We start from the raw sequence: 72,089 nt of genomic DNA on the forward strand, positions 1-72,089 counted from the left end.
TGTTGAAATGATCTTTTGCTTCCTGCAGTTGCTCTTTCAACTGCTTATTGGCATTACCATTCATTGCCTGCATTTGCTCTCTTATCTCATCCTTTGCTTCATGAATCATCTTAATCATGTATAATCTGAAGTTCTTTTCTGACATTTCTTCTACCATACTTTCATTGGATTCTATTAATATAGAATCTAGATTTGTTTGGATCATTTTCTTCCCTTGTTTTTTCATGTTGTTCATGTATCTTCCCCTCTAGCAGTGCAGATCTGGGGTATTGCAGATTCCCCCCTAAAGGTTTATAGTGGCCCTATAGGTTTCCAAAACCTTTTCTTTAAGGGGAGATCAATATTAGCAGTGCCCAATTCAGACACTATGCAATCCTAGACCAAATAGCCCCTATGAGGACATTAACAATACTGTCATAATAAACAGAATGAGTTCAAATATTACCTTCAGTATAACAAACAGATTTGCAATAAGGTCTGCAGTTTCTAATGGAGGACAAAGAGGATGCAGAGGGATGTAAGATGTAGCTGTTAATGGGATAAGAAAAGAATATAGAGAAGTTCTAGATAATAGAAAGTGTGAGAGTATAGTCAAAAGAAATTGGATGTTAGCATGCAAAAAGGGAGAAAGAGACACTGAGGGAACAGGTATACAAAAGGAAAAGACTGCAAGAAAAGTAAAGAAATAAGAACTTAAAATTGTAATAAGGAGAAAAAAGAAAATCTACAGTATAACAGTCATATAGTAATGAAACCTCCCAGTCTTCAGTAGCCTGATGCATGAAAGGTACCTGACAATGAGCTTCAAGTCTCCAGCAGGCATCTCAGGATGGGATTTGCCCCACTTAAAGATTGGATCTCCGACTTCCAGGATTATCCAAAATGGCTTCTCTGGCTTCCAAATGTGTTGGCCAATGGGGAGATGCAGTTCAGGGTGTGGACGTGGTCAGCTGGAGGTCCTGGAGGCGGGGTGTGGTTGGTCAGGTAGGGGTCCTGGAGGTTAGGTGTGTTTGGTGTGGTTTGGTGTGGTTTGTTTGTGGCGGGATCCTGGAGGCTGGTTGCAATCAGTCAGTGTGGGGTCCCAGTGATAGGGCGCAGTCAGTCTGTTTGGGGGTCCTGGTGGCAGGGAGCAGTCAGTCAATGTGAGGGCCCCGGAGGCACGGAGTGATCGGTCGGGCTGAGGGATCCTGGAGACGGGACTCAGTCAGTCCGGCCAGGGGTCCTACGGGTCCTGACTGTTGTCTCAAAATGGCGGCAGCCACGTGTAATTGAACCTGCAGGTACTGTCACAGTGAACTTCCAGGCAACAGCAGGCAGCTGGTGCTCCACTGGCAGTTGGCAATCAGTTTGCTGACTGTTGTAGGATGATTGGGAGGTGAACCTCGTGCGGTGGGTGATGCATAGTATAAGGCAGACGATGGACAGGCGAGAGGCAGGCAAATGTCGGATGATAGGCGCCTGACAGTGAGCAATCTGCTTTCAAAAAAGACGACGATATGCTGGCAGACTACAGGTGATCACAGTAGACAAAAGGGGTAAACAGCAGGGGATAGATAAGCAACAAAAACTACCTCACCAAGAAACAGATATCCTCTGCTTGAAACTGGAGTTATGTACAGAGCGACAAGGAACGCAGCCTCCCTCTAGTCCGCCATCTTGGATCTCACATATTCTTGTATAAAGGAAGATCTCACAAACACATACAGAAGTCTAGCTATATCTTTATGAAGTTGGTGGCTGAAGGTCAGATATGCCCAGAAAAAGGTATAGTTCTCTTTTGAAACCTTGCTCCTAACTACTGCACCATCATTGCCTATTAAGCTGTTGTTTGATAGGGACTGTGTTACCTCTCCCATGACTCTTGAAGTTTGATTTCAATTTTTCAAGTCAGTTGGGTTCAAATTTCTTCTTTGCTACTGCTATGTGTTGGAAACTTTTAACCTCCAATGCAATAGTATTGGGATGTGGGGCCTAATGTAATGTTCCATTCTCATGAATGGTTTATAAAAGGGTTAATTATAAAAGGATTTGAGGCTATGAATTCAATCTCTTGTACTCTCTTTGATGCAGCAAGCATCCTTGCTAGATGTTGGTCCCTTGATCTTAAACTTCCCAGCCTCCAGAAGCATAAAGTGATAAATATCTGCATTACTCAGTCTATGGTATTCTATTGTAGCAGCAGAACAGAGACTAAGACAGCTGCTTAGTGTGCCATTGAGAGCAAGTTGCTTAACCTGGCTAAGCTTTTGTTTCCTTATCTATAAAATGGAGATAATGATAGTCTGAATCTCCTGGGGCATAGTGAGAATTAAATGAGATAAAGTCTGCATGACTTTTAGCAAGATAACTGGCAGCTCTGAACTTCTAATAAATTTTAGCTACTGCTTTCATAACTTGGACTGATAGACCTGCTTCTCTCAGTGATCCAAAGGTCTGTAGGTGATTATTTTAAGCTACTTTTCACAATATTTAGTCTTTGATAAAACATCATAGATTATTCCTGCAAATACATCTGTTTGTAATACTTATTTACTCAGTAGAATTAGTTCATCAGTATCACAGATTTTTCCTATTTCTTCAAAATTTAGCATAATTTTCTTTTTAAGGCTTTGGTTCTGCTGGCTTGAGACAATATGCATGACTTTCTTAACTTCATTTTTGTCTATTTTTTGAAAATTAAAAAAAAATACTAACAGCTGGAATAATACTATAAAACCCAAAGAGAGAATCTCAGGCTTTATTACTTTCCCACGATCACCACGTGAGCACCAGAACCTCTGTAAGGCAGAGCTGTGGGGAAAATTAGAAATGAAAATGAAAAGCAAGTTTCTAGCTGAGATTGAGATCAAAGCAGATATTATCCTGGTTGGCTCGCTCTATGTGAATAGCCAGGGCTTCTTGCTCAGAACTCAAAGCTTGACAACTGTAATTTTTGAAGGCTGTTGGGTGATCGTTTTACTGGTAGTGTTATTACCGAAGAACTGTGCATCCAGAAGGAATACTATGGTAATTTCTAATCTGGGTTTTGGTGGCTCTCATGCTGTAAAGTAAAATAAACCTCATAAATATGTGGTACATATATTCAATGATCTAGTCTGATTGATCCAACAAACATTTACTCAGCTCCTACAAGAGGTATGAAATGATGAGTCATTAAATCTTAAGGGTGGGGGAGATCGTCACTATGTGAAATGGGAACGACATGTTGAGTGAGATGTTTTCATCCCTGTTTGACATAAGAGGAACTGAAGCTATGGCTTTCTGAGAGCATATGGCTTAGAAAGTGGCCCTACTAGGATTTGGATCCTAAGGTTGTGAAACTTCAACTCCTGTGCTTCTTTAGCCACTGGAATTCCCACGTCAGTTATCGTTCCTCTTCTTCAGTCAGAGTGGTAAGTTGAGTCTGGGTATGCAGTCTGTGTAGGAAGCAGCCCCATCTCTCAAGGGCCATGTGGGACTCACGGCGGGCGCAAGAGAGAGGAGAGGCAAATGCTGAGTGGTTAGGTGTTATTCTGGACTTGACCTTAAGAGAAATGAGTTGTGAAGAAAGTGGGTCTTCGAGTCTTCTACACATTTGAGTACAACTCAGGGTAGGGAAGCAGGCAGAAATACAGGCTGATGTCCTAGCTGGTGATGAGGTACATTTTATGCTGGGTTATTCCTAGTGTCCTATCCTTAGGAAGTCAACCAGGGAAAGATTATCCTGTTAACGGTGACAGAGAGAGAAATCCACAATTGCAGTCATATTGACACAATCACAGTCATACTGGCTGTGGGTTTTTCCTTCAGAAAATGTCTTCTAGCTGGGCACAGGAATACAGCTGTGAATGGGAGAGCTATGGGTCCCACACTTGTGTCTATGGTCTTATGGGGGACAGAGGCATTTAATAAATAACAGAACGATATGACATTCTTCCACACTGTGAAAAGAGTGTGGTGAAAATGAGAGCAGGGAGACATGCTTTAGAGGGGTTGGGAGTGGGGGGTGTGTGTGCGGGGGTGCTGGTGGTGGGAGAAGGCAATTCTGAGAGGTCCTGTTCACTCCGACCCAGGAAGGATGAGTGTGATTTACTCAGACAGATTGGAGAAAAGCATCCTAGCCAGAGAACATGTGGTGAAAACTCTGAGTTTTCCCCAATAAGCCACGTGGTTGGGACTTTAGTATACTTGTCATTGATGGAGTAAGGTAGCTTGATTCATCATGACACATGTCTTGAGTTTCAAAAACATGTGTGAACTTTAATGAATATGGAATTAGTCCAGACAAATATAGGTTCATAGTTTAATTATGCCTTCCTTGTGTCCTTTGGGCCACTCTCCCTTTACCTAAGTGACCTAAGTGACCGAGGTCACTTAGGCTCTCATAAGACAGTGTTAGGTGTTTTATGACCTAATGTTGCCCGTGTTTTGACTTACCTTTTTGTCCTGAAGAAATCTTCAGTACTGGAGAGGGTTGACCGTCAAGAGGCGTCATCATGCTTTGCTTACAACATAGCAATTCAAGTCAAAAGTGTCTACATTCTGATCTTGCTCCGTGGCTTCCTGAGGCGCCTTAACCCTCACCAGGCATCAGTTTTCTCTTCTGTGATGACAGGTTGTGTGAGTATTGAATGATATCAGGAATGTAAAGTGGTACATTGTCGTTATTGTTTTGGTGCATTAAGTTGGTACATAAAGTATTATCGGTATATATGTAATAGGGTATCCCTATGCACTGATGGGTTTAAGATTCCTTATTTCATCTCTGTCATTTCTACCTTGTAGATGTATGAATGTCATCGAATTTTAAGTGTAAATGTGAAACTACTAAGGAAATAGTTTCCTTATTTACTGTGATACATGTTTTTTAAAAAGGGGGAATGCAAACGTCAGTTTGTGTTCCTTTTTATTCTACAGAATAAAACCAAATACAGTTGATCAACTGATAAAATCAAATACACTTAATTGTTTTATGAACTTGTGTAAGCCGAATTACTTCAAAGGACTTCTGCACAGTAAAGGTGTTAGATAATAGTACTGCTTTTTCCATCTAAATTTGATTCAATTAAGCATTACCATGTATATAATATTAAGTAGGTGATATTCAAGCATCTTTAATATGCTTGAAGACCACCATTAACTTACTCTTTAGCTTTCCATTATAGGAAATTGCCGGAGGTCCTTATTTCTACCATACATATTCTTAGGCTGCATAATGAATCTCAGATGTTCTCATTCTAGATCTGGATAGTTTGGTGGCTCTAGAACACTGGTGACCTTCTTAAAAACTCCTTCTTTAAGTTGTCCCTAGAAAGACATCGGACCCTGAGTAAGACCTTCTATCTTCTAACCTGATGGAAGGTCAAAGCTAGGAACACTGAGTTAAAATCTAGAAGTAGATGTTTTTCAGGATGAGGGGCATGACTCTGTCACTTCCTTATATTTCAGAAGTGTGACTGAATCAATTCCAAGGACAAATTGCTCCATAGGACTGAAGGATGTGTCATTGTAGGTCATGAAGACTGTGTGTGTGTGAAAACTGAAATGTAGACAAAGGGGGTCTACTAGGAAAGGAAATACTTTTGATTTCTCATTTATTAGATAAGGAGAGAGGGACATTAAAACTACCTTATAGTTATGTCATTGAAGATGTTTACTGTAACATTTTAAAATAGCAAAAAATAAAAAATAACAACATTGAAGGATAAGAAAAAATAGTATACATCAACTAAAATGATGTTTATAAAGTATGTAAGCTTCAGGACATTGGAATGGGCCAGAAAATTTTGCAGAAGATCCCCCAAAGCACAGGAAACAAAAGCAAAACCAATCAAATGTTATTAGCAAAGGAAATAATCAACAGAATGAAGAGACAATCTATAGAGTGGGAGAAAATATTTGCAAACTATACACTTGACAAGGAGTCATATCCAGAATACATAAAGAACACAAAAAAACTCTGTAGAGGAAAAAAAAAACAACCAAATAACTCATTAAAAAATAGATGAAAGACCTTAACTGGCATTTCTTAAAAGAAGACATACATGTGATCCTGCAATCTCTCTCCTGGGTGTATAGCCAAAGGAAATGAAGTTAGTACGTAGAAGAGATATCTGCCCTCCTGTATTCATTGTTGCACTGTTCACAACAGCCAAGAAACAGAGACAACCTAAGTGCCCGTGAAGAGATGAAAAGAAAATGTAGTCCATACACACCACGGAATACCATCTGACCACAGAAAGAACGCAGTCCTGTCATTTGTGATGCCATGGAAGAAAGTGGAGATCATTATGTCAAGTGACATAAGCCAGGCACAGAAAGACAAGAGCCTCATGATCTCACTCATGCAGAACAGAACAGAAAAATTTGATTACAGAGATGTTGAGACTAGAGTGGTGGTTACTAGAAGCTGGAGAGAGTTCCGGGAGGGACAGATAAGAAAAGGTCGACCAATGGGTACTAAGCTCTAGTTAGATAGGAACAAGAAGTTTTGAAATGCTAAAGCATAGTAGGGTTCCTGTAGATAGCAATAATGTACTATACATTTCAAAAAGCTGGAAAAGATTTCGAATGTTTTCATCAAAAAGAAATGATAAATGTTTGGGAAGACATACACTTAACCTGATTTAAACATTGTATTCAATGTATTCTTGTGTCAAAATATCATGTAATGCCCCATTAGTGTGTAGAATATGTTTAATGTACCAGTTAAAATATATTTAATTAATAAATATACTTAAATCTCATGGGAAAATGTTTAAGATATAACAGATAATAATATATATGTTGAAAACTATAAATAAAACATGACAGCAAATGTGCAAAAATCTTAAAAGACAGATGGAAAGCAGTGGATAATATTAGCAACAGTGGATACATTGGGTGACAAGATTATAGGTGAACCTTGATCTAATGTCTATTTCATCTTTTTTCTGAATTCTGTTTTACTTTTATAGTGAGAATAAAAAGTAATACAAACATCATTGCCCTATGTAAATGTATGATTACACAAATGGTATGCCTTGACTCCATGTACAAATAGAAAAACAACATGTATCCCATTTGTACACAATAATAATAAAAAAAATAAAAAAATAAAATATTAACCCCTAAAAAAAAAAAGTAATACAAATTATCTTTAAAAACCATACACAAAATTGCAAAGTATGGTAATTGTATAAAGGTTAGCTTATCAGGAAAAGAGAAAAAAAATTACTGGAGAATTTATGAGAAAGCTATTGAGTACAAGACCCTAAAGGAGGCCCCAGGAGAGGAGAGTGGAGTGGGCGGGGCTGGTGGAGTGGGCGGGGCTGGTGGAGTGGTTCTTTCTCCAAAGGGCCTGCAAGTGGGAGGGGCAGAGGGCTCCTGGAGGAGCCTGCCATGAGGCTGCTTCTTATGGGCTATGACCTAACACCAAGTGGTTTCCTGAGAGACAGAGCAAGCATGAATTATCAAGGGACTTTTGGTCACCCACTGTCCCTTTAAGAACATCAGCTATTTTTTAAAAACATCAGCTATTTATTTATTTTTTTGTTCTAATTAGTTGTCCATGACAGTAGAATGCATTTATTCATTTTGATAGATCATACATACATGGAGTGTAATCTCATTTTTCTGATTACACATTTTGTAGGTTCACATTGGTCATGCAGTCTATATGTACATGAGGTAATAATGTCTGTTTCACTCTACTATCCTTCCTTCCCCCATACCTCTTCCCCTCCCTTCATACCTTTCTACCTAATATAAAGTAACTCTATTCTTCCCTATCCCCCTCCTTATTGTGAATTAGCAGCTGCATATCAGAGAAAAGATTTGGCGTTTGTTTTTTTGGGTTTGGCTTATTTCACTTAGCATGATATTCTCTAACTCCATCCATTTACCAGCAAATGCCAGGATTTGATTCTTCTTTCAAGTAAAGTAATATTCCATCATATAAACACACACACACACACACACATGCACACATATATATATATATATATATATCACATTTTTGGTATCCATTCATCTATTGAAGGGCATCTAGATTGGTTCCATAGTTTAGTTATTGTAAATTGAGCTGCTAGAAACATTGATGTGCTGTGTCACTGTAGTATGTTGATTTTAAGTCCTTTGAGTATAGACCAAGGAGTGAGATAGCTGGGTCAAATGCTGGTTCCATTCCAAGTTTTCTGTGGAATCCTCATACTGCTTTCCATAGTGGTTGCACCAATTTGCATTCCCACCAGGAATGTATGATTGAGCCTTCCCCCCACATCTTTGCCAACATTTACTGTTGCTTGTATTCTTGATAATTGCCATTCTGACTGGAGTGAGATGAAATCCACATACATACAGGTATCTCATCCTAGACAAAGGTGCCAAAAAACATTCACTGAAGGAAAGATAGCTTATTCAACAAATGGTGCTGGGAAAAATGGAAAGCCACATGTAAAAAAATGAAATTAAACCCTATCTCTCACCCTGAATGAAACTCAACTCACTGTGGACCAAAGACTTAGGCACTAGAACAGAGACCCTGAGACTATTAGAAGAAAAAGTAGGCACAAATCTCCACCATGTTGTCCTAGGACCTGACTTCCTTAACAAGACTCCTAAAGTGTATGAAAGTAAATCAAGAATCAATAATGGGATGGATTCAAACTAAAAAGCTTCTTTTCTGCAAAGGAAACAATCAATGTGAACCTACAGAATGAGAGAAAAATCTTTACCACATGCACCTCAGATAGAGTATTAATCTCCAGGATATATAAAGACCTCACAAAACTTAACATAAAAAAAATTACCCAATCAATAAATGGGCTAAGGAACTGAACAGACACTTCACAGAAGATGATATACAACTGATCAGCGAACATATGAAAAAATGTTCAACATCTCTAGCAATTAGAGAAATGCAAATCAAAACTAAGATTTCATCAGCCATATTTTGACCTCTTGGCTTAGGAAACCTCCTTCAGACATTCAGTGGGCTGAGTCTGTTCAAGTTCCTAGAAGTAAGTTGGGAAAAGTTTGGTGTAGACCCAGCACTGTGTGCTGAATATTCCATAGGTCTACCTGACGACCAATACAAACGTTTTAATTCGTGGCATTTATAACTTCTTTAAACACTTATGCAGGCATTTCTCAGTTCTTACAGTACAATGCTTGTTTTTAGACCTGGTCTGTTCCCATCTTATGAGAACTTCTCTTTTACAAGGGGCTTGCTTTCTTCATATAACACCTCACTTGTCTATGCTTAAGCTCCTGCCGGATTTCAGACACCCATTTTTCATAGCTTTGATACCTATCGATAGGAAATAATTCTCACGAGCCCTTTATGTAGTGACCGAATCACTTTTTCAGTGATAAGAAAAGACTTGCCTTTCAAAGAAGAAGCAAAAATCTAAAGTCATCAAAACAATGTAACATCTGGTGTGAAAGTCACCGCGCCTTGTGGTTTGGGTCCCTTGATCATGTGCTCTAAGGAAGTAAGTGAGTTGGGGGTTTCCGTGGATGACGGAGACTCTCAGGCAGTGGCAGGTGTGTCTTCAGTTCACTTCACACTTTGGGTTCCTCAGAGAGGAGGGGCTGGAGCCCTGGCCCTTGTTAGGACAATGATGCTCAGGCTGCTGCTCTTGGCTCTCAACTTCTTCCCCTCGATTCAAGTAACAGGTAAACAATTTTGTTTTCTTCCTCCTCTAGGTTTTCTTTTGTGTCCTTGCAATCAGCATGGTTTATTTTACATTTGAAATAACCTGTGAAATTAGTAGTTTGACTTTAATATGGTAACCTTTAATTTAGAAACTCCCTGATTCTCAGAATACAGAAATGTACTTTAACAAAAGTTCTTTGGAAGTACATAAGCTTTTATTTAGCTACTAGTCGATAATGTCCCAAGAAGTTTTAGCTTACAAACCTTTCCCCCGCTTTAGTTTAAGAAAACTGTTGTAAGCAGGTTTGCTCTGAAAGCTTTGAATTTAGATTGCCTGGGCTCACATCACAGATCCAGTCCTTATTAACTAAGCCAAGGGTATTTAAGTTTTCCAAACCTCAGTTTCCTAACTGTGAAATAGAAATGATAATAAACCTCATCTTAAGGTCATTGTGGAGATATAATGAAATAATCCATGTGAAATGCTTAGTTGGGTCAATGCTCGGCTAGCAAGATCAGTATTGGTTTTATTACTATTTCTACCTGAATTGAATGCATGCCAAAATGAATCCTGGAGTCACCGAAGAAGCTGGTACAATGCAAATGCTAACAAGTGAGTTTTCTTTTACTATCAGCTGAAATCTGTTTAGATTAAAATCCTTAGAACCCAGTAACTATGATGAGGAGGATGATACAGCTGACACTTGAGGAGCACCTACTGGGAGCAGCATCAGTTCTCACATCCAGGAGGCAGTTATCACAGTAAACCTCATTGCAGATCAAGAGACTGAGGGATGGGAATGTTAAGTTCCCTATGGATACACAGGATCCAGTTGTGGGTGGCAGAGTCCAAACCACCATAGCCGGACTCCACAGCCTGTGATCTTGACCCTTAGGCTCTTCCACCCAGCGTGATCTGATTTGTAATTGTATAGACCAGGATAAATCCACAGTAGAATCATCTCCAGAAAACCACAGTTTGTAACAGAAAAAGCTTGTTTGGCAGGGTGGAGTAATACATTCATTCAACTTGTTCTTGGAGTTAGAAAAGGGTCCTTACTTTGCTCCAAAATTGGACTGAAGGGGTGAACAGGTGTGTTTAAGTAAGGATTGTTATTTTTTTTTTTTTTCCCTGAGAGATCCTTTGCAGGGCCAGCATCTTCAATTTTCTTTCTCATTTATTTTGGTGGCACAGAGACAGCATGACCTGCTGGTGGTGTTCTTAAACATCAACGGTGTGCAAAAAGTATAATTTCCCAACCTGTAGAAATACAATAGTTACACATATCTCTGTTTTTGGTGTCTGATATGCCAGTGAACACAAACTGTATATTTACAACAGGTGTTGATATAATGAGAGACATTAGCTGGTGACAGGTTGTGCCTAGTGTCTGGTACCAAGCATTTAGAGCTACTAAATACATTATAAAAGAATTTTAAAAATTTATTTTGAAAACTTCTTTTCACTTCATGTTTAAAGGATCTTTAGAATTTATTTTAAAAGAATATTTACAATGTCTTAATTTTTAGCCAGCAAGGGACTGACCAAAAACTATTTACCCTTAGTAATTGCACACAAAATGCTTTTCTGATGTGCTTTGGGAACAACCATCTGTCATCAATTCTTTCACTCTCTTTTGAAGTTTTTTTGGTAAGACTCAAAGCTTTGTATTTTTCCCTTTAGAACATTTATTAAAAGGGGGGTAACTAAAAAAGTGGTTGGAGATTTCACACATGTGAAACATTTGTTTTCTACTTTGAGATACATTTACTTTTGAAAGGCCAGCTCTCTTTCCTAATAACTTTTAGGATTTGATGCTGTGTGGTCACTAATAAAGTTGAATGGGACGGGGGGTAGAAGTCATACTTTGAAATGCCTCTTTTAGTAAAAAAATCTTATGAGAAAGAAGATAATTTCAACATACAAAAATATACAATCCATTCTAATGCTGCAAAATCTTCCATGTGTTTTTTATTTCTGTGTTCACCCTCCATGAAGAAATTATAGATAAGGAAATTCTCTGATCAAAATGGAATTGTCCTCCTTTGCATTGTGAGAAGCTACTATTGTCTGTGTTGAGGTGTGTGTGTGTGTGTGTATGTGTGTACATACAAACAGTTCTTTATTAACATTGATTTAATAATTCTAACTCACTGGTTCACAGCAGGGCTGGAAGTACTTACTTTAAGCCCACCTTACTCTTCATGATTTGGATGGTGCTGTAGAAAGTCTTTATGGCTAAATTAAAGAAATTATTTAGGAAGAGTGAGGAAACTTGGACAATTTCTTTGCTAAGGCTGCATGTTTTCTATGAGACTTGGATAACTGTGCAACTGAGATTCACAAGACAGGATTTTGTTGGCTTTTGGACTGTGAGTCCAATTTGGAACTGCATGGCCTGGAAAAAAAGGATTCATGATTAATGGTAGAAGGGGTGTGTATGTGGCTAATATCTGGCATTGTTTATATTTCTCAGGAAACTGATCATTCAGTATGAAGACAAAAATCAGGATATCATCCCTTGTTTTTCCACAAGAGTGTTTCTTTTCATTTCTCCCCAAACCTTAGCAAAAAACCGTCAAAATGACCAGTTTGGATACGACTGATCTTTCCAATGCTGCTGCATTCCCAGCTCTTCTTTTTCTGAGAGAAGCACAGAAGGCAGGAAAATGATTGACATTTAATAAAAAAGTCTTATCGGCAAAACGAAGCAATTAAAAACTTTATCTTTAGTTCAGTCTTCAGCAAATGACTTCTCTGCGGTTATAAGAAAAGAAAATAGTTATTTACTGCTCAGAGTTTAGTGTTGCTCTGGGGGCTTGGGAAAGTAAGGTGAAAAAATTAACATTGAAAAATACAATGTAATCAACAGATTGCTGTGTTTACCTGATTTCCAACGCACTGCAGCCAGTTTTTCTGACTGTTAAAAGAAGAATTTGGTCTCTTATTAGTTGAAGTAAATTTGATGGATATTTTAAAAATATGGGCATTGCTTAAACATTTATTTTACTCTACTACTATGACCTAAGATAATAAATTATCTTTTTCTTTTTTTTGAGCAACCACCCAGCAAGGGCTTTTACAGCAAGGACTATAAAATTAATATCAATATATCAATTCCAGGAAATTGAATGAGTCATTGCCACAGATAGATTAGAAATAGAAATGAATCTGTGATCAGAACTCTGAAGTACTCACATGCTATGGGTGGGAGGGGAATCTTGCTGCCTCTCTTTCTTTAGAGGTGGACCCTTCTGTTTCATGTCTTTCTTCTTTTCTTGAGAAATGCCCTATGCTTACCATGTGGCTTGTCCCTTACATGGACATCTTCCTGCAAGTGTTTCCTGCAGGCAGTGTGCTGACATTTATAAAACAAAAAACCTTGATGACACAAAAATCCCAGAAGAAATGCCATTTGTGGCTTATCTAAAACAATAGCTCTTTATGTTAACTAATATGGGCATTGATGAGGATCACGGTTCATTTCAGGCTTCGTAAAACTCAAAGGGCAGGTCCTCTTGCAAAGCACAATTATTTTACGGCAGTTGTTGCAAGGGATAAGATCTTTTTATTTCTGTTAAATTATTGTTTGCTTTTACTTCACAGAGGTTGGAACATTTCTTTAGAGAGTTTAGCCAATCATCAGAAAAAAATGACATCTGGGTGGTTTTTGGCTGACTGGAGGAGTCTCTGATTTTCTGTGCTGTGTGAAAGTATCTGTGTGTCTCTTTCTTGGTGATTTCATGGACTCCTTTTTGGTTAGTGTTATGGTATTAACACCATCACCACCAATAAACCAATCAACCCACAAAAAGCTAAGAAAAGAACAAAAACCCCCAACATACCCAGACCTTTTAGTCAGGATTGTTAAAAGAGAATCTGTCCCTGAAGCCAGAGGGAAGGTATCCCAGGTCCTGGCTTGTTTGTAAGCTGGGTGCGGTGGTGAACACCTGTAATCTTGGCTACTCCAGAGACTGAGGCAGGAGGATTGCAAGTTTGAGACCAGCCTTGTCAACTTAGTGAGACTCTGTCTTAAAACAAAATTTAAAAAGAGTGGGGATACTTAGCTCAGCAGTAAATCACCCTTGAATTCAGTCCCCAGTGGGGCTGGGCGGGGAGGTGTTTGCCAAGTGAATGTCTAACTTTTTGCTTGTTACTCTCATTTTGATGACTCTGAACTCTAGAAGAGAGGTGTGCTGGTTGGGATCAAGAGCTACCCACTTGCTTTCTCTCTGAAAAAGAGTTTCAAATTCTTGGGCCTTAGTAATTCAACTAATATCATGCTGAGTCTGTTTGTCCATCCAAATTATGTGTATTTATGTTCTCTCTGCTAGAGGAGAAGCTTCCAGGTGGTGGAGAATTTCTTATTTGACTCTTCTCTACTCCTTTATCTCTTAATCACCATTACCAACATCTTTTCTTTGTCATCATCTTCATTATCTTGGGGACTTTGGCTGACGAGGTAACCAGGTTAATAGTTCCTGAGGGTTTCATTCAGTTACTCACAGGTTACTTTTGGTCTGTAATCTAATCATGAGCCCCTGTCCACAGTATCTGAATCACCTCATTAACTTACAGTCACCACACAACGTACAGATTACACCAGCAACACGTCCCCCATTCTAACGATGACGTATGTTCCCTTATTGAGAATGTAGGTGGGTGTTTGACTTTTTAAAAATTTGCTGAGAAGGTAAAAGTTTGTATACCTCATACACAATACAGTGTTAGATCATCACTTAGCTGCATTTGCAGCCTCTGAGGGACCCGATAACTTTCTTTGATATTGGACACTGCTACTAATAAGGAGTTTGTAATTTAAGATCAGGAAGTTTCCATTTCTGATCCACAGAGTCTCTCACAGAAAGTGGGTGAGAACTGGGTGTATATGAGGAGAGTTTCCTTCTACCCTGAGACTCCTGGGGAACTAAAATAGGGTGTTAGCAGGTCCTGTTTCTTTTTGTGCTTTGGCAAGACAGGTCCTCATTAATATGCTTATTCGACAGGTGTTTATTGAATGTCCTCTATGTGCAAGATACTAGTCTGGATTCTGTGACAGATACAAAAACCCACTTTGAGATTCACACAAGTAAAAATGAGAATTGTGAAATCTTTCTAAAATTTTTTTTCTTTTAAATTAGGACCAGTGTGAATAATATGCTATCCACACCAATTTATTTTATGAAAACAATTATAAACAGAACCATCCGGAGAAATGTGGAATTCAGCCACGTATCTTTAGAAATGAGAGGGAACATAGACATTGCTCAACCTGCAAAAAATAGTGTTTTGATGGTTTCTAGAAGATGCTGATAGGAAGATGACATTGCAAAAGTTTTTGGCATTTTTGGATCCTTTTAGGCTGGTCCCATCTTGCATATTCCAACTATCTTCATTTGTGCCCTAACATAAGGCCCCCAACTCCCACATTAGTGCTTTCTTTATTGACTCACACCTGCACTCCCCCTTTGTGACCTGACTGAAGCCCTTTCTTTCTTAGATTGCACTCTCTCCCCATTTCTGCCTATCTAGATGCTCCTGTCTTACACTTTCTGACTTTGGTACAGGATCCACCTCCCTGAGGAAGCTTCTCCAGGATACTTCTGCCTTTATTGCGGACTCAGAAGAGGAGTTCCTATGGGAGTGTAACTTACTTTAACAAATATTTATTAAACCTCTCTTGTATTTTAGTGTCTATTGGAGCCTGAGGAAATAGAACAGAAAAAGAAACATAAAGACTTCACACACAAGTATTGTTTATGTAATTAACTGAGTTCTCTCTGCTTTCATGGGCTTTACAATTTAGTTGAGAAAGCTACATATAACAACATCTGGAAGTGGATAAGTGATAACATTAGGCATCCCCCTACCACCCATGGCTAACTGATGCCTTCATGATTTTGCATATATTATTCTTGCAATCTGGAATATTCCTCTACCTATCATCTGAAGGTCCTTTTGGAGACACTAAATGGCAAATTAAGGGATTTCCTTATCATTCAAAGCTCCCAAAATTGTTACTGTGTGAGTTGACCATCCATTTTTTTGTTTTCTAGAAAACTATGAGCTCCTTGAGGGCAGGATCATGTCTTATTCACTCTTATATCTTCAGTATTAGGCAAAATGCTGCAGCATGTATGTACTCAACAGATATTTGTTGAAGAAGGAAATGAACAAACTAACCCCAAAATGAGGAAGGCTGAAAGAAATATTCTGATAGGATTAACGTAGGACAGTAAGTATGGAGAGTTCAGAGTTGAGCAGGACTTTAATGGTAGACAGGATTTGAATGGATAATATTATTAATGAAAATTGCTAACTAACATTTCTTTTGTTATTAATGAAAATTGCTAACATTTCTTTTGCACTTACATCGTACATTGTTCTAGCTGACATTTCCTGTATTAATTATTTCATCTTCTCCCAATTTCTGTGGAGTAGTTACTATTGCATAGAGAAGAAAACTGAAAAACTGAGCAGGCAGAGTAATTAGCTTGCAACCACAGCTGGTAGATATAGAAATCCAGATTGTCTTGCTCCAGGTCCATGTTCTTACCAATGCTATGTTGCCTGAGGAAGAAGTCATATTAATAAGGAAACTAAATCAGGAAAGTTGTTCAATGTTCTTGGAACAGATGGCAAGTCAAAGGTATGGAGGCCTGGAGAGAAAGGATAAGATTAAGCAGGGGTCTTAATGCTGATAAAAGAAGTTTAAACTTTATTTTCAAGACATTTTGAAGCAGTTGAACTGGATAAGAAGATAGTATTTTGGAATCCTTATCTTTGGAGGGTGGAGTTGAAAGGAAGTGTTGTAACTAGAAAAGCAGTGAGTTGAATTGAATCTGGAAAACAGCTCTGGTTAGGAGTCAGCTGAAGAGCCAGAGGAGGAGACAGAGAATGTGGTGAGAAAGGGAGGAGGGGGACATGCCAGTGAAGTCAAGGGAGGAAAGTGGCAGGAAGAGACAGTGGGTAACAGCACTGAATGCAGGAGGGAAAGAGGAGCGAACAATGGCTTGAGAAGGAGGCCAGTGGGACTCTGGAGTGTAGACAGAGCCATGGGGGAAGGAAGATGAGACTTAACAGGGTTAAGAAAAAGTGGAGTGGGTCAAAAGAGAGACAGCGAAAAGAAGAGGAGATGGATAGATATGGTGAAGATGATTAGGAACTTAGATCACCTCCAATGCCTACTGTGGTATTTTATACAGTCAGTATGTAATAAATGTTTACAGACTGAATGACTTCATCGTGTTTGTCATGTGGAAGGAGCCAGTGCTGGACTGGAGAGTGTGTGTGTGTGTGTGTGTGTGTGTGTGTGTGTGTGTGGCATTGCAGGACTGGAGGGGGAAGGCTAATAGGAAAGAATGGAGAAGTGGGAGAGAGAAAGGAGGAGGGTGGGAGTAGTTTTCACAAGGAGATGGGAGTATTAGAGATAGGAGGCCAAATCTCAAAGAGGGAGAGGAAGAGAAGGACTTACAGGGGCAGAGATATGTTGGGGTGAAGCTAGGACAGGTGAGTCATACCGCGCTGGCAGACCCGAGACTGAAGACTGCTTTGTTAAATGTGTGTTCATGTGTCCAGTTCTCTAGGGATTGGTTCTAGAGTTCTGTGTCAACCTCTGTCAACAAGGCCAGTGGGATAATGCATACTCGACTCTGAGGACTTAAACCCACGTGTACTTTAAATTTTTGCTTGAGCACTCGTAATTGCTCGACTCGACTGGTTTGACCTCAGCTCCTGGCTGAGATAACAGGGTCACGAGGTTCAAACCAACCCTGTCCAAACTGGGCAGGGCTCCATTTTCCAATGAGGGATGTTAATCTCAGCATCTCCTGTATTTTTTGGGACAAGGATGTGACTGCTTGACCTTGGCTTTGGGAAAATCAAGTCTGCTGTTTTTCTGCCTTTTTTTTTTTTTTTCAGACTCAGATGTTAAAGCCAAAAACTTCTCAAGGAAGGGAGACATGATTAGGAGCTTTGGCCTGTCATACCAGGACTCGATTTTTTTAGGTCTCAGTTTCCTCATCTGATATATGAAGGAATTGAACTAGAGGATATCTTAAGTCTATTATTTTGTCTTAAAAATGCTTCTAAAGTTTAATTTAAAAATGCTAGCTTTTTTATTAGCTCTAACATGGCAACCCACCCACTTCACCCCTCTGTGGATGCTCTTATGGTTTTAATAGTACAAATACAAAGAATTGCAAGACAGTTATCTCTGAAATAGATTAGAAAGATGGATAACCATGATCTTAGATGCTAACATGCTTAGAAATGACTACAACACTTCGGGGGACAATATTGCCCTATCTCTTATTTCCTATGCAATATTAAGGTCTATCACAGTAGTTATTTCCAAATTTCTGGGCCATGACACTTACCTAGAAGATTTTGTATATGCCAAAGTGGTCTTGAGCAGGCTCTTCAAAGGTGTAAGATTTAGAGAGAATGGAGTAGACAGGAAACATGTACTGTGTCCTTACAGAGTGATTTTGAATGAAGGCTCAGAATAATGGTGGCTCAGGAGGAAAGTATGGTTCCCAAGTTTGGTTACTAGGTTAAAATATATATTCAGAAAGCAATATATTAATAGAAGGGATCACTTTATACCTCTGAGTTTTCTTTTGATTTGTTAACAGAACTACTGTTATAATATTTATGTGGGAAACTATAAACCCTGCTTATCTACCCTTTGGATTACAGGTAACTTTTAGAATAATAAAATTTGATTTGGAGATGGTTCAGTGATTTTTGGTATGGATCCACTTTGGGTTAGGATTATCCTTTTAGATTATACTTCTAATATTAGAGGATGAGAGGAAAATTGCCCACATGTGAATGGTAAGGGCTGGGTGAAATTGCACACAAATTCATCTAGCTGAGCATGTAGGAGTTTCAGTTTTAGGGTGCTCACACCCTGCATTACTGGGCTGTGTCTCTGAGGGGTAGGGATGGATCACAGAGCAAGCAGTGACATTTTAGCAGTTTTAAGATTAACTTTCATCCTAAAACAGATGACTCTCCAATGAATGTTTCTATCTCTGACTAGCTTCCTTCAACTTTTTTCCAAATGGATTTCCTCTCTTAACTTACCTACTTTTGTCAGTGGAGTCTCCGCTCTCGCACTCACCCAGTCTATGAACTCCTAGTCAGTTTCCAATCCTGTTCACCACCAGTCTGTGAGACTGAGTGCCAAGGTCTTGTCCACCTCTTACAGCTGCCACCTCCACCGCTCAGGTCTTATAAGTTAACGAGGATGCTGCAGTAGCAGCCTCCTGATTCGTCTCTCCTGGCTTCTGACCTTGGTCCTTGCTGCTGTGCAAACCCTCCTGAAGAAACACTAATCACACACCATCGATATTCTCAACATCTCCGATGGCTTTCCTGGTAAAATCCATGTGCCTTTTTGTGGCCTTAAAGGCCCTCAACAATTGGTATCAGCCATATTCATCTATTTCCCCCTACATAAATAAGATGCTCTGCTAGTTCTCAACAAACACTTAAACTAAGGACATTTTCTTAATCAGCTTGTCTAAATTTTCCCCAGACCTCATGGCCCAGCTAAAGGGTAGAGCCTACAAAAGTTTCCAGAGTCACCCCATTTGGAAACACAGCCCCTTCCATGTGACTGCCAATGAACCTCTCTAAGGTTCATGTACCTTCCATGGGTCTGGAGTGTAGCTAAGTTTGTACCTGCCTTAGGATTTCTCCTAGGGTGATGCAGCTCTGTGGTTTACATCCTCCCATCTCCTCAAAACCAAGCACATTAGATCCCATTGTTAACTTGCTGAATGAATGGCTCTGTCATTGCAGGAGTCAGAATACCAAAGAACAATTCTCTGACAACTAATCAAAATTTTTTTCCAGAAAGTATTCATTGATTACTTTGATAACTTTTTCTCTCAGAAATGAATGCCTTAGGTCTAAGTGTTCAGATGGAACTTTTTCCTCTGGAAATATCTGACCTCTGAGTTACTTTCTGATAGTTGCATGTAGCATGATAATATTTTAAAAGGATGAGGATGAGTGGTCCTCTACACTATAGTGTCTGTCTATGAAAGAACACAGGGTTAAGTCTCTGGTTTAGGTCTAGAGCTAGCTGGCCAAGAGCAACTTCTTGCTTAGTAAATTTATTGATTAGGTTTCTATTTTTATTGTTACTTATAATCAACTGTCCTTGTTTGAATTAAAGTTACTTTAGATTTTGTTTAAAAATCTTATGTTCTGTTAATAAGAGTTAATGTGCTTGATAAAGTTGATAGCTGGGACATACTGGATCTTAGATGGGGCTGGCTGATTCTTCTGACTCTCTCAACAGATGTCTTGCTTGCCTCCTCTATATAATTCTCTTTCCTTCTGGTTCTGTTAACTTCCTGGTTGCTTCATCCCTTCAGATCTAAGGGTGGTCATAACTTTGCTGCTACAAGCCAGAGGTGGTCACCCATTATGTCTTGTACCATAGCTGTTTCCAGTGTATGCACTGTAGCATTGATATCTCCACACCTTGACCAGTCATCTTTCATAAATAAACCCTCCCGTATTGCCCAATTTTGAGTATGCCATCTGTTTTCTGTTGGAATCCTGAATGAGATTATATGCATACATATGCATATAAGATGTATGCATGCATATCATGCTTACTCAAAGTCTTTTTTTTTTAGACTTTCTTTAAATCACTGTTCTTTTTTTTTTTTTTGGGTGCTGGGGATTGAACCCAGGGCCTTGTGCTTATAAGGCAAGCACTCTACCAACTGAGCTATATCCCCAGCCCTAAATCACTGTTCTTTGTGAACATTGGGAGAGTTTCAAGATAATAATCAACTAGAATCATATGAAATGATCACAAAGTTATTTTGAAGCTGTAACCTGCATTTTTTTTTTTCATTTTAATGTGAATTTCAGAGAGTCTGAGACCATTTGATGCATGATAGGTCTTTAGTAGCTTCATTTTTATCTTCTTAGTAGCTCAAAAGGATGACAAAAGATGCTATAGACTGGCGAACATTCTGTGCTCCTCTTTCTGATATCTGAATGAAGCCAAGCCAGCAGCTAGTTATCAGAATCACTGACTGTTGAGTGTCACTTTACTCTTGGAGAGCAGAGCTTGGCTTTCAGGTTCCAGAGCAAACGCTGGATTGGCCTGTGGGGAAGCCTGCCCATTATGGAGCCTGTAAAGGAACAAGTGGTCAGATGACCAGGCGCTGAAGGGTATCCTAGGCTAAACAGGAAATGTACTCAGAGGAAAGTTACAGTAACCTAACCAGCTCTGTGGTCAGGAGGGAGGTGTTTTGTGCCTGGGGAACTAGTTTCATCTTTGTAATTTGCTCACAAACATCATAGGGAAAGATGGCCGAAAGTACAAAGCTTTCATTTTCTTTGGTTCCTACCTAACATGTTAAATTCTGTTCAGTCAGAATTTAAAAAAAAGGAAACAACATGATTAGGATCTTATAACCTGATTTTTTTTTTCAACTGCAAAAGAAACTCTGACTGTGATATGTATAAATGGAATGCTGTAAAGTTCTTAAAGGTTCTGGAGGAAATCACTAGGTAAACATGTATCTTTCTAATTGCTTTTTTGGCTTACCAGTGCAAACTTTATGAACCACTACTGACTCCACCAGTCTCTATATACCACTTTATTTGTGAATGGTGCTCATGATACAGAAAAGAAAAGATGGAATATTGTAAATTTAAATATGACAAACAAATGTAATTCACAAAAGCCCTGAAATTAAGGATTTACCCAGTGAGGGTGAGACTGAAAAATGACTCTGTGTGTTGATTAAAGTCCCTTTTGTACCCTTGGACAAGCTGAGAAGGAAGAACTACAATCGTATAATTACTGCTGTGCATTGGAAATAATTTATAAGAGGCATTTCATGCAAACATACAGTCTGTAGACCTTAACTGGGATCTATCTATGACCTTTAGGAGGTCTTTCAAATTGTAAGCAGAACATTTTGTGTATAGTCGTCTCCCCTCATTTACAGGGAATAGGTTCCAAGACCCCTAGGGGATGTCTGAAATCTCAGGACCAAATCCTTCAAATTAATGCCTTTTCTTTCCAACTAACACTTATGCACCATTGCTATAATTTTTGCAGGCTGAGGTGCAACAGCAAAACTAGCATGCATTTATTTTTCCTTCTTCACAATTTCATGAACAGGTGATTCATTCTTATTGTAGATCTCAGCAGCTTCAGTGTATGATTTTCCTTCCCTTGTTAAGTAGAGAACTTTCACCTCTTCATGTAAAGAGAACATTCTACAGCTTCTCTTTGGCATATCCAGGTTGCCAGTATTAGTGCTTTTGCATTTTGGGGCATTGTTCACCCAAACAGTAAAATACCTCAGTAGTTGATCTGATAACCTAGAGGGCAACTCTATGACTTAATAGGCAGGTAACATGTACACTCTGTATAGCTGGACAAAGGAATGACTCACCCCAGGTGGGACAGCATGAGATTTCATCATGCAGTAGCATGAAGGTACAAATTTAAAACTTATAAATTGTTTATTTCTGGAATTTTCCATTTAATATTTTTGGATCATGGTTAACTGTCAGTAACTGAGACCTCAAAAAGCAAAATCGTAGATAAGAACTACTGCATGTGCAATAAGAAGATAGCTGCAAAAAAAAAGTTAGGAAATATATTGTCTTTAAATAAGAACATGAAATCAGTTCAATCTTATTAAATGAGCAAATTTGTTTTTCTATTGATTCATGATTTAAAACATTACTCCTAGATACCTAAATAAATACTTCAGTTCTTCAGTTGTTCCTGTGACCTTGTTCAAAAAGTCATTTACTTCTTTTGCTTTCAGTTGGCTTTTCTATAAAATAAGGTATTGGCATAGATCATCTCCGAGTTTCCTTCTGCTGAGTCCCCCCAATGGCCACCACCACAGGGTGGGACTCCATCAAAATGGTGGAGAAAATGAAGTTTATCTTGGTCCAGTCCTCTTCCCATTCCATTCACTCCCTACTTACTGGTGTTCTCTCTCTCACTTGAGACGCTTGGTACCATCCTCTTGATCAAGTCCAGTAGTTTAGAGTATGGGAGCTCAGGTCTCCAGTCTCATTTGTCCTGAAACCTGGGAAACTCAGGGGCTTCTTTGACATCACTTCACCAACTGGGCATAAGGAGGATTGTCTTATCTATTTACTTCACGAGTTCATATGACTGCAGATGAGATAAAATAAGAGAAAGCATTTTATAGCCCCATGAATGTAGGCCATAGTTACTCATTAAAGCCAATGCGTTTCTCACATTGTATTTTCGGCTTCATCTTCTTTGAAAATGCAAGCATTAATTGAACTGACAAGGAGCGTCCTTTTAGGGTGGGGGCTCTTTGATGCTAGGAGCCACACCTTAGAGGTGGTTATCCATTCCACCTGTGCAGAGTTGACCTGGTTACTAAATATAGTAATTGACCCACTTACAATAGGCAAAGGTTTTTTTTTTTTTTTTTTGATAACCAAGTCCCCCGCACAACCCCTACTCTGTTCTCATGGAAGCGCAAGCAACTTTCAACCTTCCAGAAGTTGTCTATGTCACAAGATCCACAGATTATCTGTGAGAAATCTTTTAGTTCTCACTGCCTTGTTCATAAGCAGCAGATAAGTACCTTCTCACCTCCAATCTTCATCTTTATGTTGCCTGTTGTCATGCAGGAGCTGTGAGGGAAAGAGGTTTGAGGTTACTGCTTCCTGTCTCCACACCTTTAGTTGGGTAAGCTGCTAGGAAAGGCTTTGAAAAGCAAAGCATTAATTCATCATCAAAACAACTTGTCAATTCAGTTACGGAAATGTCAGACAACTCAACATTTTGATGTCAGAATAAAATATAATTGATAAGTTGACAATATTTCTCTTTTAACATAGTAGATTTGACCCAAATGGACCTTGCCTAAGAAAAGAACTGACTTTTCTAACACCGAAGTATGCTAAGAGGGATGTTTTTCATTGCTATCATGATCCAGAAAGTAGAAAGGAATCAAACAGAAGGTAGTATGGGGAAGCTATTTATTTTCTAGTTTCTTCTGAGCCTAGATATGTCCTTAAATTTTATCATATGTCCTTGAATTATTTGAAGTACTGTGGACTCCCAGAAACTCAGAGAACCAAAATATATATCCTAGTCAAAGATCAGTTGCTCTGGTTATCAGTTTCTTTGGTTTATCTGTGTTTTTATATTCCATTCCCATAGAGTGAGGGGTATAAATTTTCACACATGCTCCATTTTAGGAGAAAATGAGAGGAATCAGAGTTATAGTATCTACTGGAATTCATAATGATCACATATGTTCAATATTACTTAAAGTAACTGGTTTTCAACAAAAACTATTTTCTTTCATTCAGCATCCTCCAAAACAGATATAGATTTTGAGGTCCTATGAGAGTTTCTCAGTCTTTTCTAAATTATTGATATGCACCCAAATGGGACCAAGTACTAAAAGTATATAAATAGTGAAAAACAAGAGGTTTATCAGCCAAGACTTAACCTGAACTCTAAGTTAGGAGGCTATTAGCTACAGATTAGCACAGCATGAAACATGTGTAGTTATTTCAAGTTTGTACCTATGTATAGTTGACTAATTTAAAAATGATCTGTGTTGACACAGAAGAGAGAGGAAAGTAAATATTGACAAATAAATTGGATGTCTCCTCATCAAATGGCCTTATAATCAATAGTTTTCAAATATTTTCCTTAAAAAAATCTTAGCAGAGTCACAAAATTAAGTATTTTCCTTTTCCTCACTTAGTGGCTGGATATTCAGTCAATCAAGATGATATTGAATGTGTAATGGCCAGCTTTACTATAGGAGTCTTGAATTTCTCCTGTCTGAGAAAGTTCTAGACTTCTTGTGCTGAGGTCCAACAGGCTCAGGAGAAATAGGTCAATCTCAACAATGCTTAAGTTTGAATTGGAGGCCCCATGATGGACAGAAGAAAAAGCTATCTTTCAGTTACCTCACCCCATTATGCATTGTGAAGGAAAATAGTTTGAGGAGATAAAAATTGCTGCTTCTCCCTTCTGAGAAACAGCAAACACTGGTATAAGCTTCAGAGAATCAACTGTGCTCCTAGTAACCTCTGAATTAGTTTACATTTTCCTTGCAATGATCCCTGAAGCTGGAGAAATTTTTTTAAAATATATCTCTGATGTCCAAATTTCACCTCACTTTCTGACCATCTATTCTGATGACATAATGAAGAAGAGATGAACGAAGGAGATAGGCAGAAGGAAAATAGTTGCTATTGGTTGGTCTGTGTGGTCTAAGGAAGTCATTTGAAATTCCTTTTCTCTTACCTCACTTATGTCAACGTCAAGTTTTGCACATGTTAGCCTGTAATTATTTCTTAACTTCATCCACTTCTTTCAAACCCTATTAAAATATTGTCCCTTTCACCTCCTGCCTAGACTACAACTGTATCCTAACTGGACTCCATAGTTTCACTCTTGTATCCTCCAAGTTTATCTGCCCCATCTTTGCTAAAGTGAACTATATAAAATGAAAAGTTGTGTGCATCCACTTCTCTGCTTAAAACCTTCAGTAAGTTCCCATCAATGCAGGAGAGGGTCAAGTTCTCTAACATGGTGAACTATAGTCGCTTTGCCAATCTTGTCTTTTATAACCCACGATCCAGCTGTAATTCCCTAATCTGCCATGGCATTCTCACCTTCTTACAGTCTTGGTCTAGACTGCCCTCTTTTTCTCTTTGTCCTACCTTTCCCACAGTCCCCTAACTCATCTTCAACCTCAACACACACTCTTCCACTTTATCCCAACCCCCAACACAAGGCATATCTTATCCAGGTTTAGTTGGTAAAATTTTGTCAAATCAATATGTGCATCATCCTTCATATCTCAGGCCAGAGGTCATCTTCTCCAGAGATCCTTCACGGTTCCCCAGTTGCCCTCAGAAACTGCAGATCAATATGCCACTATTTTAAAATTAGCTATTGGTTTATATATCTTTCTTCCCTTCCAGACTGTGAGTTACCCAAGAATTTCATTTTGGGGGAATCAATTTTTATCTCCTGTGTGTGTCTTGGGAAGATGTCACACCCTGAATTAGACAAGACACACTAAGCAAACTGGAATCTGCATGCTGGAATTTTCCCTTCTTTCTTCCCCTCCCACCTGCTCTCCATCTCATTGTTGGGTGTTGGAATGAGGAAGCCAAACTGGGTAACCATCTGGGGTTTCTCTCTAGCCTCACTCAGTTTCCTTGCCCACAGCTCTTTTTTTTTTTTTTTTTTTAATCCCCATGAAGAAGTCCTGTTCTCATTTTTTCTTTTATATCTGCTCTCAAAGAGAGATCAGAAGGAATCTTGAAGACCCATTAAAACCAAATCCAAATAATTAGCTGTAGAAAGTTTCCAGAGGGTTTAGTAAGCGGAAATACAAATGCCCAATTTGTCCTCTCTGAAAAGGAGGGAAAACGCTGCCATTTTGTGCCCATCCTGACAGAACGGGCCCAAAGATTCCTTCTAGGTAAACAAAGAAAAAAAGCCAAATGAACAAAAACAAAGAAACAAGTTGGATTTCATACCAAGACTGGAAGAACTTTTAAGATTCCTCACGTTTACTTAGCAGTGCTTTTACAGAGTATTTGTTGAACAAATGGTAAATGAAGCTGAAGATGTTTAGACACTGGTTTCCAACAAGGATTTAATGAGATGGTAGTGAGACCTCGCTAATGATAGAAATGATAGAGTAAAATCAGCATCTCTCTCTCTCTCTCAACAATTACTTAATGAGATCCTATTAGTCTCACAGTGTTCTGTGAAGAAGTATAACGCATGGTCCTTGCTGTTAAGAGGCTTGGAAACTAGGGCCTACAGGAAATTCTCACAGATCAAAAAAAGCTAAATAAATTGAAACATGAAACAAGAGGTGTTCAAAAGATGAAAACATGTCCAAATGGCATAGGAACAATACCGTGATTATTGTGAGACCTAAGAAGGAAATGGTACTCTCCTCCACAGAGTCAGTGGATAAAGTAGGGAAGTCCGAAAGTGTGTTCTGAAGATGTTGACTTAAAGGATCTGGCTAATTGGGAGGGTTTTGATTTGAGGAAATGAAGTTGGAAAAGCCTGTGGAGGCCTATGAATTTGAGGATAAGAAGTAAGTTTCCATCTGTTAGCCTACTGCTTCTCAAACTTGACTGCAATTTAGAATCACCTGAGAAACTTGAAAAATGCTGATGCCATGGTTTTATACCCAGAGATCCTGACTTAATTGTCCTGATAATCAAGGATTTTTAGATTTCCCCAGTGATTCTAGTAGGTCATCAGCTGGAAAAATCTGTTTGGCCATAGTGGTTTCAGTTCCAACTAAATGTTAGAATTAATGGTGAGGGGGACTTTCAAGACAATACCAAAGACAACACAGAGAATGGGAGAAAAAACTTGTAAATCACAGAGTATCTGATAAGGAACTTGTTTCAAAAATAGAAAAGAACTCTGATAATTCAGCAATAAAAAGACAAACCCAATACTAAAATATGCAAATGGTATGAATTTAAACAAATGGCTAATGAGCATGTGCAAACATGCTCAACATCATTAGTCATGAGAGAAATGCAAACCAAACCATGATGAGGTGCCACTTCATACACACTAGGATGACTATACTAGAAAAGAGGGACAACAAGAAGCGTCAGCAAGGACTTAGAGAAGCTGGACCCTATATGTACTGCCAGTGGCAATGTGAAATGGTGTAGTTGTTTGGAAAACAGTTTGGCAAGTCCTCAAAAGGTTAAGTATAGACTCGTCATATGACCCTCAATTCTACTCTTGGTGTATATCTAAGAGAATTAAAAACATGTCCATATAAAAAATGTCTACACAAATATCCACAGTAGTGTTATTCATAATCATCAAAAAGTCAAGCTCAGTGGTAGAGTGCTTGCCTAGCATGCATGAGGTTCTGGGTTCAATCCCTAGTGTGTGTGTGAGCGCACACACACAGACACACAGACACACAAGGAAAAACAAAATATACAAAAATTTATAAAAACTGATGAAGTTCTGATACATGTTACAACCTGGGTGAACCTTGAAAGCATGTAAGTGAAAAAAAAGATATAAAGGCCACATATTATATGATTTCATTGAAATGAAATGTATTCAATATGCAAATACATAGGGACAGAAAGTAGATTAGTGGTGGCCAGAAACTGGAAGGAGGGAGGAATTCAGAATGATTGCTAATGAATATGAAGTTTCTTTTGGGGATAATGAAAATATTCTGGAATCATAACTGTGATCTAGACATATCTTTGTGACTATCCTAAGAAACTACTGAACTGTGTACTTCAAAAGGATGAACCTTATGGTACAAGAATTATATCTCAATAAAGTTGTTACCCATCCTCCCTAAGCCCAAAATCAATTCCCCCATTCCAGCCTAGATCCTATGAAATCAGAATTTCTCGGAGTGGAGGGACCTGGACATAGGTTTACTCTTTTCTTTTTTTTTTTATTGTAAACAAATGGGATACATGTTGTTTCTCTGTTTGTACATGGCGTAAAGGCATACCATTTGTGTAATCATAAATTTACATAGGGTAATGTTGTTTGATTCATTCTGTTATTTTTTCCCCCTTCCCCCCACCCCTCTTTTCCCTCTATACAGTCCATCCTTCCTCCATTCTTGTCCCCCTCCCTAACCCTAACTCTAACCCTAACACTAACCCCTCCCACCCCCCATTATGTGTCATCATCCACTTATTAGCGATATCATTCGTCCTTTGGTTTTTTTGAGATTGGCTTATCTCACTTAGCATGATATTCTCCAATTTCATCCATTTGCCTGCAAATGCCATAATTTTATCATTCTTCATGGCAGACTAATATTCCATTGTATATATATGCCACAGTTTCTTTATCCATTCATCAATTGAAGGACATCTAGGTTGGTTCCACAATCTGGCTATTGTGAACTGAGCAGCAATGAACATTGATGTGGCTGTATCTCTGTAATATGCTGATTTTAAGTCCTTTGGGTATAGGCCAAGGAGTGGGATAGCTGGGTCAAATGGTGGTTCCATTCCAAGTTTTCTAAGGAATCTCCACACTGCTTTCCAGAGTGGCTGCACTAATTTGCAGCCCCACCAGCAATGTAAGAGTGTACCTTTCTCCCCACATCCTCGCCAACACCTGTTGTTGCTTGTATTCTTGATAATCGCCATTCTAATTGGGGTGAGATGGAATCTTAGGGTGGTTTTGATTTGCATTTCTCTTATTACTAGAGATGTTGAACATTTTTCCATATGTTTGTTGATTGCTTGTAGATCTTCTTCTGTGAAGTATCTATTCATTTCCTTAGCCCATTTGTCGGTTGGATTATTTGCATTCTTGGTGTAGAGTTTTTTGAGTTCTTTATAGATTCTGGAGATTAGTGCTCTATCTGAAGTATGATTGGCAAAGATTTTCTCCCAATCTGTAGGCTCTTTCTTCGCATTGCTGATAGTTTCCTTTGCTGAGAGAAAACTTTTTAGTTTGAATCTATCCCAGTTATTAATTCTTGCTTTTATTTCTTATGCTATGGGAGTCCTGTTGAGGAAGTCTGGTCCTAAGCCGACATGTTGAAGCTCTGGACCTACTTTTTCTTCTATAAGATGCAAGGTCTCTGGTCTGATTCCGAGATCCTTAATCCATTTTGAGTTTAGTTTCGTGCATGGTGAGAGATATGGATTTAGTTTCATTCTGTTGCATATGGATTTCCAATTCTCCCAGCACCATTTGTTGAAGAGGCTATCTTTTCTCCATTGCATATTTTTGGCCCCTTTGTCTAGTATGAGAAAATTGTATTTATTTGGGTTTGTGTCCGTGTCCTCTATTCTGTACCATTGATCCACCTTTCTATTTTGGTACCAATACCATGCCGTTTTTGTTACTATTGCTTTGTAGTAGAGTTGAAGATCTGGTATTGCGATACCCCCTGCTTCACTCTTTCTGCCAAGGATTGCTTTAGCTATTCTGGGTTTTTTATTCTTCCATATGAATTTCATAATTGCTTGCTCTATTTCTGTAAGGTACATCATTGGGATTTTCATTGGAATTGCATTGAATCTGTATAGCACTTTTGGTAGTATGGCCATTTTGACAATATTAATTCTTCCTATCCAAGAACATGGGAGATCTTTCCATCTTCTAAGGTTTTCTTGAATTTCTTTCTTTAGTGTTCTGTAGTTCTCATTGTAGAGGTCTTTCACCTCTTTTGTGAGATTGATTCCCAAGTATTTTATTTTTTCGATGCTATTGTGAATGGGGTAGTTTTCCTAATTTCTCTTTCTGAAGATTCATTGCTTATGTATAAAAATGCCTTAGATTTATGTGCATTGATCTTATATCCCGCTACTTTACTGAATTCACTTATGAGATCTAAAAGTTTTCTGGTGGAATTTCCTGGTTCCTCTAAGTATACAATCATATCATCAGCAAATAGGGATAGTTTGAGTTCTTCTTTTCCTATTCATATCCCTTTAATTTCTTTGGTCTGTCTAATTGCTCTGGCTAGAGTTTCAAGGACGATATTGAATAGAAGTGGTAAAAGAGGGCATCCCTGCCTTGTTCCAGTTTTTAGAGGGAATGCTTTCAGTTTTTCACCATTTAGAATGATATTAGCCATGGGCTTAGCGTAGATGGCCTTTACAATGTTAAGGAATGTTCCCACTATCCCTATTTTTTCTAGTGTTTTGAGCATGAAGGGGTGCTGTATTTTATCAAATGCTTTTTCTGCATCTATCGAAATAATCATGTGATTCTTGACTTTAAGTCTATTGATATGGTGAATGACATTTATTGATTTCCTGATGTTGAACCAACCTTGCATCCCTGGGATGAAACCCACTTGATCATGGTGCACTATCTTTTTAATATGTTTTTGTATGCGATTTGCTAAAATTTTGTTGAGAATTTTTGCGTCAATGTTCATTAAGGATATTGGTCTGAAATTTTCTTTCCTCGATGTGTCTCTGTCTGGTTTAGGTATCAGGGTAATATTGGCTTCATAGAATGAGTTTGGGAGGGTTCCCTCCTCTTCTATTTTATGGAATACTTTGAGAAGTATTGGAATGAGCTCTTCTTTAAAAGTTTTGTAGAACTCGGCTGAGAACCCATCTGGTCCTGGACTTTTCTTTGTTGGTAGGCTATTGATGACTTCTTCTATTTCATTACTTGAAATTGGTCTATTTAAATTGTGAGGTTTACTCTTAAAATTTCTTTATGCATAGTGGTATTGATAATCACATAGGAGACAAAAAGTTATTAGGCATTTAGGTCTACACAGCCTTCTACCCAAAACAAAAACAGAATACCTGAATACAGGAAACTAAACCCAGTTAAAATTGTAAAATTCATTTTTAACAGATTCTGATTCTATTTTATTCTTTAGGGTGGAGAAGTGGGCGTTGCTTCAAATAACCATTTTTATGCATTTTTATTTGTTCGTTTTAGTTGTACATGACAATAGAATTTATTTTGACATATTATACATACATGGAAGTATAACTTCCTATTCATGTGGTTGTACAAGATACAGAGTTACACTGGTTGTATATTCACATGTGAACATAGGAAAGTTATGTCCAATTTATTCTACAGTCTTTCCTATTTCCATCACCCCTCACTTACCTTCATTCCTCTTTGTCTAATCCAATGAACTTCTATTCCACACCGCCCCCCACCTTATTGTGTGTTAGTATCCACATAACCTTTGTTTGGGGATTGGCTTATTTCACTTAGCACCATAGCCTCCAGTTCCATCCATTTACCAGCAAATGCCATAATTTCATTCTTCTTTATGGCTGAGTAATATTTCATTGTGTATATACACCACCTTTTCTTTATCCATTCATCTGTTGAAGGGCACCTAGGTTGGTTCCATAGTTTAGATATTGTGAATTGAGCTACTATAAACATCGATGTAGCTGCATCACTCTAGTATGCTGATTTTAAGTCCTTTGGGTATAGAATAGCTGGATCAAATGGTGGTTCCATTCCAAGTTTTCTGAGGAATTGCCATACTGCTTTCCATAGTGGTTCACCAATTTGCAGTCCTACCAGCAATGTATGAATAAACCTTTTCCCCCTCATCCTCACCAATATTTATCATTACTTATATTTTTGATACTTGCCATTCTAACCAGATTAAGATGAAATCTCAGTGTAGTTTAATTTGCATTTCTCTAATTGCTAGAGATGTTGAACATTTTTTTCATTTATTTGTTGACCAATCATATTTCTTCTTCTGTGAAGTATCTGTTCAGTTTCTTTGCCCATGTATTGACCGGATTGTCAAAAAGCCTTTTAAAAATGCAAATAGGTAGATAATTATTAGCATGCCCCTAAAACAATAGCAACAAATATTTTGGTGTAGGAAGAAATTAGAATCAAAGACAAAAAAAAGCTATTTTTTACTTCAAAAACAGTTTGTAGGGTCTTTGCAAAATTGATCCTCAATGCTTACATTTAAGCACCTGTTTCTTAGGTGGTGTGGCTGACTTGGCTTTTAGTTCTGGTTTTGCTCACCATTTATTTGCCCAGTGATTTTAGAAAAAAACATCTAATGTTTCTAGGTCGTATGCAGTCATTTTAAAAAAAGGAATATATTACTATGTTCAAGCAATGGGAATATAATATTAATGTGGGAAACAACATCAATCTGTTCTCTTTTCCTCTGGAGTTGATTACATAGCTTAAGTTTCTTTGCTTTTAAAGTGAGAAATTGAATTAGATAGTCTCCATACTCTTTGATCTTTAGTTTGAATAGCATGAAAGAAGAAGATGACCAGAGAGAGAACTCTCATGGAACTTTTGTAATCCTCTATGATTTAAGGGCACACATATACAAATTTCTTGAGGAGAATTCTCTGAATTTGCTATGGAAGAGAAATTATAGAAAACTCTTTGGGGTTACATTTTTTTTTCTTACCTCTTTATCTCACTCTTGGAATGGCCAATTAAAAAACAAAAATGTCTTAAAACTTTCAAATTCCTTCACAAAAACCTGTCTCACAACTTAAAAATACATCTATTTGTGCAACTGTGTCACAAAGCTTTAAAGCTGCTTCCAAAAATATCACTTAATCAGGAAATCAGCCCAATGCATGATTGACATCTTAGGTATCTCAATACAGATTCAAAAATTCCGAGTGCATAGCTGTGGTGCTCAATGCCAGCAGAAGGGCAAGTTTTGCCTTCTAGGTGAAAACATGCTCGGATGTCCCATTTACCAGAGGATGAAAACATTATTGAAATGTAAACTTTCAAACTCTAGCGGTATAATTCTCATTCTGATAGCTCCTGAATCTTCATCTACCTAGAGAAAGCCTTTGTAGGAGATCTGTTTATTTGGTTAATTAATATACTTTGATTTCAGGGAAAAATATTCTTATACTCCTGTTCTAAGCAAATTATTTTTTTCTCTCTCTAGAAAACAAGATATTGGTGAAGCAGTCACCCATGATTGTGGTATACAACAATGAGGTCAACCTTAGCTGCAAGTACACCTACAACCTCTTCTCAAAGGAGTTCCGGGCATCCCTTTATAAGGGCGTGGATAGTGCTGTGGAAGTCTGTGTTGTGAATGGGAATTTCTCCCATCAACTTCAGTTTCACTCACATACAGGGTTCAACTGTGATGGGAAATTGGGCAACGAAACAGTGACTTTTTATCTCCGGAATTTGTATGTTAACCAAACAGATATTTATTTCTGCAAAATTGAGGTTATGTATCCTCCTCCTTACTTAGACAATGAGAAGAGCAATGGAACCATTATCCATGTGAAAGGTAAGATGCAACTCTATCCTTATACACTGTAAAGTCATGATTTTCAACTATAGTCTTGAAAATGAGATCACCATCAGTGGTGAGACTGGAGTAGCCCTGAGTGATCTAGCAAAGACAAGTTTTCTTTTTTCTTTTCTTCTCTTTTCTTTTTTTAGTTTTTATTTTACTTTAGAAAAGATTCAAATTTATATTTTGAATATCTTTACTCACTGACATGGAGTGGGAGAATGAATGATAAAGTTATAACCCATGTGAACATTAAGATTATTCTCAATTTGAGTGGGTCATGGCAGAAAAAAACGTTGCCCTTTTAAGATAAAATATAAGTCTAAGTGAACTCCAAGAAGTAGCTGGGCCTAATGTATCAGAACTCAGGAAGAGTGGGTTGTAATTCAAACTAATTTTCTTTGTGCTCCATAGTCTTCCTCTGTTAAATACCTTTCCATTTTCCAAAACATATAAAAGATGCTGAACTAGAAACCAGAGGATATAAAAATTTGTTATTAAACAACTCTGTCATTTTGGATAAGTTGCCCAAATTTTTCAAGGTCCAAAACTCAATATTATTAAATAGTATTCTTGAATTAGTGGAAATAAGTATATTGATCTGATATTGAGATCATGTTCTCTCTAAATATTGGGTAGCGAAAAACCCCCAAACTTGGAAAAATACAGTTCATGGTATCAACACATAAAAATGAGAGAGATCAGATAAATATTTTTTTTTTGGTACTCTTTGTGGATACATCATCCATAGCTTTTCCCTCTGTAGAACAATAATTTAGAAAATGTATGCTCAGTTTTATTTTTAATACTAGAATAATTCCAATAAATGTTTTTTCTCCTATGCTAGAACAAAGGTATGCAGGGGAAAAAATCAAATATTAAATAAGAAAGGAACCATTAACTTAGTTTGGGAGAATAGTTGTATTTTAGCAAAATAGAGGCAATTAATGTGAGAATATTTGACTTGAGTTCCATTCAGATTTCTAATTTCTGTAATGTCCAGGCTGAATAGTTTGGTTGAATCAAGTTAAAGTTTAAGAAAATAAGCTAGTTTGAAAGCAAAGAGTAAATATTTTTCTTATATAAATGATATACTACTTTAGGATAGTATTTCATATCTATCTATCTATCTATAATATACACATACACACATATGCACATAGTATATCATTTCTAGCCGAACTGGAAAGGACACCAGTGATCCTGGACTCAGTAATCTTCAAGTCTATTTGCATATTATAAATATGAATAGGTTTAGGGAAACAAACAAACAAAAAAATGACAAGGTCCAAATTTGAGTTTCTGATGTAATTGATATGGACTGAGGAAGGGGCGTTGGATATTGTTGTATTTTCAGACTTTATCAAACAATTCTAATGTGCATCCAGGAATAAAAATTAATAGATTAGTGTTTGGTGTTCTTTCCAATTCTTATTGTCTCCAACTTTGAATAGAGCTCTACATGTTCCTTCCCATTTTGGGATACCTGATGATATAAAGTGACTTTTTTTTTTTTTTTTTTATCACAACATAAGCTGTTAGAGTTGTAGCTAGACATTTATCTTCTGATTACCAGCTCAGAGTTCTGTCATATTAGGTTGATAACTTTCTTAAGGTTTGAAAACATGTATATCAGTATACCATTTAACTTTTTCCAAAAATATAGTTTAGGGTCTAGATGAACTGGTTTCTGGTGGAGGCAAGGGATGGAGTTGGGTTAAGGCCATTGGAAGGCACCATTTTGAATCACACAGTGAGTTTAACAAAATTGGGTGAATGCAGTTGTACCATTTATACCACCCTAAGGTAGTATTGGTTTTCAACTTCAGTCTTGAAAATGGACCAGTCTGGTCAGTGGGGAGGTGGATAAATCCCAAAGAGCAAGTCTATACATTCTAAGCTAGTGATATTTTGCATTTTTTAAAACTCTTTCACATCCTTCTCTAATGTTCAGAAAAAAGGAAATGTATTCAACTGCCATTCCTGTATCATTTAATCCACTCTATTCTATTTTTCAGAGAAAAATATCTGTCCTGGTGTCCCATCTCCTGAGTCTCCTAAGCCCTTTTGGGCACTGGTGGTGCTTAGTGGAGTCCTGGGTATCTATAGCTTGCTATCAACAATGCTCCTTTGTTATTTCTGGGTAAGAGATGCTGTACTGCTTTTATGGAACTTTTCTACTGCACATGCAATCTGAACATATTAAGAATTTTGCCTATGTGGTTTATTTTCTGTTTAACATATGATTATTATTATTTTCTTTTCCCTGCTGAGCTTCATAGGTTCTCTTTTCATCTGTTCAACTTTATCTTCTATTTTTCAGAAGGCACTAAGTAGATGGTTGGGTGGAATAAGAAGCTAAATGGGCAAATTAGGGTGGGGGGATTAGAGACTGTTACTTTTCTTCTTTCCAGTTTGCAATTGAATTATGACACATAAAACAATCTTAACATATATAGGTAAAAAAATCTAGACAAGTCAGAAAGTTAGCAACTGAAGCAAATGGAGAGCTTTGGTTCAGGCTTAAAAATTATGAGAAACTTGGCTACTGAAATTGTGTATTCAAACCTAGAAGAAACTAGGTCTGTTTGTCTGAGTCATATTTTTTGTCTCCTCTGAAGCAGTTGAATGGTGTGAGGCCAAGCATGGTGCTGTCATTATGAAACTACGATGGGAGTTAGAATTTTCTGAGCTCTCACCACTGAATTGGAGTTGATCAATTTTTGCAAATGCTAAGGTGATAAACTTGGTCTATTTTTCTTCACCTTCTTCAATGTTGAAATTTTGGTCCAGGTTTGAACACATTTTAATGAATAATCCACTGTTGAGAAGGGACCTCCTTAGCAAGGATCTCTTCTTTAGATACCTTCTTCTTATTACAAATATATCAGGTATTGACTTTGTGTGGTCTTTGAATGTTTTTCTAGAAGTTAGATGTATATATGAGCCATTTATTCAATGAGAAATCTATGCCTCTCTGGGATAAAAGACTATTTCTCTTGTTATTTTCAGTTCATCTGGTATTAATGCTTGATGAATGCTTATTGGGTTATTGGACATTGGGATAAATGAACAATCCTTTTAGAGGTCAAATTAAGGATTTAAATAAGCCTACCTGACATGTGATACTCATCTCTGAGGCATAATCCATTTATTTAATTAAGCCACAGATGGTCTGTGATTTATAGAAGCCATGCCACCTGGAGTCATCCTATTTACTTTTCCTTGGTATGTGGATGGTCCTGGATTCATAGTTATGCTCTTCTTCATCAGGTTGTAGAGCCTTTAAAACTTTTGTTGGCCTGTAGTCAAAGTTGGCCCATAAATTATTCTCCACGTGTTCCTTGCAGTTCAGAAGACCCTAGGGGGCAGAAGGACCTCTGTCAAACTGCCTGTGACCTAATCTGTACCTTCTATAGGGCAAGGAACAAAGTTGCCGCTTGTTCCTGGGGATTCTTTGTACTAGATATCATTTTGGAAGTTGACCTGGCTTGCCTTTTGCAACTTGCTCTATCCCAATGGGGTGAGGGGGTTTTAATACAGCAAAATATTGCCTATGTTCTGCCTCTGATGTTAGTTAACTGTTTTCATCTTCCTAGATCATGGGGTCTTTATCCCAGGTATCTTCCAATTTTGATTCTCTGTGGTGATTGCCAGTGATTTTGGAACTTTTAGGATTCTTTGTTCTTATTTTTCTAAATTCCTGGTCATTGAGTTTTAGGCCCGCTCTTTGGCTTTCCAATCCTTTCATTGGGAATCTCAGCTTCCTAACTTAAAGGACAGGTACAATGGCCTTTTGGGCACCCCTCCAGGATAGGCCTTCCCAAGGCATGCTGACCTAACTCAAAGTAATTTATTAACTTTGGGAACTGCTTTAACTTTTAGTGGCCAAAAGGGTACTACTCATCATTTATAACTTATTGTAAATATACATTAGAATGTCAGTTACTAAAATGAGGCACTAATTTGTTGAGTGACTAGAAAAAGAACAAAAGTAGCTTCCCAAAGGCACTATATAGATTTAATGCAATTCCAATTAAAATCCCTATGACATTTCTCATAGAAACAGAAAAAGCAATCATGAAATTCGTCTGGAAGAACAAAAGACCCAGAATAGTCAAAGCAATCCTGGGCAGGAAGAGTGATGCAGGAGGTATCACAATATCAGACCTTAAACTCTACTATAGAGCAATAGTAACAAAAACAGCATGGTATTGGCACTAAAATAGACGGGTAGATCAATGGTACAGGGTAGAAGACATGGAGACATACCCACATAAGTACAGTTATTCCATATTAGACAAAGCTGCCAAAAATTTACAATGGAGAAAAGATAGCCTCTTCAACAAATGGTGCTGGCAAAACTGGAAATCCATATGCAGTAAAATGAAATCAAACCCCTATCTTTCACCCTATACAAAACTCAACTCAAAACGGATCAAGGATCTAGGAAATAGACCTGAGACCCTTCACCAAATAGAAGAAAAAGTAGGCCTGAATCTCCATCACGTTGGCTTAGGACCAGACTTCCTTAACAAGACCCCCAGAGTGCAAGAAATAAAAGCAAGAATCAATGAATGGGATAGATTCAAACTAAAAAGTTTTTTCAATGAGTTTAAGTTACTCACTTTCAACTCAGATATAGCATAGATGCTCTTGATTTTTCTTTGGTAGAACAATTACTTTATAGTGAGGTTCATCTTATTTGTCTTGAGAAAACATACTTTGTCTTACTGTATCTCAGAAGCTCCCCGTGGGTTGAACAGTCTCAGTGTTTGGCATTCCTTGTGGTCTCTAGTAGTCAAATCAGATCTTCCAGCAAGAAATCCTTTATTAGCATCTCAAACCTAGGTCCTTGGATTTTCTGATCACAGAGTGTATATCAAAATATACCTCAGTTTAATAGACTAACTTAGCATTTTTTTAAACCAGAAATTCATCTTATCTTTATACTGCTGTTTAAACAATAAGCATCTTGATGAGCTAGGCATTGAGGCCATCAGGGCACTGGGAATTTATCCATTTCCTGGGATCCTATTTTTGGCTGGTCCCTTTCACCTTGGTGAAAGTCTCTGTTTTCCGGAACTTCCTGAGGGCCCTCGATGTGCTACTGTAGGCAGTTCTAGGCTGAGTGGGTTTCTGGGAGCAGCTGTAGCTTCTATCTCTGTTCTTGACCTGATGTTGACATTTGAGTAAATAAAAAGCTTCTCTTGGTCAGGCCGCCATGGGCCAGCACCTGCTACTCTCATTCAATTCTCCCTTCATGCAGCCGAGCTGGTAAACCTGTTCCTTTTCCTAGTCTAAAGAAGGCTTTTTTAAAAACACACATGGTCTTTCCCACTATGGACCATAATGTGGAGGATGTGAACAGCATGTGTACAGATAATGTCTACCTTTAAATTCAGTAAACTCTGAAGACTGATTCTTTGAGTAGATGGCTTTGTGTATGCTCTGTGTGTTGCTGCTCCTCCCAGAAAACAGGGGGAAAGGCAGAGATGGAGGGACTGAAATCACCACCTTTCAAAGCCGTTGTTGAAGGGGTGGAATAGATGTGACAAACACACAGACACATCGGATGGGTACTCTGTGCATGTGCTAGATGCCTATGGGCACTGTGGGTTCTGGATAGTATTCTCAGCCACGCACCTGTCATTTCCATCCCACTGTTGTGTTTAGAGTAAGGATGACACTACCTCAATCTACCATTTGGTAATAGTTTGAGGGTGAGAATGGGAACTGAATGCAGCAGATCTTTCATTATTTTTGTGTGAACTCAAGAGTGCCTCAGAAGACATCTTTATCACTGGGTTCTCTTTATTGTCTAGTTTTGTTCCAGTATCCAGAGATAAGAACAGTCACTTGGGAGTTTGGCAAAGGCATTGGAGTAAGCATGAAAAATTCTTCCTGGGTATCAGAAGCAGCAACCTTTTATACTTATTTAGGTGCTGACATTTCCTTGGTCACACCACTGCCCTGCTGTAGCCCTATGCCCAAGAGAGTTCTAGTAAGAGATATTGAAGAGCAACATCATTCAGATGCTTGGTTTTCATGTGTATCTCTATCTGAATGAATCTCCCGATTATGTATGTATTACGTTCTCCTCTCTTCTTAGATCCAGTTAGATAACACATCCTTCATCTCAAATATAAAATGCAGAGCTGAATTTATAATCTTTTTTTTTTTCAAATCTACTTCTCCTATTGTCTTGCTTTACATCTATGAATGGGATGCCATACTTCTGGTCAACTAGGCTCAAATCATCTTCCTCTTTGGGTTTGAACAAGGAGTCATCAAGCAGTCTAACAATAATCATTCTAATTTGGTGATATATTTTATATCCTTTGCTTTCTTCTCATTCCATTTATTTTCATGATTGGACTGTTTAGGTCAGGATTTTCCAGTCTTGAAACTAGTGCCGTTTAGGGCTAGATAATTCATTATTAGGCTGACCTGTTACAGGATGTTTAGTGTCATCTCTGGTATCTACTCACTAGATGCCAGTAGGATTCCTTTGCATTGTGACAACCAAAAACATCTTCATCCTTTTCCAAATGTTTCCTGGGACAGATGATAAGGGAACTCAAGATGTCAAGGATAAGGCCTAGGAGGTCTGGCTTGGGCAACTGTCATTTACTGATATAAGAAACACTGGGAGAGAAACAGACTTTGGGGGATGATCTTGAGTTTCATTTTGAACAGGTTGAATGTAGAGTACCCTTGAGGTCTAGTCCTGAGATAGAAATTCAGATGAATAGGTGCTCACTGAAGCTGAATGTGGATGGGATTGCCTAGGGAGAGAGGATTGAGTGAGTAGAGGAGAAGGCCAAGGATTAAGCAGTGAGAAATTCTAACATTGAATGGCTAGCGAAGGATGAACTTGCAAAATAAGCACAGAAGGAGTGACCAGAGAGGTAGAACAGAAACCAGGATGTCCCAGAAGACAAAGAGGAAGTGTTTCAAAAAGGAGAGAGCAATCAACTGTACAGTCATCTTTGGTATCCAAATGGAATTGGTTCCAGCACACCCTCAAATATCAAAAACCCATGGATGCTCAAATCTCTTATATAAAAGAGTGATATTTGCATATAACATGCACATCCTCCTGTGTACTTTAAATCATCTCTAGACTTATAATGTCTAAAACAGTGTCAATGCTTTGTAAGTGGCTGTATGGTTTAAGGAATAATGACAAGAAAAAAGCTATTTAAAAATATTTTCCATCTGTGGTTGGTTGAATCCATAGATGAAGAATTCAGGAGTTCAGAGGACTGACTGTGGAATGTGCTGAGAGTTGAAGAAGGACTGAACACATGTTAGTCTCATTCAGTAACATGGAGAGCAGTATTTTTCAAATTTTTCTTTAGTGCTCCATACCCCGTTAACAAGGAAGTTGTGAAGGGGTCAGGCAGGAGAGCATGGAAATGAGCCCAGGACTGAAGTCATTTACTCATGTACTCATTCAGGTTTCTTCTCATTCATGTCCAGTGTATCTACTTATGCATCAGATTGTGTGCCAGGAAATAGGCATTTTTTTCCATAATAGAGAATTTTGAAACCAGAAATCCAGATGTTTTTCTAATCTTAGAATTCCTATGGGACTTTGGTCAGAACTGTACATTTTTTTCATCTTATTGATATAGAAATGATGCTCCTAGCCCCAGGACAAAAACTTTGCTAAGAGTCATGGTGAGTATAACTGTTGCTTCAGGTTCCGTATCCTTCCTTTTCCCTCAGCCCTGCTAGGAGTTCCTCCTGAGAAGCTGAGGCCTGGGAAAAGATGGGTAACCCAATTGTCTTTATAGAAATACAGGCACATATGGTAATAGGAATGTAACTAGTTATCCAGAACTAAATCTCTATTAATTTGAACTTCACTGTTATGAATTTATGCTCATTTTAGACTCTGGAGGAGCTGAAAAGTCCTTTTTGGTTAATTATGGAAACAAGGCTTGTTAAGCAAATGGTTAATGTAAATGGTAATGCTTAATCCATTCAGAGATAGATTAATTAATATCACTAGTGAGTAGGTTATTTAGATACACTGTTGAACTTCAGGTCAAATGACAGCATTAAAAGTGACATTTCTCTAAAATATTTCCTTTGATTGAGATTTTTCAATTAATTTAGAAAAGGAGTTAGTAATGAGGTCGGACCAAGGTGCTCAAGAAATGCCGGGTTTAGCATCATCTGACAGTTGATATTCTCAATAGATGTCTGAAGAATCCAAGAATCCTCCCCTGACATCTCTCCCATGTCCTTCCATATTAACACTTCTCTTTCCTGCAGATGAAGCGTCAAAGAACCAGGCTTCTTCAGAGTGACTACATGAACATGACTCCCCGGAGGCCAGGGCCCACCCGCAAACACTTCCAACCCTACGCCCCAGCACGAGACTTTGCAGCCTACCGCCCCTGACAAGGACGCCTATCCAGAAGCCAGCCGGCTGGCACTCCACCCACTCAACATCAATGCTCTGGATAGGAAAGGACCGACTTATTTTCAGCCGGCTTCCTCGAGCCCCTGTTGGGCCACTAATACCAATTTTTCTTGAGACTGTGGATGAAATACCAAGATCATATTGAGACTCAGTTAAAGAAATTTCCTTTGGCAGGCTAGGTCTTGCAGGGCCATGACCCAAATTCAAATTTATCATGTATTTATTGACTTGATTGAGGAGTTAGAGTAGAAAACAAAAGTGAGTGGATTCTGGGAGCTTTTGGACTCTGTTTCCAGGCTGTTGGGCTAAGCCCTGTTCCCTTCTCACTCACCTGTGTATTTCAGTCAAGCAAAGTGTGATATCCAGCGCTGTTTTAGATGGAGAAGAAAGGCTAGAAAACATTCCCTTTTAAAATGGGTGTTTAGCCCTGCACAAAACTCAACTCAAAGTGGAACAAGGACCTAGGCATTAAACCAGAGACCCTGTGCCTAATAGAAGAAAAAGTAGACCTGAGTCTCCATCATGTCAGCTTAGGCACTGACTTCCTCAACAAGACTCCTAAAGCATAAGAAGTAAAATCAAGGATCAATAAATGGGATGGAATTAAACTAAAAGGCTTCTTCACAGCAAAGGAAACAATCAAGAATGTGAAAAAGAGCCTTCAGGAAATCTTTCTCACCTGTACCTCAGAGCATTAATCTCCAGGATATACAAAGAGCTCAAAAACTTAACGCCAAAAAAAACAAATAACCTAATCAACAAATGGGTGAAGGAACTGAATAGGCACTTCATAGAAGAAGAAGTACAAATGGTCAACAAATATATGAAAAAATATTCGACATCTCTAGCAATTAGAGAAATGCAAATTAAAACTACATTAAGATTCCATCTTGCTCCAGTCAGAATGGCAATTATCCAGAATACAAGTAATAATCAATGTTGGCGAGAATGTAGGGGGAAAGATTCACTCATACATTGCTGGTGGGACTGCAGATTGGTGCAACCACTCTATAAAGCAGTTTGGGGATTCCTCAGAAAACTTGGAATGGAACCACCATTTGACCCAACTATCCCACTCCTTGGTTTATACCCAAAGGACTTAAAATCAGCATGCTACAGTGACGCAGCCACATTAGTGTTCATAGCAACTCAACTCACAAAAGCCAAATTATGGAACCAACCTAGGTACTCTTCAACAGATGAATGAATAAAGAAAATGTGGTACACATACACAGTGGAATATTACTCAGTCATATAGAATTATGGCATTTGCTGGTAAATGAATGGAACTGGAGGCTATTGTGCTAAGTGAAATAAGCCAATCCCCAAAAAACCAAAGACTGAGGATTCTCTCTGATATGTGAATGCTAACACATAATAAAGGCGCGGGGATGGAGGAAGAGAAGTTCATTGGGTTAGACAAAGAGGAATAAACAGGGAGAAGGGATGGAAATAGGAAAGACAGGAGAATGAGTCAAACATAATTTTCCTATGTTAAAATATGAAATATACAACCAGTGTAACTCCACATCATGTACAACTGCAACAATGGGATCCTAATGAGAGTAAGTTATACTCCATGTATGTATAATGTGTCAAAATACACTCTACTGTCATGTGTATCTAAAAAGGACAAATAAAAAATATATATTAAAAATAAAATGGGTGTTTAGGGTGGGTATAGGTCAGAGTGGGGAGGGGTAGAGGAACTTTCAATATTTTTAAACCATTAAAACACTGTCTCCCACTCATGAAACGAGCCACTTAGTTTCTATTTAATGCTGTTTTCTTCTTAGTGTAGGAAGATGTAGACATTGTCTTTGACAAACTCTGACAATTTTTAATCATTTTGACCAATGGAATTCCCTTAAAACAACACTCAGACTTTGCTTTCTCATGAGCTCTAATAGGAATTCAGTATTAGCATTCACAACCTGATTTCAAAAGAATAAAATAGCACAACTGATTTCCCCATCAAGAAGAATGTGTCAGGAAATAAGGTCACTTTATGTCAAAAGTATGTGAATGCTATGAAGGATTATTTGTTTAGTGACTCCTTCTAGTCAAGCCCTGTAGGTTTCAGCTTTGCACTGTTGGTCACTTTATTATCTGCATGGATATCTGAAGTGGAATGGTGACAGAGAATTCTCAGAAGTTATGATACTGTGAAAAGGGATGTTAGCATTCAGTAGGTGTGGGGACAGACTTCCAAGAAGATTCTTTTGAAGAAGGAAGAATGAAAGGGAATGAAGCAGTTCTTGCCTTGTGCTAAGGAGGTGACTGACATTTGGTAGAATTTTTTTCCTGAATGCCTCAGGCAGAAAGAGCACTGGTGAGGGCTCTTTTCCAGGGTTGTGTGTATCAGGGCTCAGAGCTGCAGAACTCTGTGGGCTCAGCCTCTGTGTACCCTGGAGGTACATTTACTTGGAAGATTATTTTGAAGTATATCTTTTGAGAGAACATCAAAGTTTTCAAGAGCCTCTGCAAGGCTTGACCCTGGAGTGACCATGGATATTTTTCTGGCTTCAGTTGAGTCAACTGGAATATGTCTGGGACTATAAAGAATGTCTCTACTGCTACCTTTACAATTTATTTGGCTCTTTCATTTGGTTGGTTGTTAGAGGACCCTCGGTTTTAGAGGCAGATAGACCTGGTTCAAATCCCATTACTAGTTAGGTGGTCTTAGGCAAGCCATTGCTCATCTAAGACTGTAGTTCTTAAGTGGACACAATAATCAAAGATTTCAGTTCCTACATTATAATCTTCAAAAGGCTTGACCAAATATGACTGTCTTAATTGTCACTGGCATTTTTACCATGCCTGATAAACAATGTTAGTTCTTGTTATTACTGCCAATTTTACAAATTTATAAATGTTATAATTTATTGTTTTATAGATGAATTTATAAAAATTAAAGTGGACAAGGACCTAAGAAGGGAGGAAACTTGTAACATAAATTTAAACCCAAATTTATGAGTTGCTATAAAATTGGTTAACTTCCATCATTTTCTTGTCTCTTGGAATATTTTATATTGTAATGAAATATTGGGCATTTCTCCCTGACTTTTTTCTACATAAAGAGGTCTTTAAAAAGTTTATTGTTAATGTGGAGAGGTGGGAGGGGTAAGAATATTATGATTCCAGATGAAAAATATTATATTCTGGTTGATTTTTAAATCCAAAGGTCAAACTCAACAGTACATGGATAATGAAGAACTATTGAATTTACATCTGCATTTGTGCCAGCTTCCTGGCACACAGAGTTCTTTAATCCAAGTTATCATATTGTATTTGAGAATAACAGAGCTGGAGAACTTTGAGAAGGGGCATGGCACATATATAAATGAATTTTTAAAAATGGAAAGATTTAATCTTTGGTAGTAAACAATTTTGTTTTCTAACTGGAAAAGTAGGCTTACTAACGATGAATCATACCTGAGATTTTTCTTACTCACTCTGAACAGAAGCAAAGCAGAAATGTTACGCAGGGAAGTTCATTTTCACTATTACTATGAATGAAGAATGGTTTAAAAACAGGGTTGGAGTAATGCTTTTGCAGTTTTGGTAATTATGAAGAATAACAATATCATTTGCTGCTATTATTATAATAGTCTTATAATTAATGACATTCCTTTAATTTTTTTATTGTGAGCTCTCTTATTTGGGGCTGAGAATGCCAATTTAAAGAGATCACATAATGAAGAGAAGGGAAGGGGAATGGGGGATAGGAAAGACAGTAGAATGAATCGGACATAACTTTGCAATGTTCATATATGAATACATGACCTGTGTAACTCCACATTATGTACAACTGCAAGAATGGGAAGTTATACTCCATGTGTGGATAATATGTCAAAATGCACTCTACTGTCATGTATATTTAAAAAGAATAAAAAAAAAAAGAGACCACATAGACATTATATTCCATATAATTCCATATGCAGCGATCCAATTGCCAGACTGTTGTGTCTGCTTTTAAATCTGTTCTTTGATATTCTCTTCAGGGCAGGTATACTTCACTTTGGTAATGAATCTGGAGAAAACTTGCTGCTTAAAAGAAATGTGGGTAAATCCTTTTATGTTTCTGTTTTAGCCTTGTTTTTTAAAAGCCAGACTTTCTAATATTAGTTTCATTTCAAGCAAGGTACACATCTGATTAGTTCTCTTAGCTTCTATCACAGTTCTCAGCAGACCATGGTTTACTTCTCTGAGATGTCAGACTGGGCTCACCTGTGCTTTCTGTGTGATGGGAATGCTATATGAGAAAGCATGAACTTAAGCCTTGAGTCTGTCAGTCCCAACTGTTAACTAACTGAGGCTCTAGTCTGCATGGCCATTTTAATGGGCATATCAATGGTCAAATGGATGTCTGATTTTTCTTCCCAACCTTTTGCCCTGCTGGATGGGAACTTCAGCAGGCTTGGGGACTGATCCCAAAGTGTTCTATTCACCTACATGTTGGAGGTTGGAGGTGGTGCCAGGGTTGGACCTAGAACCAGGATCTCACTGACATAGATCTACCATTAACCCAGGTAAAGACAGTGGCATGATTTTCTCAAGCCTGGGGTAAATGAGTCTGTGGTCTCTGCACGGCCATTTGTGGCTCAGAAAAATCTCTATCTCATAAGTATGTCTATGCGTGATTTTGGAGAGGCTCATTCCCATCTCAGACTTGTGATATCTACTTGGCTTGATCCCCCACCTCCCTCATTCCTGGCTCATCCTCTACCCTAGTTAATTCCCACTCTCTATCACCCCACATAGACTCTGCTTACCTTGCTTATTTTTTTCCAAGGCATTTTTATCACCTCTTACACTAGATATTTTACTTATTTATTATTTGCTTGTTTGTTTCCCCAAACTAGACTTTAAGCTCCATAAGGCAAATAAGTCCACCTGTTTCCTTTTATTGCTGTATCTCCAGTGCCTAAAATAGTGCCTAAAGTGCAATAAATATTTGTTGAATGAATAAATGAATTTCACATGGGTTTATGAATTAATGGCCAGTTTAAGTGGTCTGAACACTCTAAGAAGGACAGAGCCATTTTTGTTTTCCATTTTCCAAGGTCAAAAACTCATTTTATTAGTGAAACATATACACAGCTAAATCTGGGGAAAGAAAAACTGATGAATGTAAGTTAATTTACATTTAAGAAATTTTTGTACTGTGTGGAAAACTAATACTATTAGAAAGAATCATCCTAAATAAACCATAGTCAGGAATAACTTCATTTTCCATTGAAGTCTCCAAATTCCCTCTGGAGAGAGCACCAACTATGTTTTAAACACATCTTTAACCCAAGTCTTCTGAAAATATTGCCTTTGTGGTTAAAAATCTCATCTTACTACTGGACTGCTGCTCTTTTCTATGGAGCAGTTTTACCCCAACAAAATCTATAAACGCCTGGTCTGGCTCTGATTCAAAAAGAGCTCAAAAATGGGAATGCTGAGGACAGAAAACAAACGTCAGCATCTTCACCTGTCAAACTCATGTCACAACTGAGCACTCTAATAGTTTGCAAGAGCTTCAAAACAAGAGAACAACAAATAAAACAGGGTATTTGAAGCAAGTGGAAAATTCACGCGCGCACACACACACACACACACACACACACACACATTCCGTTATCATCTTGTGAGGTGGGCCTTGAACAACAAACTCGGGAGCTTGTCTGATAATTCATTTAGCAGACTCTGTTTCCTTGTTGCAAATTTTACACAATGCATTCATCTTCAAACTGATTCTTTTCAAATAGTAAACGTAATGGAAAGCTTCAAAAAGATGAGCTAATTATCTCCTTCTACTCAAGAAAGATGGAACTCAGTCATTCATGCGTGGTCCAATTTCAAACCAATTGGAAAGGAACCAGAGTGGTAAAAAAAATCAACCATTAAATAAACCTGCTCCATTAGCACTCCTTTACAGTACTAATAAAAATAACACAACCTAGTTCTGTAATAAAGTTTCAGTACCTTGAAACTCAAGTTCGACTTTATCTAACAAACCTCCCACCATGTTCTAGTTATACAGTCCAATCAAATATACCCAGTTCCCTTTTAAGCAGTACCTTCTGTCCTTTCTTATCTTGAACAGAGATAATGGATGGGTGAGAAAAATCAAAGAAACTTCTGGGTCCTTTGCAATGGGGGCCTGATCACCACACCAAGCACTAGCAAATGGGGTGGTCTAGGAACCACATCAGAGCCTTTCTGGTAACTTTGTGTCTCTTCAGTTCTATTTGTCTCTCCTAAACTGAGACTCTGTCTAACTCTTGACTTCTTAGCAGGGGTGCTTAAAGTTTTGTTCCTCAGGAATGCATCTGAGTGACTGGACCCCTCCACTTTTTCTGATTTGACATCTCAGAAGAAATATGTTTTCCCTTCGAAGATTCACTGGCTTCCAGCACTTAGAAACCCAGGCAGCTGCCCAGAGCAGAATGTGGCTCACTTCTCAGAATGTCTTGTTCATTTCAAGGTGCTTGAAAATCACTTGGGATGATGTTCGTGTGATCTGAGAATTATCGTCTTTTCCAAGCTGACCTCATTCTAGATGCAACACCAAGGTCCGTGTATGCTTCCTGAAGGCCATTTCCCCAGTTCTATTTGTCTGTTTAAACTTTGTGAAAGGGTTTGGAGTGTCAGAAAATCAAGGGGACAAGAAGTTGTAAAAAGTCGAAGTGATCTCATGGTAGGGTGCTTGGATTTTACTTAACACTTCACTGGGGAGAGTTATCTCAATGACAGATTTAAACACTGTCTCCAAAGAACAAACTGTGAACTGGGTGGAAATGTCAGTTGAGACAGAAGAGCAGCAAACAGCTTTGTTTTCCTATAGTTGTGGTTTTACATGGTGATGATGACAACGAAGATGAAAATGTGCAGCATGAACTCCAGTTGTTATCTGAGTGAGCATCTCTGCCAACGCTGAAGGATATGTGTGGGTGTCACCTGCAAGCAGAGACAGAGAGAGAGGGAGAGAGAACAGGAGGGAGGCCCTGTTGGAAAGAAGAGCCAGCTAACTATGATCAACAGTAACAAGTGATGCTGTTTATCTCATGAACTTAAGATTCTATTTCCTTCCCCTCGCTAATCTCCACATCTGAATTTAGTCTTAGGACTAAATCTCTGAGCGGCTAGTGACAGAGGAAGGGGGTGGAAAAAGTTGACTTGAATGGACATCAGGACAATTGTCATAGTCAGTCACTGAAGAGTCTCTTGGGCACACACTTAACAATTGCTACATTAGCTTCCAAAGTAGGGATTTTTTGCTTTTACAAACCTGTGACATATCACATAGGGCAACAACCTTGAGGTTGTTGGGGACCTGCTCTCATTCCCAACCCTGTGCAAGTCTTGGTTCACTAGCTTTTTGTTTCTCTCTGCTCTCTTCCTCTTCATTCATTCAGTAACTATTTAGCCCTGAGAATCTGCCTAGGTACTGGAGATATGGCAATGAGCAACATGGACATTATTATCTCTGCACTTTTAAAATATAAAGTGTATACTTTGTATATTCCTTCATTTTATCCTCTCTGATTATTATATTTTGTTCCTCAGGGTAACTGCTTAGTCTTGATTATGGAACTTAGACTTCAATGTGGCTACTGGTCAGTCTTTGCCTTATTGGTTTGCCTAAAATTTATTTCTCTGAGATTCTTACCTAATAGCTCTCACACTTTTAAGGTCTTAGACCAGGAATTAGTAATTTTTTTTCTATAAAGGGCCAGATGTTAATCATTTTAGGCCTTCTGTCTGTATAGTCTTGCAGCTATGCAAGCCTCCCATGATGTACAAACCAGTCACTGACTATATGTAAACAAATGAGCATTCCAATAAGCCTTTATTTATGAATATGGGTACTTTAATTTTATATACTTTTCATGGCAGTTAATATTACTATTCCTTTAATTCCCCCCTCCCCAACCATTTAGACATGTAAAATCTAGTCTTAGCTTGTGGGCTGGACAAAAGCAGGCAGTTGGCTGGATTTGGTCTGTGAACTACAGTTTGCTGACCTCTGACCTAACCCACAATTTTCACTATAAGCTTGTTTTGAGTTCCAGTCACCATCTACCTGGTTAGGGCTGGAAGGAATGAGTTTGGATGTGTATTAAGGCTTCTTGGGAGTGCTGGGTGTCAAGTTTCTATTTTGAAAGAAAGTCATGGATCAATGAAGGAAGAAGGAATCTCATCCAAGGGAAAAGTCATTTTAGGGAGAAGAAAAGGAAAATTGAAAATAAAGGGAAGGAGAAGTTGTTTCAGGATTAAAGAGTCTTCTGTATATTCTTGCTAAAAGTCTAAAAATCTTGGGAATTGTGGTTATACCTGTCTCAAATCCTCTTTGCTCTTTCTTCTCTTTTCTAGGCAAATCCTTATCAAATCCTTATAATCTCCAAGGAAACAAAAGTAATTTCTATTCATAGAAGGCAGGGAGCAGAAAAATGGCCTGTCCAAAGTAATGAAAAGGATGAATTTCTCTGCTAATTCTTCCATAAGTAGCACACCCAGATCCAACTTGGGGTGGATGGAGCAGAGAGCAGAAGCAGCTGTCTCAGGGCTGTCTTCCTCCTAGTTTCTGTCCTTGTCACTTTTTCTATCTGCACTTAGCTACCATTTTATAAGTTCCCAAGAGTAAATCCACCTCCTAAGAATCTAAACATTTCACAGGTAACTGGTGGAATCCGTTTCATTCAGATCAGAAAAGCATTGACTGGATATTTACTATTCCTCCTCCTCCCCCACCCCCATCTACAGCTGCTGGTCACACCCAAGGTACACATAGTCCTTCCTGGAAGCAGCCCAGTGTATGGGGCACCCTGAGCCTCACACCCATTCACACCATCTGGACAATTTAAAAATAGGGCCAAATGTGGCATTTAGCCTGGTTTGTGCTGCCAATGCAGGAAATTGCCTCCAAAAGGTCAGATGATTAAGATCACTATGCCAACAGTCTAGGATGTCAGTAATGAAGAAAGTTTTCCAGGATGGATAATTCTGACTTCCTACATGGTATTCAAGTTCTGAGTCTGGGCAAACAACCTCAGGAACGCCAAGACTTTTCTTTTCTAGAATGTAGGGCCACTGTGCCCTTACCTACATTTATTTATTTATTTATTTATCAGGGAGGATAAATACTGTACATTTACGCATTGTGTGCCCTGAGCAAGGGTCCCTAGCAAAGGGGGCAAAGGGGACTGAAATCCAATTGGACTCCTTTTAGTAAGCTATGTTCCATAGAGGAGAAAGCACCTTTGCCCATGTGTAGAGGCTGTTGAGGCCCCAACGGGATGCTTGTCTTTCTGCCACTTGGTTACTGAGCTTTATAGAATAAGTTATATGCCCATCCTCAAACTAGGAATGACCAAGGATGAACTACAAGTGAGGCAAACCCTACCAAAACAGAACAGAATGGTTCTTAATACCATAAACATTTCTCTTTGTGTCCCTTCTTTTGGTCCTTCCTTCCCCTCATCTCTGTATACTTTCAATTGGTTGGTTTTTCTTGGATAAGGTTAGTAAAGTGAGAATAAACTTCCTGGTTGAGATCTCAGAGGGAAAACAAATAAATAATTTTTGTGACTTTTAGAACACACGGTTTCAAATTAGTTCTCAATGTCCCTGGAATTTTTCACTTAAGGGCAGATTTTACTCTATTTCCTAATTGCTGCTGCATGAGGGGACTAGACTAAATGACTTCAAGTGTGAGACCTATAATAGTTTTCACATTCCATATTATAACTTTTCCAGAATTCTCTTCCACAAATAAATACGCTTACTTTGTATTTTTCTTATCATCACATTTCTAAGTTGTATGGATATAAATATTTTATTTTTGAGATTTTTCAATTGAGATTATTTGAACAAATCTATAATTTTCTGTTAACTACCGCATCAACTAATTAAAATTATGAATCACTTTCTCTTAAAGAAATAACAAATTTTATTTGTTGGCTTAAGCTATATATATTGAAAATGCTGTGGAATTTGTGATTTTTTTTTTCAGTGTGGATTTAATTTGAAAGACCCTTTCACATTATAGCATGAGGAACTGCTCCATAATTTTTTTTTGTTTGAAATTTTCCAAAAAATAAACTTCTTGATGACATAAACTTAGAGGCTCCTGAATTCTTCATAGTGAGGTATATCTTGAATATGATAGATCTTCAGAACATCCTGACTGAATGAATAAATGAGTAGATAAATGAATGAATATTTTTCATTTGATAAACATCTAAAAGCTGTCTTGATTTTGACAAATTAGATGAACTTGGTATTATGAAAAGGTTTGGGAAAATTGAGGAGTATTGATAAACATGTACAATTTTACAAACTGTTGAAGTATATTCTACTTATATGCCTCTTAGGACATTGTTAGGCACTCAGAAGCAAAAGCTGTTTACTCTTCCTTGGCAACAAAGAGAACTCTAATTGAGCTTAGATGTTCTCCTTCCATGTATTTTCCAGGAGTTCCAAGGAGTGGATAAGGATTGGGTTAAGCCAGAGTAGTAGTTGCAGCCTTCTCATCAATGACTGGTTTAGGCATGGATGCATGACAGAATTCTGACCCAGAACCTGACGGTATGTTCTGAGGGAAAGTTTCTCCTTGCTCTTAAAAGAGATATTTGGGAATAAACCATCTCCTTTCAGCTATAGAATGTTTTGTCTTCAGGGGCATTTGTAACAGTCCCTTCAGGCCATGAGAGGAGTTAGCCTGAGAAGAACATGTTGAGGTATGTAGAGGAGGAAGAGGGAAAGAAGCTGGAACCCGGACAGATTGAACCAACCCTGAAATGATACTTCCTTCAACTTCTTGACATGTGAGACAATAAACAGCTTGATTATTAAGCATTTTGATTTGAATTTTCTATTGCACGAAGCTTAAAACATTCTGATGACTCCTTCCTGTTTGTATCATGTGTATAAATACTCATAGATTATTTTATTTGAGAATACAAAGGATTCATTCAACAGTATCTTGTCCTATCTACCTGCTCAGTTATTAGTCTCTGACTGAATATACTAAGAACCAAATGTTATCATTACATTCATATTGGTGTATATGTGATATTTGGGTAACTTTCTTCTCTGAACACTGTTATGGTTTAGATGTGAGTTGTCCCCCAAAAGCTTAGGTCTGAGACAATGCAAGAAGGTTTAGAGGAGAAAAGGTTGGGTTAGTTATGAGAGCCATAACCAATCAGTGAGTTAATCTCCTGATAAGGATTAACTGAGTGGTAACTGAAGGTGGGTAGGGTGTGGCTGGAGGAGGTGGGTCATTGCAGGTGTGCCTTTGTATCTGGCAAGTGGAGTCTCTCTATGCTTCCTAATTATCATGTGAGCCACTTCTGTCTGCCCCATTCTTCCACCATGATGTTCTGCTTCACTTTAAGCCCCAAAGAATGGAGCTGGCTTTTGGTGCACTGAGACCTCTGAAACTATGATCCCTCAAACTTTTTCTCCTCTAAAATTGCTCTCGTTGGGTCTTTTAGTCACAGCAGTGAAAAATTTCACTAAAACAAACACATTGCCTATTGGGGGTGTTATGGTCACAGAATAGCAGAAGGTACAAGTCCCCTCATAAGAGATCATTAAAACTTTTTCCTTATCTTCCTCTTGGCATGTGAACTGATAAGAAGGGGAACCTCCTGGAAGAAGCCTGTTAACTTCCAGAGTGGCTTGAGGATTTTCTGTTTGGGTCCTGTGAACCATGCATGTGTTCAATACAGTGCTGGGCACTGAGAAAGAGAGAAAGAAATTTGACATAGTTTTGACCTCAGAAACTTACCATCTGGTTGAGGAAATAACTGGTCATAAAGGTGGCGCACACACTAAGTTCCAATTAGGTGATTGGTAATTGAAGTTCAGGGTCCTAGACTGAAATAAAGGTTATTAAACATATATCTTTTCAAACTTGTAAGAAGTAGAGTTGCTTTGAGGAGGAGTACTTGCATTTTTAATTCTTAGAAATGTTGCCAATTTGCTCTGCATTGAAATTTTAATGATATATGCTCTCATCAGTCACATACAAGAGAGCATTTTACCTCATTTATTTTTGTTAACAGAGTTATCGACACTTTTGATCTTTGCCAATTTGATAGTTTAAAATGGTATCTCAGTCAAGATAATTTGCATTTCATTTTCTTCAAATCAGATTCATCATCTTTTCATATGGTTAAGAGCCATTTGTGGTTCTTTTCCTGTGAATTGTCTACTCATATTTTTTGCCCATTTTTTCAGTTGTGTTGTTGGTTTTTAATGCATGACTTCCTTAAGAAAATTATTCCTTTGCTTGTAGATGTATGTTTATTGTTTTGTTCTTCATTCATTGGCATACCTATTCTATGTTTTGTCTTGAATTTGGCATAGGAGTTAGATACAGGTCCTGTCCTTAGGAAACTCCCAGGTTATGGGAGCCACAATACTTCTCATGGCTCTCTAGTGTATGATAGAACTATGCTCAGGGAGTTATCGTAGCTCAAAGATGGAGCATCAGTTACGCCACAGATGGAGAGGGAGAGGCTCAGGGAAGAAGTACTCTTGGAGTGACACCAGCTGAAACTTAGAGGATCAGAGAGGCTTAGCTAAGTGGTGAAGCAGAGAATTAACATTTCAGGTGGAGAAACCAATCTGTGCAAAAGCACAAGCATGTGAAGTCAGAGTGTCAGAGAGCAGGTTAAGTGTGAGAGAGCGTAGGAGATGAGACTAGCTATATAGACTGATGTCATATTAAGACAAACTCTTTGTGCCAAGGAATTTTGAGGTTAATTCGAAGGCACTAGAAAGCTAATAAAAGATATATTGTCAAAATCAGCATTTAAAATTATTTACAATGTAAAAATCAATAATCTTGCAATATAGAAATCTACACAATGAAAAATAAATATCTTCCTTTTTGTTGTCCCCCTTTGTTCTATTCTTCAGAGTTTATCAGCTTTTGAAAGTTATTTTATCTCTGTAACTCGTTATATGTTTTTATCCCTATTTCTTGATTTGTCAAACTTCCAAAATTTGTGGACTCTCCATTAAGAAAGACTTCTACTAATTCTTACCTTTCTGATTTTTTTTCCCCCTGGGGGGAAGGTTTTAAGCACAGGAGGTACACATTTGCATTTGCACTTTGGAAAGATTGTTTTGCTATCATACGGAGGTTGATGTGGCAGCTGTCTCAGTAAGTCAAGCAAGAATGTGAGTTGGAGAAATGGGTTTGTTGAAAGTACTAAGTGGATAGAAAGTTGAGGATCAGTGGGTTCTAGAAGCTAGAGGGAGGAAGAAGGTCACCCCTGGGTTTTGATTGGTTTCATGGCAGGTGGTACTTATACTTTCTAAAAAAGGTATGCAGGAGAAGAAAGTTGGTTTTAGTGGGAAGGAAAGATGTTGAATTTTACTTGGGCATGTTGAATTTGACAAGCTTTTAGGAATCTAGGTAGAGATACTCTATGAGGCAGTTAGACACAGAGTTATGGCACCCATGAGTGAGCAGAGAACAGGGAGATTTGTGACTCAGTCATCAACTTACAGTTTATTCATTTCCTCATTCCTCTATTCCTTCCTTCATTTAAAAATTATTTATTGAATGCATTCTATGAGCTACATGTTGCCTACAAAAGGGGGAGAGAACAGGTAGCTTTCCTCCCTTCATGGAGTTTTTGAGCTGGAGAAGACGCATACACTCACAAAGACATATGTAATTATAGATTGTGGTAGGTGTTACTAAGAGAAAACATAGGCTTATGTGAGAGAGTAATAGTATGAACCACATTTAGACCAAGAGGTGGGTAGGAAACATATGGACAGCAAAGCTTCTCTAGGTCTGGACCTGCTGGGTCTCAAGGAGCTCAGGCAGGTGAGCAGAGGGCATTTGAAGAGGAAGTAATGGGTAGACCCAGTTCTAATCTTTGTGGAGATATAATATTCGCTTCTTAAACTGGGTACTGGTTACTATTCACTTGGAAAATGTGCTATACACATGTGATTTGCATGCTTTTCTCTATGGTTATATGTTAGCAAAATCTTTTAAAATTTTTTTACAAATTCTTATGCCACAAAACTTATTTTTCTTGCCTTTGTTTTAGCATAAATAACACGTCTCTGCAAGATGTTCCGCATAATTTGCGTATCAGTGACTGTAATATTAAGTTAAACAACTTGCCTTCAAATATTTTTTTGTTCTTACCCTCAAATGAGATTGTGCCTTTATCTCAACTGGTCATAACATAGTCTCTAGAAATAGTAGTTTTAAAATTATTATTTATGAACCTCTTCTTCAGGTCCATGAAGTTTTATTTTTGTTCTAATTTCCTTGTGTTTTATTGAAGTGCCACTTCAGTTGTGTTTAGTTTCCACACATAGTTTATTTTTATATGGAAAACTCATTTATTCTAAATAAAAAATATTTAAAAAATTTAAAACATAAACATTCACATTTAGATCTGTTTCTTTTGGTAATAAATAGCAAGTAATAGTTGATAACAAATAACTATAGCTAGAACTAATACAGAAATAATTTCATTTTCTGACAAATTCTACAATCTGAGGATCTTCTGTGGTTTCGCCTACCCCTTCAAATGTATATGAGATCTTGTTTAAGTTAAATTTAATTGCCTCGATAGTATTTAGTTGGCATTCCCATCTGTCTTAGTTCAGGTTGCCAAGACAAATTACCAAAGACTGAGTAGTGTAAACAACAGAAATCTATTTCTCACAGTTCTGGTGACTGGAGTCCAAGACCCAATGTCTGATGAGGACCCAATTCCTGGTTTGCAGATGGCCATTTTTTGCTGTGGTTCTAGCATGGCAGAGAACAGAGAGAAGGGAAGCAAGTCCTCTCGCTAATCCCATCACAAAGGCCCTACTCCTGTGACCAAACTTCCTCCCAAAGGCTCCACTTCTAAAATCATCACAGTGAGGGGTAGGATTTCAACATGTGGGTTCTGGGTGGGACACAAACATGCAGTCCACAACACTATCATGTGTTCAAAACAAACCATAAGGTCAAATTTGATGTGTTTCATCAAGATGTCTATCTTTTGGTAGATCTATAAAATATTTTGTATAATTGTTGAATCTTTTCCAAGAATGTCATCGCTATCAGCATATTTGAAGTCATGTCTCCTAATGCTGAATACAAATAGAGTCCTATGTAGCTTCTGTATTTTGGGAGCCAACATTCTGTCTTATTTACGTCATTTTTTCCAACCATGTTAGTGCCATCTCAGAGACTTTCCTTGACAACTGAAAAACATTATTAACGTAAAACTAAAATTGCTTTAATGTTTTGAGGATTTAAGTCAAGTATATCAGTATTTTATAAACACAAAAATATTTGCAATTCTACCACTTGATGCCCATGCTGTTCCCGTGTGAATGGAATGGACAGATGTGCTGTCCACCACGGCACTCACTCCTGCAGCTACTGAAGAGTTTGCTTGTGATGGCTCACAAGAGTCCCTCCATGGGAATTGTTCCCCCTGAAGGGAGCTGCCTCACCCATGATCATGCCGTTTCTCTGGGAGCAGCATCTGTCTAATAACTTGTCAATTTGGAAGTGCCACTGTGGGACAGTTCAGAAGTGTCATCAGTACCTGCTTCATAACTTTCATAGTATTAACCGAGGCTTCTATTTTAACTGCAACTGCATCAGAGTTCAATTTCTTCCTTGCCTCAATTCTGTTTCCTTTACTGTCCCTCTGAAGGACAGTTCCCTTCTGAGGGACACTGAGTGTTTTCTTCCGTAAAAATGAATGAACTTCAGAAATCTTAGTCTGGCATGACCTTCTCATAAGAGCACATGTCTACAGAGCACACCAAGTACCCAGGCTTCTTAGGGCTATGAAAGAGTATCCTGACCAACTACTGAGCATCCTGACCTGTTTGCTGCCATGTATGTTGGATGGAAAGAATTGGACCATGGAGGACTTGTTTTCTGCAAGGCAAGATCTTCTATTCTTCTTTTGGTGCAAGATGCACAGAGGTGCCAAAACAAATCATTAGAACTTGCACTATATTCCTTCTATATGTGGACAGATCTGTTGGCTCTTCCCTACGTGTCCCTCTGCTCAAAAGAGAGATTAACAAACTCTAGGGTGTTTGTTTATACTGATAAATAATACCCAAAGGTATAAGAAATTTTTACTGCCTATATACCCGCTTTATATTTTCTATTTACGTGTAACAAACTATACTAAACTTAATCGCAGAAGACAACAGATCCTTATCCTTATCATCATCCTCCTCCTCCTCCTCCTCCTCCTCCTCCTCCTCCTCCTCCTCCTTCTTCTTCTTCTTTTCTCTTATAGTTCTAGGATTGACCAGGTTTAGCATCTTTATCCTCACCTGTGGTCTCTGGGGCCATCTTGAAAACTTCCTCATATAGTTTGGCAGCTAATATTGCTATTAGTTGGAGGTTGTCGGTCTATGTAAGACTGTTGGCCCATACATCCTGGGCTTCACAACTGTAGAACAACAAGGTTTTCAAGATCAAGGGCTCCTGAAGAGAGCAAGGCAGAAGTTGTTTGCCTTCAAAGTCAGAAGTGAATCACTTAGACCAGCCCATATTCAAGGAGAAGAGAATGAGACTCTACTTCAAGTTGGGAGGCAGATCATGACTTTTGAAAGAACTGTATTCCAAATGAAGGAATAATATGATGAAACTTCATGGCAAAGTGGAAAGGTCATTGGACTGGGAGTCAGAAGACTTGACTTGGTGACTACTTTGCTATGTAAGATCACTTTAACACTCTCTATGTCCTTAGAAGACTGGAGGGGGAGATGTTAAAATAGCATCAATGTCCTTGCTTCCTGGGTCTCCCTTCATTTGTTTTCAACTTATCTAGAGATTAAACCACACTGAAAGCATACCAGGGTGGTTGTCCTTTTTCTTGTGAGGCAACTTCTGCAGTAATTCTTGAGACAAGATAAAAAGACAAAAATCCTTGTTTCTTATTGAGAAGTGGCTTGAAAATGAAGATAACTGCAGCAGCTGATGCTGAAAACTTTTGGTTGCAAGTGACAAACATGACTTAAATAAGCTTAAGTAGTGAAAGAGATTTGGTAGTTCATGTGGTTGGGATAGGGAGGGGATGATGGAACCAGGACCCCCATGTTTCTAGGACTCTTTCTGCCTTTTGCTTCTGTTCCCTTCCAGATACAAGCTCCACTCTCTTCTCCATTCTCCACAAGATCAGGCATACTTGGTGGTTGGTCATATAGTCTATTGGGCTCATATCACTTCAGGAGAGTGATCAAAGAAGAAGAGTATCATCTTCGATTCTGTGTGAAAATCTCATGGAGTCATCATGACATGTTCAACTTGTATCAAGTGCCAATGGAAAGGAATCTTGTTGGAAGGAGAGGCGCAGAGTGCAGGAACAGTTTCTGGAGAAATCAATGTCAGCTGAGTTGCTACTCCCTTTGTGTCTAACACAGATCCAAGAAACATCTGTTCAGCTGGGTGTGGTGGCACACATCTGTAATCACAGCAGTTAGGGAGGATATGCAGGAGAATCATAAGTTCAAATCCAGTCTCAGCAACTTAGGGAGGACCTAAACAACTTAGCGAGACCCTGTCTCACAATTAAAAATAAATAAATAAATAAAATAAATGTGGTTCATCATAAGGAAATAGAAGTTTTAGAATGTCACCTTGCTTCATTCACTGGAAAAGCTTCATGAATCTTTCTCTTTTTTTCCATTTAAAGTATATTGTGGTGCTGTTGATATGATATACTGGAGTCGCCACCAAGTTCAAGTGTTCATAATCGTTGGATGGCACATAGACTCTTTGGGGAATCTTTTCAAAGTCACGAAATTTCTTCCCAGACAAAAGCACATACACATAAACCATTTCCTTTTTCTTTCATGGTAATTTACCATTGTTCTTAGACATGTGAGGTACTCCTGATAAGCCAATGCAGAGGACATATTTTAAGAAAGAAAATTGTGTGTCATTAAGGGTGTTGTAGAATTGGACATATTGACAAATGTCAAGGGATCTGCTGTTGGTTGCCTTAGGAAAGTGTATGTTTGGATCCATCCTCATGTTGAATCAATTCATAGAAAGATACACAGGTCTGAAGTCATTTCTGTTCAAATAAAAAGAAAGTTTCAGTTAGCGGCTTATGTGTTTCCAGATGTCAGTGCGTTTGACATACTGCAGACGAGATCCTTCCATACTATGTTTGATTTTGAATTTGTTTTTAGTCTCTGAAACCTCTGGGTAGAAGGGAGATAGATGGGTTCCATTTTATGAAGCCCAGATGTATTGTGGGCCAGTGACATGAACTTCCAGAGGGACTAATTCGACACTGCTGAAGCTGTTTCCTTTCATTCCAAAATGACAAGTATTGTATGTTGAAGGCAAGAAGGAGTTGCTTTGGTCGGTCTCAGGAGGAGTGATCTATTTACAATATGGCACCAGGGTATATTGTCCCCAAATTTCTCACCCGAGGTCAGCAGGAGGGAGAAAGGCCTGGTCTCTTAGTGGGAACATGGTTCCCACATAGTTCCCAAAGAATATTCCAATATCTGACATCAGAGCCTTGGCTAACAACTCATTTCTTTTAAGAGGGACCAGACTTCTCTTCCTCTTAAGTTTCTTGAGACAGTGGAGTGGAAAATGATGACTCCTTGCTTCAATTCATATGATTTCCTTCCTATCTACACAGGAAAAACAGGAGCACAAACTCCCAGTAGAAATGGACTTCCTTCTTATATACTATGCTGAAGTAGTTTTCCTTACCATGCTATAAAGGCTGATCATCAGAGCTGACTATGTGTCTTGGCCATTTCTTCCATATCAGTTCAAATCTTCTCAACTGTGCCCATGTCTTTTCCCCCATTTGCAGAGGAAAACAGCTTCGTGTAGTTTCAACCTGACGTCGCCTCATCTCAGATGCACCTGGGTGCCTCTCATCTGATGCTCAAGGACTTCTGTACTGATACCTTAGTGTAGATTCCTCAGAATCATACTCGGTGCCCATCTATGCTTTCTGGATTAGATTATGTCCCTCAGTCTTCCTTTCCTCCCTACAATAGAATTTGCACATTGAAACTCATTGCCAGCTGTTTTCATTTTTAGTGCCTTCCAGTAGAATAGGTGGAGATTTAATCCGGGCCTCCTTGACCCTGGGTTTGGCTATGTGACTAGTTTTGGGATGCAGGCAGAGACTTTAAATGTATTTGTGTGGTTTGAATTGACTTTATGTTTCCACCATTCACCACGAGAGAGAGTGTACCAGCAAGTTTCTAGTCTGAGAGACATGTGTACCAGACTTGAACCCAACTCACTCACAGCCTGAAGCAGAACATGGCCAGCAGAACCATAGATCCAGGAGTGAGAAAATGAGTATTTATTTTGTAAGTCACTGAAATTTTGGTGTTATTATACATTATTGCAGCAATAATTAGTTAATATGTTCAATCAGGTGTGAGGTGTTAATATCCTGTGGATGAACTTTTAACCAATAGGAATTGGAAGACAGTGGTTAAATGCTTTCTCCTTTCTACTCCGAGGTTTCATACCATATAGTTCTGAGGGATTGAGAAAATCACATATAGTGGCAGCTAATTTAATAACTCATTCTTGAATTGGCTCTCTCCCAGTTTTGTGTCATCTGGTCACCTCTTCTGCTCCCTGGATTCTACTCGCCAACACAGTATTCTTACATACTTTGCTGTCTGAGGAATCCAAGCTAAGACATTCCACATCTACTTTTTTTTTTAAATTTATTTGTTCTTTATAGTTATACATGACAGTAGGATGTATTTTAACATATTACACATACATGGAGTATAACTTCCCAATCTTGTGGTTGTACATGACCACATTTACTTCTAATTTTCATTGATTACAGGTTGATGCACATTGCTCAAATATTGGTGGTTTTGAAGTGTTCACCATACCTAACCCTTCACATTTTTGCTAGCAACTAGACTATCAAATTTTTTCAGTCTTCTTCGAAAAAGTTTAGGGGGCTTGAGGGAAGAGTGTGCATGTGTAGGATGGCTAATTAGCAGATGTTGATTTGATTGAGTCTGAATTATTTTTTTCCCTGTTCAAATCTACAGCCTCCTCTGTCAGTCACTTAATACAGTCTTTGCTATCGCTCACCTTCAACCTCTACCACCCTGGACAGTTGGTAATCCCAGCAATAAGTATGCACTTTATAACTTGAAGGGTTTTCCAAGGATGGAATAGACCAACTAGGGAAGCAATGAGTTCCTCTTCATTGGGGGGTTAAAGTAGCTGTAACACCATTTGTGAGGTACTCAGGGATTAGATCAGAAAAGAAATAAGATCACAGCTGCCATTCATTTGGTGCTAGGAACAATGTTAAGCATCTTAAGTATATTACTTCATATCTTCGTGATAAACCTGTGCAACGTTTTCTCCATTTTATAGTTGAGGCAATGCAGATTCAAGGAAGTTAAGCAACTGGTGGTCAAATGGCAAAACGAACCTAGTTTGTCCTGCTTCAAAGTTCATTCTCTTTTTAGAAGTACACATGTCAATTTGATTATCAGTTAGGTGTTTAAACCATCTCAACCCAAAGACCCCTTCTCATTCAGAGTTTCAAGTCTACTAACTTTTGCATCAAGGCAGGGTACCAAAAGGGGATGAAATAACACTAGGAGATTTCCTTACTACCTGTTTTTCTTTTGATCATTTTTTGGGTGGGTGGTGAGAGTAAGGGGTCCAGAAATTGAAAAAAGTAATACCTCATAACTCTTTTAACAAACAAGTAACTCTAGTGGTTTTCACATTCAAATTAAACCCCAGGTTGTTTTCTGACTCCAGATAGGCTTTTGAAGAATACAGTCATTTTATAAATTAGGTGGAGCTTGTATGTGGCTGGTGTAGTTGGAGTGGAGAAAATGAGCCATGGAGGTCTGTGAGAGTTCTGGGGGGCCATGCTGGGGAGGTGTGGGTGATGTTTGGAAACGACTACTGCAGTTGGAGGTATCCTACACCTGGGTGGCCTCCGGGTGTTTGAGAGGAATTGTAAACACTTAATATGATACAAAAGGAAAAAGAGAGGGGCAAGGAGTTGGGGTTTGGCCCAAGAACTTATGATCTGACTCACAGAGACATAAAAACATTTGACAGAGGGGAAGAAGGTGTGTTCTTTAGGAAGATATGAGCACACACACATGACAGCAAAGTTGTGACTTTGAGAATGTACTGGAACTTTTTCATACCCCAGATAAGGAAGTGAGCGTCACTTAGGTTGTTCTGAGGTCTGAAATGTGCTAAGTGAAAAACTGAGTAAGTGTTCTATTTTTGTACTAGAATGCAAACTGAGGGCTGTGGAGTTCCATGTTGCATAGACTACTCACACTAACAATATTATACAATTCAGAAGTATGCGACGGAGACACTGGGCTTTAAAACTCCACGCCAAAGAGACTAATGATTAAGACTTCATATTACAGTACTATTCCTTAAACCCCTCTTATGTTGATTGATGAAATTCCTTTATGAAAATCAGCTCTGTAGATTGGGAAGAAGGAAGGGTTGCTATAGTATAATTTGTGTTTTTGGATTCTTGTTAATATTTTCTATCCTTGAGCTCCTGTACATGATTCTACATTGTATTCTATATGGCAGGGCTAGTTGTGTAGCTTTGCTGCAATAAGACATTGTTTGGGAAAATTTGTTATTCCCTGACTGCTAACAGATAAAGCAAAATAACAAAAATCAGAGAGTGTGTTCTAGGAATTGGGTAATAGGAATCAGGAAGACAGAAAGATCAAGTTGTGCTTGTTAGAGATAGTGTTTTGCAACGAGAAAGAGGATGGGAGTTGACAATATTCCCCTCGGATTGTCACTTTGTATGTTAGCAGAAGAAGGTTTTGAAAGGTCCTGGAATAGAGAAACAGATCTAACCCTGTTAACCAATGTTTTCCTCTTGCTATTTTTAATTTTAATTTTTTTTTGTAACATCTATCACTGACTCAAGGAGCTGATGTTCTGGGCCTCGTTTTGGAGAGTTGATCCAGGACTCTCCTTGGTCAACTATTGACCTCTATTAAAGTTTGCTAATGCTCACTGTATCTAATTTGAAGCTGAGAAGTAAAGTAATAATACTAATAATAATACAACAATTTAACATTACATAGTGCTTTTCGGTTTATGGTGTGCTATCACATACATATTCTCTGCTAATCTTCACGGCAGTGCTCCAAGGTAGACATTATTATTTCAACTTCACAACTGAGGTTGAGGAGTTTAATTGATTGTTATGGCAATACGTAGAGAAGAAAGAGGATTTGAACCTTAGTTTTCTGCATCTAAATGGCAAACCCATATTGATCACATTGTTGAAAGTGTTTTTGTGCAAATACATGTACTCTATGAGAAGTGTGAAACTGGCTGGGAGGGGGAAGAGAGAGAGAGAGAAGATGTGATGATATAGACTCCTGTTCTTCTGGGGCCAGGATCTAGGTCCAGAGAATTGCCTTTTCTTTAAAGTGATTTAAAGATAGAAGGGTCATCTAGGTCCACTCTGGAGGATCAGAAAAATATAGTTTATTTTGCTTATTAACTTGGATTCTATAATGACTCTGTGTTTATCTAATTTATTCAGTTGAAACTTTAAAAGTATTTAAAAATATACAAACACTTTCATCATGGGGAAGAAAGAACATAAGAAACCCCATTGCTGAATTGCAGAGGACTGAATCCCTGTATTTGCTAATTGGACCATGGACAGAACAAGGGAAATAAAATTTGTCATTTTCCAGACTGATTTCTAAATAGTCACAGCCAAAAGTTTTAAAAAAGAATCTGTAGTGGTTCTGGCATGTGAAATTTAAAATTTCACTATAAAGTCAGAATAAAAGGTTTAATCGTGTGTGTGTGTGTGTGTGTGTGTGTGTGTGTGTGTGTGTTTAGGCACATGAAGCATGATATAGCTAGACTAGAAGTTAAGAAACACAATTTTAGGTCAAGCTATTGATTTCAAGGAGAGATTTTCCTCACATGAATAAAAAAACAATCATAATAAGAAAAAGACTTATGAATATGAAGGGAAAAATCCAGGTCACACTGTGTTTGGCAGCCATATTTTTTTCCTGCCTCAAGTATGAAGATCGTTCAAAATATATTCTTCATAGATATAAAAAACATTTTACAGTGGTCTTTCATAGAAGACATTTGCAAATACCATTCTAGTACATATTTCCCTGTGGGAGCATTGCATATCCTGAATTTTCAGCATTTGCAGGATCTGTGTAGTAATGTGTAACAGCATAATGAGCAGCCTTGATAGATGTATAGTTAATGAAGCAGCGGTTGGATTGAAAAGTGATTTAAAATGGAACATCAAGCATCAGAGAAATTCTAATGCTTTATAGGCAATCTGTCCTTATTAGGTCTTATACAAGAAAGGGATATGGGTGTAGTACATGTCAATGTACTACATTGACATGAATGTAATGGCAGAAGATTACATTTGGGAGTAGAATCCTTAGAATTTCAATAATACTGTACCCTTAAAGATTTCCTTTCACTGAGAGTTCAAGTTTGTAGACTGTCTAGGACTGGTTATAAGGTTCAACTGCATGATCAAAACCCAGGCTGCTCTGTCTTCCATGCCACCATCTTTAGTATGTGGCTACTGTCCTTGAGATAGCAAGTCATCTGCTTCATTTCTGGGAATAATATCCATAACACTCCAAAAGGATGCTGAAGGGTCAAAAGTCTTCATGAACACTTCTCCTTTTTTTTTCTCTCAAAAGTATTATTTTTATTATGAAATGTGTCATACATATAAAATCCAAACAATATATGTATAACATGTGCATGGGTACACAAATATATATTTTGTTCAAAGTAAAATAATGTAATGAAAACCTGTTTAACCTACAGTAGGAAATAGAACACAACCAGTAACCTGAATTCCTCCTTTATCCTACCTCCCTCTCTCTTTACAAGAAAAGAAAAATCATTGACTTGTGTTTTTATCATATATATATATATGGAACTTTAAGATATATATCTATGTCTATATCTATCTATCTGTATATATGTATATATATTAGAAATATATCCCCATCCCTTTTTATGTTTTATTTTATATTTCATTTAAAGATAGGCTCTTGCTAAGTTACTTAGGGCCTTGCTATATTTCTGAGACTGGCTTTGAACTTGTGTTCCTCCTGCCTTAGCCTCCTGAGTTGCTGGGATTACAGGTGTGCACCACTGTGTCTTGCTAAGCAAAATATTATTAATTTTTGCATATTTTTTACTTTTATGTAGAGTCATTTATATGTTTTCATCTATAATTTACTTTTTCATTCAATATTAGAATTGGGATATTTATCCATATTAATGATATTCATTTTCACCAAGTTATGGTTTTCCTACTATTTGAATACATAGAAGTTCAACCTCCAATTTGAGTTGTTTTGGTTTTTTTCCCTTATTTTTTAGAAATTTTGTTTTTACTAGTACTATAATTATTCATCATAGTGGGGTTCATTGTTATGTATTCATGTGTACACAAATATACTCTTTCATTCTCCAGTACTTCCCCTTCCCCTCCTATACTTATTCTTACCTATACTATTCTTCCCCCTTCCTCCTGATTCCTTCTACTACTATACTGGTCTAACTTCTATTTATTTTTTTTAATTTTTAATTTTTTTAAATTGGTGCATTATACTTACACATAAAAGTGGGATTTTTATTGTGGTATATTCGCAAATAGCATAATTTGGTTGATTTCATTCTGAAGTTCCTACCCTTTTCCTCCTTTCCATCCTCCTCCTGGATCCATTTCTCAACTCTATTGTCCTCCCTTCTATTTTTGTGAGATCCTTCTTTTTTAATTCTTAATTTCTCTCTAGGTTCTGCATGAGAGAAAACATTTGACCTTTGACTTTCTGAGCCTGACTCATTTTACTTAGCATGATGTTCTCCAGTTCCATCCATTTACCAGCAAATGACTTAATTTTATTCTTCTTAATTGTTGGGCAATACTCCATTGTGTATATATACCACATTTTCTCTATCCATTCATCTTTTAATACACACCCAGGCTGGTTATATAACTTGGTGACTGTGAACTGTACTGTTATAAACATTAGAAGGCAGGTATTGCTACAGTATGCTAATTTCAGTTCTTTTGGATAAATACCAAGGAGTGGAATAGCTGAGCTATATGGTAGTTTCATTCCTAGTCTTTTGAAGAATCTTTGTTCTGATTTCCATAGTGGTTGTACTGATGTGCAGTTCCACCAACAAGGTGTAAATGGTCCTTTCTTTCCACATCTTCTTCAACATTTATTATTATTTGTATTGTTGATGATTGCCCTTCTGTTTTTTCCCCTTATTTTAAGGAATGAGGCTATTCTGTCTCTCTTTGTGACTGTGTGGAAGATTTTCTTTACATACCTTAGAGTGGAACTGCAGTACTGCAGGTTATGTTAATTTTCAACTTTTTTAAATAATGGAAACTAGTTATTGTATCAAATTTCTTTCTCATCCCAGCATTTAAGATGGACTGAAGAGGTTTCAAGATGGTGGACTAGAGGGTGGTTGCATTTCATGTTGCTCCAGGACGCAGGATTCAAAAGAGGAGATAGTGAGAGACTTGGGACCAACTCAAAGCCACCGGGTGAGTCTCTCCCGTTGGGGAGGTGTCCCGGATGGGGTGGTAGTCCCGAAACGCAGGGAACTTTGTGAAGTAGATTTGCCCAGCAAGACGCCCCTCCCCCCGCTGGAGCGGTAAACACGGACAACACGGGAACATTGTAGAGGTGGCTGCTCAGCACAGCGCTTGGACTCGGAGCAACCACAGGGGCTCCGGGCGGCTGCCTGAGGAGGAGCTGTGTGGTGAGCTGTTTGGACTCAGAGCGACCGCTTCTGAACACCAGGGGGTTGCCCGGAGGAAGAGGAGGAGGAGCGCGGCTGGTCGCTTGGTCTCGGAGGGACTACACCAGAGCTACAGGCGGTTGCCAGAGGAGGAGCTGCGCAGTGAGCTGTTTAGACTCAGAGTGACCGCTTCTGAACACCGGGGGGCTGCCCAGATGAAGAGGAGGAGAGCGGAGGGTTGCTTGGTCTAGGAGTGACTGCATCAGAGCTCCGGGTGGCTGCTCAGAGGAGGAGGCGAGTGGTGAGTTGTTTGGACTCAAAGCGACCGCTCCTGAACACCGGTGGCCTGCCTGGAGGAGGAGTGCGGTGGGTTGCTTGGTCTCGGTGCGACCACTCCTGAACACCCGAGGGGCTACCCCGAGGAGGAGAAGGAACAGGGCGGGTCACTTGGACTTGGAGTGACTGCCTAGGGCTACGGGTGGTTGGCGGGAGGAGGAGACTCAAAGTGAGTTGCTTGGACTCCTAGTGACTGCATCAGAACACTGGGCGGCTGTCCGGAGGAAGAGGTGTGTGGTGGGTCTCTGGGACTCAGAGCGACTGTACGGGGCTCCAGGTGGCTGCTCAGAGGAGGGGCCGCATAGCCAGGCGATTAGGTGCAGAGCAGGGTCCCAGGACCTAGGTGGCTTCTTGGTGGAAGAGCCGCACAGAGACACGCTTAGGGGCAGAGCGAATGTTCAGACTGTGGGCAGATTCTCTGAGGAGAGGCAGCCTAAGGAGACTCATCTGCGAAGGGTGAGGCTCCCAGGCACAAGGAGGTAGGTCCAGGTCCCTGGGAATGTTGCAGAGGAAGGCAGCCCAGACCAGGCAGTAGTTGTAGATTGAGGGGAACCTCTAGGAGGGGAACTGACCAGCAAGACCTCCCCACTGGGTGAGTCTTCCCCGCCGGGTGAGGTTTTCCCACAAGGACGGTAAAAACAGAGACACAGGCACAAACAGGCCTTGCCTCAGCCTGCAGACTAGTTCCCCGTTGGATGACCATTGGTCAACAAGTGGAGGCACCTCTGCCCACTATCAGGGAATATACCCCACCTGAGGGTCACCACCCCTAGAGAGGCAGCTTCCTTGTGGAGCACCACATTATCAACTTCCTCCAAGACTTCAGGCTACTGAAGGATAAGAGGGGATATACTAGCAATCTTCAGGGACATTATAAGTCAATAGAGGAAATCTGCAATATCTTAATGATCCACTGATTCCTGAACAACATGAGAAAACAAGGGAAGAAAATGCCCCAAACAAATCTAGATGTTACATCAATAAAATCCAATGACAGCATGGCAGAAGAAATGACAGAAAGGGAGTTCAGAATATACATAATTAAAATGATCAGGGAAGCAAACAAGATGAAAGAGCAAATGCAGGCATTGAATGATGAGATGAAAGAGCAAATGCAGGCATTGAATGACCGCACCAATCGACAGTTAAAAAAGCAAATACAAGAAGCAAAAGACCATTTCAATAAAGAGTTAGAGATATTGAAAACAAAACAAACAGAAATCCTTGAAATGAAGGAAACAATAAACCAAATTAAGAACTCCATAGAAAGCATAACCAATAGGATAGAACACCTGGAAGACAGAACCTCAGATATTGAAGACAAAATATTTAACCTTGAAAACAAAGTTGAACAGAGAAGATGGTAAGAAATCATGAACAGAATCTGCAAGAACTATGGGATATCATGAAAAGGCCAAATTTGAGAATTATTGGGATTGAGGAAGGCTTAGAGAAACAAACCAAAGGAATGAACAATCTATTCAATGAAATAATATCAGAAAATTTCCCAAATCTGAAGAATGAAGTGGAAAATCAAGTTCAAGAGGCTTATAGGACTCCAAATACACAAAATTACAACAGACCCACACCAAGGCACATTATAATGAAAATACCTAACATACAAAATAAAGACAGAATTTTAAAGGCTGTGAGAGAAAAGAACCAAATTACATTCAGGGGGAAACCAATACGGATATCAGCAGATTTTTCAATCCAGACCCTAAAAGCTAGAAGGGCCTGGAAAACATTTTTCAAGCTCTGAAAGAAAATGGGTGCCAACCAAGAATCTTATACCCAGCAAAACTTACCTTCAAATTTGCCAATGAAATAAGATCATTCCATGATAAACAAAAGCTAAAAGAATTTACAAAAAGAAAGCCAGCATTACAGAACATTCTCAGCAAAATATTCCATGAGGAAGAGAGAAAAAACAAAGAAGCAAATCAGCAAAGGGAGGAATTATCCTAAAGGAACTGTCAAATAAAGGAGGAACCAAGTTGTGTAAAAAAAAAAAATAAATAAATAAACTTTAAAAAAAAATTAAAAAAAAAAAGAAAATAAAAAAAAATTAAAAAAAAAAAAAAAAAAAGAACCAAATGACCGGGAATACAACTCATATCTCAGTAATAACCACGAATGTTAATGGACTGAATTCATCAATCAAAAGACATAGACTGGCAGATTGGATAAAAAAGAAAGATCCAACAATATGTTGCCTGCAAGAGACTCATCTCATAGAAAGAGATACCTATAGACTAAAGGTGAAAGGATGGGGAAAAGCATACCATGCACATGAACCCAGCAAAAAAGCTGGAGTATCCATCCTCATTTCAGATAATGTGAACTTCAAGCCAAAACTAGTCAGAAGGGATAAAGAAGGACATTGCATAATGCTTAAGGGAACCATAAATCAGCAAGATCTAATAATCATAAACATCTATGCCCCAAACAGTGGCTCATCCATGTATGTCAAACAAATCCTTCTCAATTTTAGAAACCAAATAGACCATAACACAATAATACTAGGTGTTTTTAACATGCCTCTCTCACCACTGGACAGATCTTCCAAACAAAAATTGAACAAAGAAACCATAGATCTCAATAACACAATCAATAATTTAGACTTAACAGACATTTATAGAATATACCATCCAACCAAGAGCGAATACACTTTCTTCTCAGCAGCACATGGATCCTTCTCTAAAATAGACCATATATTATGCCACAAAGCTAATGTTAGCAAATACAAGAAGATAGAGACACTACCTTGTATTCTCTCAGATCATAATGGATTGAGGTTAGAAATAAACGAAAGAGTAAAAAACAGGAACTACTCCAAAACCTGGAGATTGAACAATATGCTATTATATGATGAATGGATAACAGAAGATATTAGGAAGGAAATTAAAAAATTCTTAGAGGTAAATGAGAACAAAGAAACATCATATCAAAATCTCTGGGACACTATGAAAGCAGTACTTAGAGGAAAATTTATTTCATGGAGCGCATTTAATAAAAGAAGCAAAACTCAACAAATAAACGACCTAACACTACAGCTCAAAGCCCTAGAAAAAGAAGAACAGACCAACACCAAAAGTAGTAGAAGACAGGAAATAAACTCAGAGCTGAAATCAATGAAATTGAAACAAAAGAAACAATACAGAACAGCCAGGCCCCGTAGCACCCCTGGCCGGACTGACTGAGCCCTGTCATCAGGATCCCTCAGCCCGACCGATCACTCCCTGCCTCTGGGGCCCTCACATCGACTGACTGCTCCCTGCCGCCAGGACCCCCAGACCAACTGACTGCGCCCTATCACCAGGACCCCAGACCAGCTGATTGTACCCAGCCTCCAGGATCCCACAACCACACCAAACACACCGGACCTCCAGGACCCCTGCCTGACCAACCACATCCCATCTCCAGGACCTCCAGCTGACCACGTCCACCCCTGAGCTGCAGCTCCCCATTTGCCAACACATTTCAAAGCCAGAGCGGCCACATTGGATAATCCTGGAAGCTGCAGCTCCGATCTTTGGGTGGGGCAAATCCCGTCCTGTGACGCCTGCTGGAGGCTTGAAGCTCATTGTCAGGACTCAAGATTCAAAAGAGGAGATAGTGAGTGACTTGGGACCAACTCAAAGCCGCCAGGTGAATTTCTCCCATTGGGGAGGCATCCTGGATGGGGCGGTAGCCCTGGAACGCAGGGAACTTTGTGAAGCAGAGTGGCTCGGCGAGACGCCCCTCCCCCCGCTGGAGCGGTAAACACGGACAGCGAAGCAGAGCGAAAAAACGGAGCAAAGAAACGGCGGAGCGAAGGTTCCAGGACTGCGGGCAGTTTCTCCAAGGAGGGACAATCTAAGGAGACTCGTCTGCGAAGGGTGAGGCTCCCAGGCCCAGGAGGTAGGTCCAGGACCCTGGGAACTTTCCTGGGAAGGCTGCCCTGCCCAGGCGGCAAGACACCCCTCCCCCCACTGGAGCAGTGAACTCGGAAAGCAGGGAACTTTGCAGAGGAAGCCATGCAGCACACCGCTTGGTTTTGGAGCAATCTGCTGGGGCTCCGGCGGCTGCCA

The 72,089-nt window shown here is 38.6% G+C and overlaps 1 protein-coding gene across 1 annotated transcript; it reads left to right on the forward strand.

Moving 5' to 3' along the window:
• The first annotated feature begins 9,526 nt into the window (after positions 1-9,526).
• Cd28 (CD28 molecule) lies at positions 9,527-42,677 on the forward strand. Its single transcript, XM_047546448.1, has 4 exons — positions 9,527-9,636; positions 33,068-33,424; positions 35,449-35,573; positions 41,717-42,677. The coding sequence occupies exons 1-4, from the start codon at positions 9,579-9,581 to the stop codon at positions 41,843-41,845; spliced, it is 669 nt and encodes a 222-aa protein (XP_047402404.1). The 5' UTR covers positions 9,527-9,578; the 3' UTR covers positions 41,846-42,677.
• Positions 42,678-72,089: the final 29,412 nt, after the last annotated feature.

The sequence above is a fragment of the Sciurus carolinensis genome, chromosome 3, assembly GCF_902686445.1.
Source record: "Sciurus carolinensis chromosome 3, mSciCar1.2, whole genome shotgun sequence".
Classification (NCBI taxonomy): Eukaryota; Metazoa; Chordata; class Mammalia; order Rodentia; family Sciuridae; genus Sciurus; species Sciurus carolinensis.

Bases quoted from the DNA above. Each gene is read 5' to 3' on its own strand.
- Cd28 (XM_047546448.1), top strand. From the start codon at position 9,579: ATGATGCTCAGGCTGCTGCTCTTGGCTCTCAACTTCTTCCCCTCGATT. The intron at 9,637-33,067 runs GTAAACAATTTT...TTCTCTCTCTAG, and splicing joins CCCCTCGATTCAAGTAACAG to AAAACAAGATATTGGTGAAG. The intron at 33,425-35,448 runs GTAAGATGCAAC...TCTATTTTTCAG, and splicing joins AACCATTATCCATGTGAAAG to AGAAAAATATCTGTCCTGGT.